General features: G+C 37.6%; 8 protein-coding genes, 1 long non-coding RNA gene and 1 pseudogene across 10 annotated transcripts; 7 read left to right on the top strand and 3 right to left on the bottom strand.

The window, feature by feature from the left end:
* The first annotated feature begins 7,046 nt into the window (after positions 1–7,046).
* On the top strand, positions 7,047–8,368 carry LOC104118799 (uncharacterized). Its single transcript, XM_009630158.4, has 2 exons — positions 7,047–7,385; positions 7,881–8,368. Exons 1-2 carry the CDS (start codon positions 7,130–7,132, stop codon positions 8,144–8,146), a joined length of 522 nt encoding a protein of 173 aa, XP_009628453.1. The 5' UTR covers positions 7,047–7,129; the 3' UTR covers positions 8,147–8,368.
* A 629-nt stretch (positions 8,369–8,997) lies between these two features.
* Positions 8,998–10,023, top strand: LOC138899704 (uncharacterized). The gene has a single exon (XM_070186388.1). It carries the CDS (start codon positions 8,998–9,000, stop codon positions 10,021–10,023), a length of 1,026 nt encoding a protein of 341 aa, XP_070042489.1.
* A 1,963-nt stretch (positions 10,024–11,986) lies between these two features.
* LOC108948972 (uncharacterized mitochondrial protein AtMg00810-like) lies at positions 11,987–12,770 on the top strand. Its single transcript, XM_018778475.2, has 3 exons — positions 11,987–12,029; positions 12,075–12,162; positions 12,272–12,770. Exons 1-3 carry the CDS (start codon positions 11,987–11,989, stop codon positions 12,768–12,770), a joined length of 630 nt encoding a protein of 209 aa, XP_018633991.2.
* Positions 12,771–18,942: 6,172 nt separating this feature from the next.
* On the top strand, positions 18,943–20,321 carry LOC117273088 (uncharacterized; annotated as a pseudogene).
* A 1,019-nt stretch (positions 20,322–21,340) lies between these two features.
* Positions 21,341–25,116, top strand: LOC104118800 (uncharacterized). 2 transcript variants are annotated; one of them, XM_009630160.4, is made up of 4 exons: positions 21,341–21,764; positions 23,491–23,931; positions 24,157–24,222; positions 24,323–25,116. In XM_009630160.4, exons 1-3 carry the CDS (start codon positions 21,588–21,590, stop codon positions 24,202–24,204), a joined length of 666 nt encoding a protein of 221 aa, XP_009628455.1. In that variant the 5' UTR covers positions 21,341–21,587; the 3' UTR covers positions 24,205–24,222; positions 24,323–25,116. The 2 variants fall into 2 exon arrangements, with proteins under 2 accessions (XP_009628455.1, XP_009628454.1); XM_009630159.4 differs by having other exon boundaries at positions 24,157–25,116.
* A 5,706-nt stretch (positions 25,117–30,822) lies between these two features.
* On the top strand, positions 30,823–42,062 carry LOC104118801 (uncharacterized). Its single transcript, XM_009630162.4, has 17 exons — positions 30,823–31,276; positions 32,041–32,145; positions 32,270–32,341; positions 32,447–32,594; positions 32,749–32,831; positions 32,940–32,995; positions 33,084–33,220; positions 33,335–33,425; positions 33,508–33,573; positions 33,662–33,884; positions 34,687–34,788; positions 39,915–40,000; positions 40,091–40,213; positions 40,666–40,735; positions 40,812–40,903; positions 41,166–41,270; positions 41,473–42,062. Exons 1-17 carry the CDS (start codon positions 30,970–30,972, stop codon positions 41,584–41,586), a joined length of 1,980 nt encoding a protein of 659 aa, XP_009628457.1. The 5' UTR covers positions 30,823–30,969; the 3' UTR covers positions 41,587–42,062.
* On the bottom strand, positions 33,178–33,469 carry LOC138899646 (uncharacterized). Its single transcript, XR_011411392.1, has 2 exons — positions 33,337–33,469; positions 33,178–33,222 (listed from the first exon to the last, which is right to left on the bottom strand). It is a non-coding gene; the product is annotated as an uncharacterized lncRNA (long non-coding RNA).
* Positions 42,063–43,338: 1,276 nt separating the features above from the next.
* LOC104118802 (polyadenylate-binding protein RBP47-like) lies at positions 43,339–49,180 on the bottom strand. Its single transcript, XM_009630163.4, has 6 exons — positions 48,774–49,180; positions 47,543–48,038; positions 47,064–47,146; positions 46,856–46,986; positions 45,965–46,061; positions 43,339–43,687 (listed from the first exon to the last, which is right to left on the bottom strand). Exons 1-6 carry the CDS (start codon positions 49,047–49,049, stop codon positions 43,514–43,516), a joined length of 1,257 nt encoding a protein of 418 aa, XP_009628458.1. The 5' UTR covers positions 49,050–49,180; the 3' UTR covers positions 43,339–43,513.
* Positions 49,181–52,054: 2,874 nt separating this feature from the next.
* LOC104118803 (uncharacterized) lies at positions 52,055–55,700 on the bottom strand. Its single transcript, XM_009630164.4, has 6 exons — positions 55,351–55,700; positions 54,229–54,464; positions 53,883–54,141; positions 52,928–53,107; positions 52,683–52,838; positions 52,055–52,576 (listed from the first exon to the last, which is right to left on the bottom strand). Exons 1-6 carry the CDS (start codon positions 55,378–55,380, stop codon positions 52,403–52,405), a joined length of 1,035 nt encoding a protein of 344 aa, XP_009628459.1. The 5' UTR covers positions 55,381–55,700; the 3' UTR covers positions 52,055–52,402.
* Positions 55,701–60,989: 5,289 nt separating this feature from the next.
* On the top strand, positions 60,990–61,979 carry LOC138899703 (uncharacterized). Its single transcript, XM_070186387.1, has one exon. It carries the CDS (start codon positions 60,990–60,992, stop codon positions 61,977–61,979), a length of 990 nt encoding a protein of 329 aa, XP_070042488.1.
* The last annotated feature ends 7,929 nt before the right edge of the window (positions 61,980–69,908 follow it).

The raw sequence follows: 69,908 nt of genomic DNA, 5'->3' as shown, positions 1-69,908 counted from the left end.
GTTTAGCATATCTTCCAGCAGTAGAGAGACCTTTGGCATTGGATGTTCAGGCCTTAGCTAGCCAGCTTGTCAGATTGGATATTTCGGAGCCGAGTCGGGTATTGGCTTGTGTGGTCTTTAGGTCTTCTCTTTATGACCGTATCAGGGAGCGTCAGTATGATGACCCCCACGTGCTCGTTCTTCAGGACAGGGTTCAGCGAGGTAATGCTAGAGATATGACTATTGGTGATGATGGCGTGTTGAGGATGTAGGGTCGGATATGTGTACCCAATGCGGATGGGCTTCGGGAGTTGATTCTTGAGGAGTCCCACAGCTCGCGGTATTCTATCCATCCGGGTTCCGCGAAGATGTACCAGGATTTGAGACAGCACTATTGGTGGAGGCGGATGAAGAAGGATATAGTTGGGTGTGTGTCTCGATGTCTCAACTGTCAGCAGGTTAAGTATGAACATCAGAGGGGGTGGTTTGCTTTATAGGTTAGAGATCCTAGAGTGGAAGTGGGAGCGGATCACCATGGACTTCGTAGCTGGGCTCCCAAGGACTTCGAGGAAGGTCGATGCTATTTGGGTTATTGTGGATTGGCTTACCAAGTCCGCGTACTTCATTCCAGTTGGTACTACTTACTCTTCAGAGCGGTTGGCAGAGATTTACATCCGAGAGATTGTTCGCCTGCATGGTGTCCCAGTTTTCATCTTTTCACATAGGGGCACTCAGTTTACATAGTAGTTTTGGAAGGCCGTGCAGCGAGAGTTAGGTACTTAGGTTGAGTGGAGCACAACCTTTCACCCTCAGACGGACGGACAGTCAGAGCGCACTATTCAGATATTGGAGGACATGCTACGCGCTTGTGTCATCGATTTTGGGGGGTCATGGGACCAGTTTCTGCCGCTCACGGAGTTTGCATATAACAACAGTTATCAGTTGAGCATTCAGATGGCTCTGTACGAGGATTTTTATGAAAGGAGGTATAGATCTCCAGTAGGATGGTTTGAGCCGGGTGAGGCTAGGCTCTTGGGTACAGACTTGGTCCAGGATGCATTAGACAAGGTAAAATTGATTCAGGAGCGGCGTCGCACGGCGCAATCTAGGCAGAAGAGCTATGCGGACAGGAAGATCCGTGATGTGTCTTTCATGGTCGGAGAGAAGGTTTTGCTGAAGGTATCACCCATGAAGGGTGTTATGAGGTTTGGGAAGAGGGGCAAGTTGAGCCCCCGGTTCATTGGGCCTTTTGAGGTGCTTCAGAGGATAGGGGAGGTGGCTTATAAGCTTGCATTGCCACCCACCTTGTCGAGTGTGCATCCAGCGTTTCACATTTCTGTGCTCTAGAAGTATATTGGCAATCCATCCCATGTTTTGGACTACAGTACAGTTCAGTTGGATAGTGATATAACTTATGATGTGGAGCCGGTGGCCATTTTGGAGCGGCAAGTTCGGAAGTTGAGGTCAAAGGATATAGCTTCAGTGAAGGTGCAATGGAGAGGTCAGCCTATGGAGGAGCCCACCTGGGAGACCAAGCGGGACATGTGGAGCAGATATCCACACCTATTTGAGGCTCCAAGTATGTTTCTAGACTCGTTCGAGGACGAATGTTTGTTTAAGAGGGAGAATGTAACGACCCCGCCGGTCGTTTCGAGAGTTATAACCCTGTTTCCCCCATTTCTGCTTCTTTTTGTGTTCTTCAATTGTATTGTGATATACCAGGTTAGTTGGTTCGGGTCCGGAGTGGTTTCGGAGTGAATTGAAACACTTAGTCTCTTTATTAGAAGCTTAAGTTGGAAAAAGTCAATCGGATGTTGACTTATGTGTAAACGATCTCGGATTTGAATTTTGATGGTTTTTTAGCTCCGTTAGGTGATTTTGGATTTAGGAGCGCATCCAAAATGTGATTTGGAGGTCCGTAGGAGAATTAGGCTTGAATTGGCGAAAGTTAGAAATTTGGCGATTTTGGTCGGCAGTGAAAATTTTGATATCAGGGTCGGAATGGATTTTCGGAAGTTGTAGTAGGTTCGTGGTGTCATTTTTCATATGTGTGTAAAATTTGAGGTCATTCGAACATGGTTTGATAGGTTTCAGCGTCGATTGCGAAATTTGAAAGTTTAGAAGTTCCTAGGCTTGAATCCGAGGGTAATTTGGTTTTTTGATGTTATTTTGAGTGATCTGAAGGTTCGACTAAATTTGTATGAGGTTATAGGATATGTTCGTATGTTTGGTTATGGTCTCGAGGGTCTCGGGGTGATTCCGGGTGGTTAACGAAAGGTTTGGAGTTGGAGACATGCAGCTAAAGCTGCTACTACTGGTGCTTTCTGCACCTGCGGAGTGGGAACCGCTGGTGAGAGGACGCAGGAGCGAAGGAAGAGTCGCATGTGCGGCTAAGGGAGACCTGGGCTTAGACCGCAGGAGCGATGGAAATCCCACATCTGCGGTGGTCGCGGAAGCAATTTGGGAGGTGCAGATGCGCAGATGGAACGCAGGTGAGGCTTGGGTCCCGCATCTCCGATGACCACAGATGCGGTCAGGTGATCGCAGGAGCGGAGTCAGTCTTTTAATGAATTTCCGCAGAAGCGGAGCCCTTTTAGCAGATGCGGTTCCGCATGTGCGAAACTAGGACTGCAGGTGCGGTTTTAGCTAGGCAGAAAACCCAGCTCGAGGTTTTGTCTTCCATTTTCAATTTTGAACTTGGGGAGCTCGGGAGAGAAGCGATTTTTTGAAGATTTTCAAGGAGGACGTTGGGGTAAGTGATTCTAACCCGTATTGGTCTAATTTCCATGAATCTATGGCTTTGTTCATTATTTAATTAGGGATTGAAATTGGAAATTTGGGGATTTAGGGCTTGGGAATTGGAGAGTGAACTTTGGGGTTTTGGAGGGACAATTGAGGTCGGATTTTGGTAAATTTGGTATGACTAGACTCGTGAGTGAATGGGCTTTCAGGTTTTATGATTTTGTTGGATTTCGAGACATAGGCAAGGGGGCCGGGTTTGAGCCGATTTCGGATTTTGGCTATAATTTGATATTTTTCTTGTGGAATTGGTTCCTTTAGCCTATATTGATCGTATTGTATTGCTTATGGCTAGATTCGGGACGTTTGGAGGCTGATTTGCGAGGCAAGGGTATCGCGGAGTAGGATTTTTCTTGGTTTGAGGTAAGTAATGCTTCCAAACTTGGTTTTGAGAGTTCGAAACCCCAAATTATGTGTTATGTGATTGGTATTGAGGTGACGCATATGCCAAGTGATAGGCGTGCGGGAGTGCACCATGAGAATTGTGACCTGGGTGATTCTATGGCACTGTTTAGTGACTCTATCCTATTGATATCCATATTTTCATCAGGTGATAAAGTAGTTGAGTTGTAGATCGTGCTAGATATCATGTTTAGGCTTTGTGCCGGTATTGGTTGGACCCTTAGCGGTCGTTTCTTGCTGTCATCTCACTAGTTTCATTTACTATTCCATACTCAGTCATGATCATGCATTTTTATATCATATCTCGGTCTCAGTTATTTTTTGATTCATCATATCATTGTTCCGGGTTGTTTTCATGAGATTGTGAGCCCGTGGTGAGACTAGAAAGGTTGATGACTGAGTGAGGCCGAGTTCCTGGTTATGAGTGATAGTTATGGGATCGGGCTGCACGCCGCAGTGGTTATATTGATGATTATGATAGCGTTTGGGCTGTAGGAGTCCCTCCGGAGTCTGTAACACACCCCCAGTGAGCGCGGATGATATTATTGAGAGATGGATTTTCCTAGACATGGATTTGTCCGAAGTACTTGATACCTGAAGATGGATTTCTCCACAGGGTTGGATTGCCCTTTTTCCTCGGTACTGGTGACTTATAGTTAGTGTTGTATATGTTCCGGGATAGATTTTCCTGGGCCGGATGGCCATATACAGTATCGAGTGGTTAAGTACTTGAGAGTGGAGCACATGGTATGTTTCATACAGTCTATGCATTGGTATGTAGAGATAGCTGAGTTGTATACCGTACACTATTCAGATATGTATTTTCTTTACTGTTTGAGCTGTATATTTGACTTGAACGCAGGCCTACGTTCCTGCACATTTATTTCTGTTATACATGTAGAGGTTGAGTTCATCACTACCTTTCAGTCCAAAGTTTGGACTTGTTACTTACTGAGTTGGTGTACTCACATTACTTCATGCACCTCGTGGGCAGATACAGGCGATACCGGTCGTAGCAGCGGTTGCTGATTGAGGATCCTAGATTTTTGGAGACTATCAAGGTAGTTGCACTACGTTTGTGGGCCTTGACTCTCCTTCTTTATCTTTGTCGTACTTTTAGTTTATATCTCTAGACACTGTAGTAGACTGTAATTTTGATCTAGACGTTCATGTACTCAGTGACACCCTGGTTTTGGGTTGGATTATATCACTTTGGGATTTTCATATGTTTTAAACAGTTTTTTTCTTAAATGTTAAATGCTTTCGTTAATGTTTTCAAACTTATTGTTGTTGGTGTTGGGTTGTTGAATTGAGGCTGGCCTAGTTCCACGATAGGCGCCATCACGACGGTTGATTTTAGGTCGTGACATGAAGCTGACACATAAGCTCCAATGGAGGTTCTCGAAAGTTCTGAGAGAAAAATATTTCAGAGTAGAGAGAGTATGAAATGAATTGTGAAATGAAAACTTTACCATTGTTCTCATTATTGCAATGTGTATATATGTACACTTGTGACAGTTATACAAATACAACTAATTGTATAACTACTACAACTAACAAAATATAGTTACATGCTGACTCAGCACATTACAAAATAGGAGCAATATAATAATTAAGTCTCTCAACAATAACAGTGGACCAATTTATACTTCCCATTTACTTTGACATCCCATTAGTCAAAGTAAATGGGCGAATTTATGTAAACCTTGATATAAACCAACGATGTAAGTTCCCCTTTAGAATTTTAAGAAGGTGAAAATCACTTTGTCAAAAGTCTAAACCACTGCTGAACCCGAATGGTGCAAACGTACATCTTTCCTCACAATCACTCCATAATTTTAGACCTCCGCAATAATCTCAAATTTTAGGAATTAAACAATTTTTGAATTCGCGTAAAATACTTTAGGCGTGTTTTAATCTATCATCGTGATTATATATATGTTCGCGTGATATAATTACGATTCTCAAAATAAATCAAGGTACGCGTTAGCACAACTTTGGCCGAACAACCTTAATAATAATAAAGTGTTATTAATTGTGTACACGTACGTGTGACATGATTTTTAGCACATTAAATAAAACGGATGAACATACATGTGATTCGTTTCAGGATAATTTCATAACGCCATAATCAAGTAATAAAAGCGGTAAAAAAGTAAAAACGGACATAGGGTCTAAAATACATAATTAACAAATAATTAAGCCAAGTTATGATTATAAAGTGACCGTGCTAAAACGGCGAAATCCGGGAATGCCTAACATCTTCTCTCGTATTAACAAAATTTTATACCCAGTTTTCTGTGTTGCGCAGACTTTAAACAGAGTTAATTTTCCTTGATTTACTCATAACACCGTAATAATTCCGAGTGGCGATTCTAAAATATAAAATAAAATAATCTCAATTCAATAATATCATTTAAATTGGAAAAACTTCTTATCTTCGAAAAAAGGAGGTGTGACAAAGCTAAATTATGATCAAGGAACGTATCAAAATCTTGAATTTAAGAGGTTGATTGTTAGTTCTATTTACTCTCATTTCTTTCACGTTCTTTGTAATTGGTGTCATTATTACATCAATCCACCGTTCTTGAAAATTAAATGGTACTCCTTATATCCACTTTCTCTGCTTGCTTCTGGTAATTTTGATCAGTTCCAACTTCAAAAGCAATTATTTCCGTTATTATCGCACCAAATGGTGGATTATAACCCTTTTTGACCAACTTCCCAATAACCAGAAGGAAAAACAAAACAGCTACAGTTAATCTGACTTTTTGAAAGTCTTGCAACTTTCAACTGTGTTTTAGTGGATTGCTAGCAGAAAGGGCGAAAGACTTCCAAGTCAGATTGAGAATATATAAAATACTGAATTTAACTTCTATGTCCTGACAATATTATTCATCACGCGCATGATATTGTACATGATAAAATAATTTGCTATAACTGATTAAATGATGTGTAAAATTTAGATAAAGAGGTTTTAGCCATTAGCTTCTCACGTGAACTGACTTATACGAACACAATTGAACATTTCGAATTTAGAAGTTGGACTCGAAATTTGGAACAGCCTAATTTCTTCATGCAGGTCTAAATTTCTCCTTTTCACTCTATAGAATTTCTGTAATAAAATTAGGTCAATTAAATTTGAGAGCAAAGCAAACGTACAAATCTCCAATATGTTTAAATTCCAATCAGAGAGTTGATTCTCAAAGAGCATAAAATTAGGCCTCTCAAAGAACCGACATAACATATGCAACTACCAAAAAAAAAAACTCTTGACTAAGGAAAAACCTTTTCAAGACTGGATTAAGTTAGTCGGTAAAAACTTACTTTACAATCAAACTATATTAATTTATCATACTTAAGTGATAAATTAAGGTGTACATTTGTATAATTCAGATATAGTATAGTGATAATATTATGAAGACACATTTAATTACTTAAATTTATTGGATTTGTGTAAATATCGAAGTAAGTAAACTTATTCGTTGTCAGTCAATTCGGCAAAAAACATGTTTGCTCACAATATTTATAGTTTAGAAGCAGCTGGGCAAGTTGTGAATAAACTTTAAATGATTCTAATGGGCGTTGAAACACGGCTAACTTAGGTAAGTAAGCATATTGAAACTCTTAAAGATTAGTATAAAATAATTGCAACCTAAAGTGGAAGAATATTTGTTTTTCAGTGGTGGACTTGGGAATAGTTAATTACCCAGGCTCTCTTAAAAGAAAGAAACATTGGAAAAACAACAAAGAGCTTTTTGCACTAATTTTCCTGTCTCACCAACCAACTTTCGTCTCTCATAATTTCCTAATTAGTCTTCATTTTGACTATACTTTTGCTATATATAGTCCATACCAATTGGCTCACTCATCATCCCCAACAATTGATCAACTTCTCTTCTTCATTAGCAAACTTGTGAGTTTTAGGAAATTGATCATTCTTGTAAAAATGGCACTTGTTAATGCCCAAACATTTCTCTTACTTGCAGTTTTCTCATGCATGTTTGCTATTGGTTTAGCCAACTATGACTTCAACTGGGGTCCTAGAACCTGGAATAAAACTAACTGCCCGTATACTCATCCACCAAATGCTACTCAAACTTCCAATAGATTCATTGTTGGAGGTTCAGAAAATTGGCATTATGGTTTCAACTACATGGATTGGGCTCGAAAGACTGCTCCTTTCTTTGTTAATGACACCTTAGGTATATATTTCTTTTAAGTTTCTTCTTTTTGTGCATGTGCTTATCATTTCTTAAAAATAAACTCAAGGTGAAGCACTCTGAATCGTCTTTGCCAAAATATTATACTGTATATATAGATTAGTTTTTTTGATGTATACCCATGCATTGTCGAAGGGACACTCCCTACTAGAGGCAAAAGATAATAAAAATGCTTTAAATCGCGAGTTTGACTACAAAATATAATGCTTGTATTTTTAAAATTTTTTGGTGAAAATTCTGCCTTTATCATTGCATAAACTTATCGGTTATATATATGCAATATGCTTGTAAAATAGATAGCTTCTATTACGTATGCACGGGCAGATGCATGCAGCATAAAAAAGTCTTACGTTCGAGTTCTATATGTATGTAGTCATACTAATATCTAAATCACTATCACAAAAGGAATAGTGGGTTCAATAGTATTCTATATTCACTAACTTAAAATTCTGAATCCGCTTATGTGGTATACGACAGTGTTCAAGTATGATCCACCAAATGCAAATGGTACCGGATTTCCACACAGTGTTTACTTATTACCAAACTATAGGAGCTTCAACAAGTGTGATTTCAGGAGGGCTAAAAGGATAGCAGATCCAACTCAAGGTGCAAAGGAAGGATTTGAGTTTGTGTTGAAGAAAATGCAGACTTACTATTTTGCTTGTGGAGAGCACCAAGGCATCCATTGCAAGACTGGGAATATGAAATTTGCTGTGATGCCACTCAAACATTGGCGTTTCTGAATTAAAAGAGAGAGTTGCAGATTGTGCTGTGGCTTGGAAATAGTTGGAATTTGGAAGATGCATACTGATTACACTTTTTAATGATTTTTTGTGTTTTGATTGAATAAAGATAAAGAACTTTGAGCTGACTTTAGTATATTTTTCATTTCGACTAAAATGTAATAGAAGTTTTGTAATAAGTGATATACTTTTTAATGCTTAAAATTATTTCACTTGGTGAAAGTTCAACCTCTTATGCGTACAATGTTAAGACTAAGGGGCAAGTTTCCCTGCGCTTTTCCTCCTGTATTATAAGTAGTATATTTTAATTTCCTGATTCCATTTCATACCTACACGCACATAATGAAAATTATACTTTTCTTGTGAGCTCAAGTTAGTTAGTGGTAGTTATGGTAGTTAGTGTGCCAGCTAGTCAGTTAGTCGGTTAATATATACACTTAATGTTAGCTCACGTCCAGCTCATAAGTTAATGTTACTTAGGCTCATTACTTGTATAAATACCATGTATCTTCAGAGAATGAATACGGAGAATCATTTTGCAATGCCTGCTTCTTCTTCATCTCTCTACTCTAGAAGCTTCTGCCATTAGAGCAGTACAGAGCTACTGCAAATCTGCTCAGTGTGAGAGCAGATTTTAGCATGGTATCAGAGCGGGTACAAATCAATTAGATTCTCAGTCATCGATCGATCCTTCGACATCAATTTCAAATTTCTCTGAGATTGTTAAAGTGTGAGAATCAGTTATGGCGGAATCAATAATTTCGTACATACATCCATTGTATCTAGGTCCAGCAGATACTCCATGTGTTGTTCTGATCCCTGTGAAGCTTACAGGGCTATAGAGTAGGACGATGAAGATCGCACTACTTGGGAAGAGAAAGCTAGGGTTTGTGAATGGAACTTGTATGAAGGAATCATGTACTGCTGAGCTACAAGAGCAATGGAAAACTTGTAATATTATTGTCCTTTCATGGCTCATGAACACAGTATCCAAGGAACTCTTGTGTGGAATTGCATATACTTCAAATGCTCACCTTGTGTGGGAAGACTTGAGGGAGAGATTCGATAAGGTGAATCGCATGAGAATTTTTCAGCTGCATCGAGCCATTGACACTCTCTCACAAGGTACAGATTCTGTTTCATGCTATTTCACAAAATTAAAGGATTTATGGATTGGGCATGATGCTATGGTACCTAAGGCCAATTCAAGGAATCATGTTGATCATTTAGAGCAGCAGAGATTGCTACAATTCCTCAGTGGATTTAACGACTCTTATGACCAAGCTAGAAGACAGAACCTCATAAAGTCGAATGTGCCCTCTATCAATCAAGCTTATGTAATGGTGATCGAAGATGAATCTAGACAGTGTCCTAGTATGGGTGTAGTAATTGATAAGAATGAACCAGTAGCTATGCATGTTAGTCGCAACCAAAGCTATAAGGGAAAGAAACCTTTTATGCAAATTGAACATTGTGGTTACAAAGGTCATAGCAAAGAAAATTGCTATAAGCTCATTGGATATCCTAAAGATTTTAAGGGAAAGAAAAGGTTCAATCATCCAAATACTGGACAGTTTGATTGTGGAAGTGGTGGTGCAAATGGACAATTTGGTCGAGGAACTCCACACTTTAATGATGTTAACAATGTTTCTAGCAATGCAGGTAGTGGAAGTAATGCAGGTGCTCAATGCTCTTCTAGATGTGATTTGCAGGATGCTTTTGCTGGAAATGGACCATTCTTCACAGAGGAACAGTACAAGCAAATTTTAGCATTGTTGAATAAGGAACCAGCTGACAATCAAAACAACATGAATAATCAAAGCAATATGGCAGGTATTACAGTTTGTTTCATGTCCAAAGATATTACTAGTGAGTGAATTGTAGACTCAGGTGCCACACATCACATAGCTGCATCTATGGATTTATTAACAAATGATAACACTAGGAAAGGATCTAAGGACATAGTACATTTGCCTACTGGAGATAAGATTCCTATTTCTCATACAGGTCATGCATCTTTATTTGGTATTGAGGTTATAAAAGGTGTCCTATATGTACCAGATTTCAAATTTAACCTCCTGTCAGTATCCAAACTCATAAGAGAACTGGAGTGTTCAATGAATTTTTTCCTTGACTTTGTCTTCTTCCAGGATCTTTACAGTGGCAGGGTAAAGGGTATTGGTAAGGAGACAGGTGGTTTGTACATTGTCAAAGATAGCAGTAATAATAGCAATAGAGATTGTAATGTAGCAGCAACAATCACAATGAATGAGGACTGCAGATTATGGCATCAAAGGTTTGGCCACCCTTCATATTCTGCTATGAAAAGTATGGATTGGTTAGGAAGCACTATAAATAATGATCTTCTGAATAAGTGTCATGTGTGTCCCTTAGCTAAACAAACTAGATTGTTGTTTCCTATTAGTGCTTCTAGGGCAGTATCTCTTTTTGATCTTGTTCACATGGATTTATGGGGGCCTTATAAAACACCTACCTATGACAAGAAGTATTATTTCCTTACTGTTGTGGATGACTTTAGTAGATTTACTTGGATTCATTTACTGCAACTCAAATCTGAAATAATTGTTTCAATTAAAAACTTCATGTTGATGGTAAGAAACCAGTTTGGAGTGATGGTAAAAGTGTTGAGATCAGACAATGGCACAGAGTTATTCAACTCACAGTGCAATGATCTGTTACAAGGTTTTGAAATATTGCACCAAAGCAGCTGTGTTCACACTCCACAAGAGAAAACACAGGCACATCTTAGATGTAGCAAGGGCACTGAGATTTCAATAAAAATACCAATTATATATTGGGGAATCTGAGTAACTACTGCAGTATACCTGATGAACAAGTTGCCCTCATCAGCTATTGAAGGAAAAAGTCCTTATGAGATGCTATATGCAAGGCCTCCATCCTTAACTCACCTGAGAGTGATAGGGTGCTTGTGTTTTGCTTCAGTTGTTCCCAAAGGAGATAAGTTTGATGCAAAAGCAAAGGCATCAGTCTTGATGGGGTATTCAAAGAGACAGAAGGATTACATCTTATTAGAACTTGCTACCAATCAAATATTTGTGAGTAGGAATATGGTATTCAAGGAGTCTGTGTTCCCTTTTGCAAAATAACAGGAGATTTCCATCAGCCACAACCCTCATGTTGACAACTTGGATTTTGGCATATTTGATGTTGGAGTGCCATCTACAGGAGTTATAGCCAACTCACAACACTTAGGTCAAGGTTCAGATATGGATCAAGGTTTAGTTGTACTTACAGCTGATAATACAGTTGAAGACAATATAGAGAGAGACAATGAGTTGCAAGAAAGCTCACCATCAGAAAGTATCACTCCAGTCATACAGGAAGATGAACCTCATGCTCCTAATCAAGACATGACCACTGATGCTGCACATATTCCACTGAGAAAATCCTACAGGACCTCCACACAACCTATTTGGCTAAGAGACTATGTCACAACACAGAAGTGAACCAGTAAGTATCCCATCACCAACTACATATCCTATAAAAAGTCACACCAAAGTATCAAAGCTACTTGGCCAAGTTTTCTACATTGGTTAAGCCCAGATCTTTCAAATAAGCGGCCAAAAATGCTAGATGGATTGAAGCAATGAGACAAGAAATCAAGGCTTTAGAAGATAATAAAACTTGGAAGTTGTAGACTTATCATCAGGGAAACACACTGTAGGATTCAAATGGGTCTACAAGATCAAGTACCAAGCAAATTGGGACATTGAAAGGTTCAAGGCTCGACTAGTTGCAAAAGATTATAGCTAAAAAGAGGGTCTAGATTATCACGATACTTTCTCTCATGTGGTGAAGATGGTAACAATAAGGTCAGTCATAGCCTTGGCTGTTTCTAGAGGTTCGAATTTATACCAGATGAATGTCTACAATGTCTTTTTGTAAGGTGATCTTTATGAAGAGGTTTACATGGATATGCCTGAAGGTTTTAGGAGGCAGAGGGAGTTGAAGGTCTGCAAATTGCTCAAGTCCTTGTATGAACTCAAGCAGACATCAAGACAATGGAACATTAAGTTGTCTGATGCACTAACAGCAGCAGGTTTCATACAAAGTAATCATGACTACTCCTTATTTACATTAAAGAAAGCCAGAAGGCATGGTGATCATCCTGGTGTATGTGGATGATTTTCTCATCACTGGCAGCAATGATCAGCTGATTACTGAGGCAAAGGAGATACTTCATCAGCAGTTCAAGCTAAAGGACTTAGATGAGCTCAAGTACTTCTTGGGCATTATCTTAAGGTCAGCAATTGGGGTAGTTTTGAATCAAAGGAAGTATATCCCAGAACTCATTTCTGAAATGGGACTCAGTGGTGCCAAGCCAGCAATCACCCCTTTGGAGACCAATATCAAGTTAACTTCCATTGTATATGATCAGGCAACAGGTTCTACATGTGACTCACCTTTAAAAGATGTTAGTGCATATCAGATATTGATTGGCCATTTGATGTATGTGACTACAACAAGACCTGATATTAGCTATGTTATTCACACCTTGATCCAGTTCATACAACACCCTAAGAAGTCCTACCGGGAGATTGATCTTAGGGTGGTCAGATATCTGAAAAATGCTCCAGGCTAAGGTATTTGGTTGAGGTCTGGTTCTGCATCAGAGTTACAATGTTGGTGTGATTCTGACTGGGCAGCTTACCCCAATACTAGGAGATTAGTAACATGCTATGTGGTAAACTTTGGTGAATCTCTCATTTCATGGAAGTCAAAGAAGCAACAAACAATGTCCAGAAGTTCAGCTGAAGCTGAATATTGCAGCATGGCTTCAGCTGTAGCCGAAGTCACATTGTTGCTTGGCCTATTTCAAGAGCTGGGAATTCCCATCAAGCTTCTTCTTCTAGTGCAATGTGACAGCAAATCTGTTATACAATTAGCTGCTAATCCTATTTTTCACAAACGAACAAAGCATATTGAGATCGATTATTATTTCATTCGTGATAAGATCAAGGCGGGGGTGGTCCAGACTATCTATGTCCATTCCAAGGACCAACAAGCTGATTTACTCACCAAGAGTCTCTCTCAAGCTTCGCATGTTCATCTTCTCAGCAAGCTTTGTGTGCTGAATATATTGCACCCTTCAGCTTGAGGGGGAGTCTTGTGAGCTCAAGTTAGTTAGTGGTAGTTATGGTAGTTAGTGTGCTAACTAGTCAGTTAGTCGGCCAGCTCACGTCCAGCTCATATGTTAATGTTAGTTAGGCTCATTACTTGTATAAATACCATGTATCTTCAGAGAATGAATACAGAGAATCATTTTGTAATGCCTGCTTCTTCTTCATCTCTGTACTCTAGAAACTTCTGCCATTAGAGCAGTACAGAGCTACTGCAAATCTGCTCAGTGTGAGAGCAAATTTTAGCAACTTTGCTCTAAACTTGCCTCGCCTACATGTTAGGAACTCAATGAATTTTTCTTATATTTAAATTGAGTTCAATTCTAAGTAAAACTGTGAAAGAGCAAGTAGAAAGAAAACTAAGAGGGTGTGTGAGTAAGTCTATAAGCTAGTCATCAGTTTAAAAACACATTTTTATTTATTTGTATATTTGATAAACATAAAAAATACTTATAAGTGTAAGTCAACTAAAAGTCGTCACCATACATACTTTTGGTTTAATCATAAATTTTACTATTTTATTCCTAATATTTGTTGTATTCTCCAAAATACTTTTCCCAAAACAAATCATTTCCTCCCCCGTTCCATTTTTGTCATTTATCCTTTTCCATTTAAAGATACTTTTAAATTTTATTTTTTGTGAATATATCTAAAGCATTTCAACAGTCATTTTAATCGGTACTTTTTTACCAGGCATATTAGATGTTTACTTTAACTATTTTTACCAAACACGTAATTGCTTAACTAAAAAATCACTTTCAGTACTTAATGCTATAGCTATCAAATAAACCGAAATCTACCACTAGAATATTCATCTAATTACATGAAGAATGACGCTTAATTTAGTCATCTTCACATTCCATGTAACTATGGCCAATATTTTGGCTAATGGAGTCCATCTCACATAAGCATAAGCATCTTTGCAAAGTGTAGACTTTGTTGGCAATATTCTTTGGGACCCAAAAATATTGCATTATGTGGTGGACATCATTTGCATAAGTTGTATCTCTTCTTTTACACCTAAGAGGCCAAGACTTTTTTGCCTATAAAAGGGAAGGCAATTAGTTCATTTTAGACACACCAATAAGACTTGAGTCTTCATTTCTTGTTTCTTCCTTTCCTCTTTTATTAAGAGTATTTTGTATGAGAGTTAGTGTTGGAAAGCACTTGTGTGAACCCTTTCTTTGGAGTGATCTTGTGAGGTTATTCTCTTAGGGTATTTGGGATTAATTAGAGTGTTTACTCTAATTTTATACTCTCTTTTGTACTCTTATTGTTATAGTGAAATTGCTCCTCTGTGGACGTAGGTCACACTGACTGAACCACGTTAAATTGGTGTCTTCTTTATCTGCTTTAATTGCCATTGTTATCAACATCCATTATCTTTATTATTGTCATTATACCGTTATTTGGCTAAATTCCGTACTATCTGAGTTCCCGATCCTAACAAATTGGTATCAGAGCTGGATCTAACCGGGTTAGTTTCAATAGCCAAAATGACTCTAACAAAGACCTATGTTGAGAAATTTGACCGAAGTGCAAATTTTAAAATGTGTCAATTAAATATGGAAACTATCCTAATTCAGGATGGTTTAGACTTGGCATTGCAAGGAAAGGAGAAGAAGTCGGATAAAATGACGGATGAGAAGTTTGCCGTCATAGACAAAAGGGCAAAAGCATGTATGATTTTAAATCTCTCAAATGAGGTTTTACGCGAAGTTTCTGTAGAAACCACAGCCAAAGGCATGTGGAAAAAATTAAAAACCTTATATTTGAAGAGGACGGTGGAAAATAAACTTTACCTAAAGTAGAAACTTTATACAATTCGTATGGGTGAAGGTACCTCTATTCTCTCTCATCTTGACATCTTTGATTCCATTCTTATGGATTTGAGTAATATAGATGCTGAAATTAAAGATGAGGATCAAGCCGTGTTACTGCTTTGTTCTTTACCCCCATCTTTTAAGCATATAAGAGATACTATGCTTTATGCAAAGGATAATATCTCTTATAAGGATATTAAATCTATCTTAAAATCAAAAGAACAAATAGATAGTGATATTACTGGGGAAGCTAGTGAAACTCAAGCGGGAGTTGGCTTGTTTGTTAGGGGCAAATCCGACTCCAATTCCAGATACAATAATTTAGAGTATCACTATTGTCATAAGAAGGGTCACAATATCTTTGAATGCTATAAACTGAAAAATAAAGAAAAGCATAAAGAAAGAAAAAATGAGCACAAAAATATTGATACCGCCGAAGCTAGTGTAGCAACTGATGAGATTGAGGGAACTATATTTTTAGCAACTAAAACTAGTTTCAGATTAGACAATGAGTGAATTTTAAATTCCGGTTGTTCATATCATATGTGTCCTAGTAGGGACTTGTTTTCTACATATGATTCAGTTGCAGGTGGAGTTGTCCAACTGGGTAACAATGTTACTTGTAACGTTATTGACAAAGGTACATTTCGGGTCAGAATGCACGATGATGTGGTGAGAACTCTCACTAATATTAGATATGTTCCTGAGTTGAAGAAAAATCTCATATCTTTGGGCACTTTAGAATCCCTTGGGTGCAAATTCACTAGTGAAGGTAGAGTTTTAAAAAAATTTCAAGACGCTCTTGTGATCATGAAAGCACACAAGTCTGGTTCGTTGTATACTTTATTGGACTCCACTGTTATAGGCCCTACTACAGTTTCGGTATCAGACAACTTGTCTGATTTTGATGGCATTAAATTTTGACATATGCCCATTGGGGCTTTTGCGGAGAAGGTGGAGCAAATTTACTATATCAGCCAAAATTAGGCCAATGTGAAGATTTGTAATTATGGCCAATATTTTGGCTAATGGAGTTCATCTCACATAAGTATAAGCATCTTTGCAAAGTGTAGACTTTGTTGGAAATATTCTTTTGAACTCAAAAATATTGCATTATGTGGTGGACATCATTTGCACAAGTTGTATCTCTTCTTTTATACCTAAGAAGCTAAGACTTTTTTGCCTATAAAAGGGAAGGCAATTAGTTCATTTTAGACACACCAATAAGTCTTCATTTCTTGTTTCTTCCTTTCCTCTTTTATTAAAAGTGTTTTGTATGAGAGTTAGTGTTGGGAAGCACTTGTGTGAACCCTTTCTTTGGAGTGATCTTGTGAGGTTATTCTCTTAGGGTATTTGGGATTAACTAGAGTGTTTACTCTAATTTTGTACTCTCTTTTGTACTCTTATTGTTATAGTGAAATTGCTCCTCTCCGCTTATGGACGTAGGTCACACTGACTGAACTACGTTAAATTGGTGCCTTCTTTATCTGCTTTAATTGCCGTTGTTATCAACTTTCATTGTCTTTGTTATTGTTATTATACCATTATTTGGTTAAATTTCGCACTACCCGAGTTCCCGATCATAACATTCCACCTCTAATATAAGAACCTAGAAAAGAATTTAGCCATTCTAGCCAATTATAGCACTGAATTATATTAAGGAACGGATTATAAATGTGAATTAAAGAAGTTGATTTTTAGTTCGATTAATTCTTTTTTTAAAATATTTTAACTAATGTCAATATTACATCAATCCACCATCCTTATTAAGATTAAGTGGTGCTAAGCACGGGTGGAGCCAGCCTTATAAATGTGGATTCGGTAGAATCTTATATTGATAAATTCATTAAATATATAGTATAAATAATTACTACCTGCGTTTAAAGAATTTTAGGTAGAATTTTTTCTGGATATATTCCAGCATAATATACTGGAGTTTCAGTATAGTATACCGGTCTAGCATAACATGCTGGAAGTTCATACACAGGTGCTCCAATCTCCAGTATATTATGCTGGATCGGTCCGTGTTGCAGCAAAATAGTGGCTATTTTTCAATGACTTTGCAAATGCTGGCTATTTTTGAATTACCAGTACGAAAACTGGCTAGTCCGTATTATTTTTACTATTTTAAGTGCTTTTAAGCCAAAATAGCTTTTAAGTCATTTTGTAATGTTTGGATAAAATAAAAAAGTACTTTTAAGAACTTATTTTAAGCTAAAATGATAAAAATAAGCCGAAAACCAAAAAATTGAATTCCTAACTTAGACTTTTGGCTTGCAAGAAGCCCATCCAAACGGGCTCTTTTTATGAAGCTTCTTTTATGTTGCTCAGTTCCAAAAGCAATATTTTGCCCGTTATTATCGCACCTAATGATGGATTATAACCTCTTTTTGACCAGCAACCCATTAATCGGGAAAGTAAAAATGAACAGTTAATCTGACTTTTGTAAGGTTTTCCAAGTTGCAGCTGCCTTTTAATGGGTTCCTAACTAAGGCAAAAAACTTCCAAGCCAGATTGATAATTAATAATAATATAAAAGATAATAAACTTCCATTCCTATTCCTACTTCAAAAAAGCTAAATGCTCAGTATATTACGGCATAGTTAAGTGTATTACCGTTAACATATAGAATAAGACTTGATTTATATAAATATGTTACTCCACATGGGAAACTAATAGTTGAAGAGTGAAACAGCCTAATAGATCACTTTTGTCCTATAAGAATTCGTATAGTACTATACTACTTTAGTCAGTGGTACGGACTGGTCGAGATGATAATGCTTCGATCAAAGGGTATCTATGTAATATCAGGTCGAGGTCTGAAGTAAGGACGCCATGCTTCGAGCTCTAAGACCGATCAATGATCAGCTCGATATCAATATCGAGACCATAACCAAATCGAACTACGAGGCGACGCGAAAGTTGTCAAAGATGCATAGACCGACCAACGTCCACCCCGAATATCAAGACTCCGAGTCAGGATCAAGCTCGAGTCAAGGCCGATGGCTCGATCCAATATCGAGTTCGAGTTAGTATCGAGCTCACAGACAAGGGTCGTTGCAACCGCACTAAGGGAGTGAATCCTGGCAGGAATTAGGGAAAAAATAATTCATCATGGGTTCTCCATAATATATTTTTTATTGTATATAAAGTAGGATCCCTCTACTATAGGGGGGTGGGGGAGGGAAGGGGATTATTGTACACATTAGGACATGATAACGAAAGTCTACTTCTCATATTGAAAGATCAACCTTTTGAGCATGTTTTACTTTATCTCATTCATTTCTTCTCGCTCATTATTTTATCTCTCATTCCCATAGTTTAGAATATACGCACTTCTGTTTTCTCCGTATGATTTGTGTCAAGTTATATCACACATCCTTAGAACTACTTATAAATTTAACTCTATCCGATTTTCCGGATAAACAACTATTGTAGTATTAAATTAGAGACCAAACACTATATGCAGATTATTTCCAATTTAATTTAATTTAATTTAAAGGCTTATAGTTTTGAGACAATAGGTGCACGGCTTAGTAAAAATATAGATTTCAAATATTTTATTACTTGGGTGAATGCGTTTTACTCAATCTCGCTTGAAAAGAAATAATCAGCGAAGAAACAAAGAATTAGCTATTTGCACTAATTTTCCTGTCTCACCATTCACCAACCAACTTCAGGAAAATGACCAACTGATTTCTCACTCGTTTCCTAGTTAGTCTTCATTTTGACCATATACTTTTGCTATAAATATACCATATCAGTTGGCTCACTCATCATCCCCAGCACTTCAACTTCTCTTCTTCCATTAGTAAATTTTTCAGTTTTAGGGAGCTGAAATGGCATTTGTTAAGGCACAAGCATTTCTCTTACTTGCAGTTTTCTCATCCATGTTATTTGCTGTTGGACTAGCCAACTATGACTTCAACTGGGGTCCTAGAACCTAGAACAAAACCGATTGCCCTTATACTCATCCACCAAATGCTACTCAAACTTCCAATAGATTCATTGTTGGAGGTTCAGAAAATTGGCATTATGGTTTCAACTACATGGATTGAGCTCGAAAGACTGCTCCTAATTTCTTTGTCAATGACACCTTAGGTATATATTTCTTTCTAGTTTGTGCTTTTAGTGCATGTGCATGTGCATGTCATTTCTTTTATGTATACTATATGCATGGATTAATTTTGAATCCCCACACAATATGGGAAACTTTCAGTTTAATGCCAAAGGATTTTCAAAAAATATTTTAGGTCGTGAGTTTGACTCCTAATGCATGACATTTTACTTCTTTTTAATTCCCTCTGCGGAAAATATTGCCTAAATTCATGAGTAATGCAACATGCATGCATCAACATATATCGTGGCGGAAGCTAGATTTTCACCAAGGGATTCAAAAGATAAAATAGTAAACACACGAAGAAACTAAGGGAGATTCAACATCTAATATACTACTATACATGGGAAAAAATGACATTATAAACACAGTGTAATTATATTTTCGGGCGAAGGAGGTTCGGCTGAATTCCCTTCCGCCCGCGCCCTAACTCCACCCTGAACATACATACTAGTAGTAAATTAGTTTCTATTATCTATGCATGGTCAGATGTAGCATATAGAGTCTCATGGTTCAAGTATATTTCTAACCAAGTAACAGCAAAGGAGTATATTAATAGTGGATATGCAGTACTATTACATATTTACTGACTTAAAATCTTGAATTGCTTCTGTATATGTATGACAGTGTTCAAGTATGATCCACCAAATACAAATGGTACCGGATTTCCACACAGTGTTTACTTATTACCAAACTACAGGAGCTTTATCAAGTGCGATTTCAGGAGGGCTAAAAGGATAGCAGATCCAACTCAGGGTGCAGGGGAAGGATTTGAGTTTGTGTTGAAGAAAATGCACACTTATTATTTTGCTTGTGGAGAGCATCAAGGCATCCATTGCAAGACTGGGAATATGAAGTTTGCTGTGATGCCTCTCAAACATTGGCGCTTCTGAAGTAAAATTGAAAGAGAATTGCAGGCTGTGCTATGGCTTGCAATTTGGAAGATGCATACTGATTACACTCTTTTTTTTGTTTCGTGTTTTGCTTGAATAAAGAGAGATAATTGTGAGTTCACTTTATTGTATTTTTCACTTCAATTAAAATGTAATACTGGCAGTTTTGGATTAATTACGTTGTGTTTTTTTAATACGTTGTGTTAATTTTCCATATATTTTCATGTTATGTACAATGTGTCCACACTACTTGCAACTGCTCTTTTTACTGTTTATTTCTGTGGCCATAGTCAGAGTGAATATCAATATCATATACTACTAGAAGTTGATTGTTTTAATTCCCAAGACACTCTGGGCTTGGTTCTTATTTGTTGGGCCTGGGAAGTGTAAAACTCAAAAGAAGGGGAGAATGGGCTGGATTTTTCTTCATTTTGATGTTATAACAATAAATTTACCATACGAAAATTATTGCAGAATTCACCTAGATAGACGTTCACTTAACCGCTTAAATAAAAAATAGCTGATAGATATATAAAATCCCATCAAAACGAAAAATTTTGGAAAATAGCCTCCGACCAGAATTTGAAGCACGGTGTTCAAAATTTTGGGAAATGGTCTAGGTAATTTTCATGTTTTTGAAGCACAAAAATTCAGCCACAATACTGAATATTTTCTAGTGATCCATCAGGTATTGTGATAAATCCTAATGATCACCAGATTTTTTCAACAATATGGTTGAAAGCTCCGGTGATTATCAAGATTTTGGTAAAAATTCTGATAATTATCATAACTTGCATAATTTCTTGGCGAACGTGCTTTAAAATTTAGCACGAGCTATTTTTGAAAACTTTAGTTATCAAGGTTAAAAAATCATTAAGTCGTACAAAATCATACAAATGACACCAGACATAGATTGATTGTGTCCGAAAGGTTATGAATCGATTTACAAGTCCAATACTAATGTCTTGATTTCTAGTAGCAATATATCGCGGACCCATATATATATCATCTGCTAATACACGATCAATTAATATTTGGATAAAAATCCTTTCTAGTATCATTCTATTAGTGCATCTTGAATTTTAATTTTTTTATTTTAAACTTTAAGAGAAAAATATCTTGAAATATCGTGAAATTAAAATTTTTAATATAAAATTTCAGAACAAAATAAATACTTGTTAATGTGTTGCACTCGGACAAAAGGTACTAGCACCTCATCGGGCCTTGCATTTACTGGTCAGGCCGTAGGCTAAGCTCGAGCTCTGTAGATCTCCAAATCTCTAGCCTGAGGTCTTTCGGGTCTGACATTTTCAATTCAAATTCGATCCCACCGCCGATTCGATTCCGGCGAATATTTTCCGTTCACATATTCCGGCTGAAAAAGCTGCTCCAAAGCAATTAGCTGATCCCAGCGAAGTAGAGAGGAGACGAAAGTATAAGGAAAGTATGAGTGTGTTCGGAGGAGATAGCTGGGCGAAGGAAGCGCAGTACAGGAAGAGAAGAATCGATGAGTTAATGGCGGACAACATCAATTCTTCAGCTTATAAGAAGCTGTATAGCGGCAAATTCGCCTGTCTCGTTTGCCCTCACAGTCCCGTCCTCGACACCCCTCTCATGCTCTCTGTACGTACATACTAAAAACAAAGCCCTAATTTTGCTCCTTTAGTCTCTTTTTATATATTTTTTTTTTGGTTATTTGAGTTTCATATCCTTTAAAACTAAAATTTGATCTTGAAAATGTTGCTTCATAATTCTTCTATCAATGAACAACATAATCTCAACATGTCATTCAGCTTGGCTACGAATTTAAGTAAAAGACTAAGCCCCTAAATAGTAAGGCAAGTTTTAAAGTCTATCATTGACCGAATAGCGAAGTTAGCTTCAAAAGTTTTGGAGTTGACTATTCCTGTATAGCATCTCTATAGGAAGAATAATTGGAGGTTTCAACATGATCCAGGTTCATGAGTAGATTGAAGTGGCTAACTGAGAATTGTGAATAGAAATCCTATCACTAACAATGTTGTATGAGAATGAATGTTTGGTCTAGAAGACCCAACATATTCACACTATGAATTTCACAAGAGTGGAGATATTAAAAATGGATGATTTAAGATTGGACAAGATTAGAAATGATCACTTATGAGTGCAAATAGCACACAAAAGCTAAATGAGAAAATGTTGCTTGAGATTGTTATGCGACGTCCTACGTAGACCTCAATACATACCAATTCATAGGTGCGACAAAGCAATGCTTGAATATAATATTACATGGAGAGGAGTTACTTCAAAGACAAATGTTTGCTTAGGTAAGAATATAACACAATGGAAGCAAATGATCCATTCAGGCGATACCGTCTAGTTGGAATCATTGCTTAGCTGGCATTATTACACTTACATAGTTACATTAGATCCTGTGAGGAGCCTTTTTATTCTGGTCAAAGACTTATATGTTAATCTTAGAGAAATCTTAAGTTTAAGACCAGTAATTGTCTTAGAAGATATATTATTTAGTACTGGAAGGAAATAGGTCAAAATAAAGTAGACTAGTTACAGAGGATTCACACAGCCGACTCCAAGTAATTCAGAATTTGATTGATTGATACATCCGGAAAACGCTTGATTGCTAGCATGTCAAAATCCTTTTCATATAATTGTCAATGGTAGAAGAGTATGTATGAGTGGATAACACCTCCACCCAAACCAAAAAAAATTAATTAAAGGAAAAGCATTTTGCACCAGCAAAACAATTATTGGACCAGCTATTTTTAAACCGTACCGACTTACTGTACATGCATATTACAACTTTTTAACGCGTGGATGCAGCATGTATTTTATCATGCATGCATTGGTAGAGGTATTAGGAAAATTCTCATGGGGGTTGCTAGTTCTCCTACCATCTTCTGTGATAATTCCTCATTATCAGAAGGAGCGTTACTTCTTTGGACAAAATAGTTTTAATTGGTCCAAGTGAGACATGGAAGAGAGGTAAAGTATGATTGTCTTAATCATGTGATGCACACTACTGAGGTGCTTCCTGCTCGCCAACAAAGAAGGAAGAGCGAAAGGTTCAGTTCAGATTGGACTGTTTGCAGTTGATGAAGGACCTCTACTTCCTTGGACCCAATATTGCCAATTGGTGAAGTTCTGTGATTAATTGAGCACAAATTCTACAGACATACTGGCATGCATATTTACAAATTTTAAGTACGTGGATGAATGTATGTATCTATGTTTGCATTGAAAGGTGTATTAGGACATTTCTCATGTTATAATACTCGACTTTTGTTATGCTAGTTCTTCTACCATCTTCTTATGTGATAATTTACATGATTATAGAGAACATTTGTAGGCACATATGAAAGGGTCTCGCCATCGAGCAGCAGAGTCAAGACTTAAGGAAATAGAATTAGGTAGGCAAGATGAGACAAGCAAGAGAATAGCCTTGTCAGAATACGGTACTGCCACCTCGAGCACCTTGACATCTAGCCAATTGCGTAGATCAGCAAGCAAACCATTAACTGACCGCACAAAGAAAGCTGCTTCTGACATATTTCATCAAAAGTTGGAGCAAAGTACTACTTCTCGAGTGGATGAGATCAAATGCAACAAGGGTGACAGTACAAGTTGCCTAACTAATGAAAGGAATAGTCAATCTGTTCAAATAGGAATCACAACAAATCAAATTATCATGCCTCATGCATACGACCGGGAACGACAAGAGAAGGAGCTTAAGTTCACATCTGCTGGCTGGAAGCGTGATGGCCATGGGAAGTGGTATAAGGATGAAAATGTGAGTTTTTCATTTGAAGCACGAAACTGTGATGAACTTTTTCTCTTGTGTTTCATAAAGCGAAGCAACATTGTTTCTCATACTGCTAAATTATAACTAGAAGTTTATCACTTTGATTGGTGTTTAATCAATTCTCTTTATTTAAGTATATGGCTTTAAGTTGAATGAAGGATTGATAAGGTCCATATAAAACTAATTTTGGTTGCACTGTTTACTTGTTTCCAGGTTGAGTTTGACTCAGATGAAGAAGATCCTAATCTCTCTCTTCCATGACTGTTGGTTGAAAAAAAAGTAAGATTTTAAACCTATTTAATCCTTTCCCTTTCAGCTGTGCTTTATATAGAATCATGATATTCTACTTGATTGGATGCCAAAACAAACTCTTTTACAGGCATCCATCGCTGCGCATCACTTTCCTCATAGGGAGTTGAATACTAGTCAGGTCAACTTCAAGGATAACCAGATACATATAATGTCTGAAAGTCCAAGCAATTCATAGTTATGATGCTTGCTCACGCTACAAGTTATCATTATCAATAAGCATGAGAAAGTGAAGTTTTTAAATTTAGCAGGAATGCGTCTCTGTATATGATGCTTTGGTTTCTGTTGGATATGAATGGTGAACATGATGCTTTGAATGAGCTGGAATGCAGTGCTCTGCTGGAACTGATTGAGCAGCTGAGGTGACGATAGTTAAGGGCCTCTATTTCTCTGCTACTTTCTCCCTTTGAATCCTCAATTTGTCTTTAGCCACAAAACCTGCACGGTGAAGCGATTGGGAAGTGAATTATTTGCCCTTCATTTTTGGCATCTACTCCGTCCTTCCTCAAAGTAGGTGTAAAATCACCGAGGCTTACAGTATAGTGGTATTTGTGAAAGTCTCCCACACAATAGGTGTGAGCAATTCTCATTTCCCTCCTTTCCATTTTCCGATCTCCCAATGTAAGAGAAAAAAACTAAAGAGAAAAAGTCTGAATTTCCTCATGTGTTGCACAAGTCTACAGAAAGTTTACTCTCTCCAGCTTCAATAGTTGATGATTATTGAGGCTTTCTTTGTCGATATTCTAGTTATGAAAAGCAGCAAGCAAGAACTCAAATTATGCATAGAAGTAGCAAAGAAATGTATGGAGTTTGTTTGAAAGTTTCAAAAACAAGTTTGCAATATTATCTTTTAGTTTTTGCTTACTGTGTAATAAATCGAGTTCTAATCTTTCAACAAATTAAGTCTGTTATTTAATCGAAAAAAGGTAAAAGCATAATCATTGTTCGAAGGTTGAAATTGACCACTACAAAACAAAAAACTGGCCAGTGAAAAAAGATTCTCGTTTGAAGGGTTATTATATGGAAATAGAACCAAGACCAATTGAAATTGACCACTACAAAAGTACAAAACAAAATACTGGCTAATGAAAAATAAGTTCTCTTTTCAAGGTTATTTAATGGAGCATAGAACCAAGACCTCTAAGAGAAAACGATATCTTACGATCATTTCATTTACAAGAATAGAATATGATCCTAGGAGGATTTTTTATATTTTATTTATAGATCTCTTCATCAGAATAACATTTGTAGCAGTATTTATAATTATTAGAAAACTGATTTCTGAAGCTAAGGGGTCTCAAAGGGTTACTCTGGTGGGCACAAGGGAGACTGGTGGTGGAATGGAGAGGTGCAAGGAAAAGTGTAAACCAAGAAAGCAGCGTATCTGAAGCTAGTGGAAAGTGTATACGAGGAGGAGAAGAGGGCGAATAGGGAGCATTATAAATTGGCTAAGAAAGAGGCAAAACTTGCAGTTACGGTGGCCAAGACTGCAGCTTTTAGTCGTTTGTATGAGGAACTCGAGGGCCGAGGTAGTGATAAGAGGTTGTTCAGGTTAGCCAAGGCACGAGAAAGGAAGGTGCGGGACTTGGACCAAGTGAAGTGGATCAAGGACGAAAAAGGTAGAGTTTTGTTGGATGAGGGGCTTATCCGTCGGAGATGACAGACCTACTTCCATAGTCTCTTGAACGAGGAGGGGGACAGGAGCATTGTACTGGGTGATTTGGAACTCTCCGGAAGTAGTTGTGACTTTGGGTATTGTAGGCGGATTAGAGTTGATGAAGTTGAGTGGAGGTGAAACACGATGGTTCCTGTATACAAGAAAAATGGTGATATCCAAAATTGCAACAATTATCGGGGTATCAAGCTGCTTAGCCATACTATGAAAGTCTAGGAGAGAGTGGTAGAGCTAAGGATGAGGATGAGTGTGTCTATTTTCGAGAACCAGTTTGGATTTATGCCGGGGCATTCGACTACAGAAGTCATCCACCTTGTTAGGAGATTGATGGAGCAGTATAGGAAGAGAAAGAAGGACTTGCATATGGTGTTCATCGACTTAGAAAAGGCGTACGATGAAGTTCTGGGGGAGGTTTTGTGGAGTTGTTTGGAGGTTAGAGGCGTATATGTTGCCTACATTATGTTGATTAAGGACATGTATGATGGAGTAAAGACCCGAGTGAGGACGGTGGGTGGGGACTCGGACCATTTTCTGGCTATGATGGGGTTGCATTAGGGGTCGGTACTCAACTCTTTTTTGTTTGCTCTGGTGATGGACGTACTAACACGCCACATCCAATGGGAGGTGCCATGGTGTCACGACCCAAAATCCTAACCTGTCGTGATGGCGCCTATCGTGGTACTAGGTAAGCCGATATTTTTAAAAATATTATTAATACTTTTAACAGAAAACGAATTAAAACAGTTTAAACAATAAAAGTTCTCATAAACGGGATAGAAACTCAAAACACAACGCGGAAATTCCTAACTATCGAGGTGCCACAGAGTACATGAGCATCTATACAGCACAAGTCTGGAAAATACTGTCTATGACAGTCTGAAACTAAATACAATAAGTGAAAAGATAGGGAAGGAGAGACAAGGTCTGCGAAATGCCAAGCAACTACCTCGATAGTCTCCGAGATTCCGAACTCCACAATTCAGCAACCGCCATGACCAGAAGCACCTGGATCTGTACACAAGGTGCACGGTGTAGCGTGAGTACAACCAACTCAATAAGTAACAAATCTAACATTTGGACTGAAAGGTAATGACGAACTCAGCAGGTACAGTTCAACGTAGAAATACAGTACAGGAATGTAGGCATGCTTCCAAGTTCAATAGTTAAACTCAATTCAAGTAAAATAGATCAAATTCTGAATGATATGAGGAGTATGGCCTCTCTACATCTACATGCCAATGCACGTGATGTATGCAATGCACCACACTGAAATTCTCGTGTACTCACACTCTCAGAATACTCAATCGCTCAGTATTGTATATGGCTAATCCAGCCTAGGGAAGATCCATCCATATATATATATATATATATATATATATATATATATATATATATATATATATATATATATATACCTCGACTGACAGTCAGTCACTCAGTACTGTATAAGACCAATCCAACCCAGGGGAAGATTCATCCCAGAATATAAATGATTCGAATAAGATCCATGTCCAGGGAAGATCCATCCCTCAAATAATCAACTGCGCTCATTGGGGGTGTGTACAGACTCCGGAGGGGCTCCTTCATCCCAAGCGCTATAATAAGCCAGATCCAGGCATAAATCAATAAACATGTTGCGGCGTGCAGTCCGATCCCATAATTGTCACTCTCAATCAGGACCTCGGCCTCACTCGGTCATCAATCTCTCCAGTCTCTCTCTCTCTTGAGCTCACAGTGTCGTGAAACTAGTCCAAAATGATAATATGACATAGCAACAAATAGCAACAGAGACTGAGAAATAATATGAAATGAATAAATATGACTGAGTATAAAATGTCAATGTAATCAATAAGTCAATAGCAAGGAAACGACCACTATGGGTCTCAATAGTACCAGCAATAGCCTAAACATGATTTCTAGCATGATTGACAACTCAATTACTTATCACGTGATGAAAACACGGAATATCAACAAGATAAATCCACTATACAATTCCATGGAATCGACTAGGTCACAGTTCTTGCGGTGCACGCCCACACACCCATCACTTGGGATGTGTGTGACCTCAACACCAATCATATAACACATAATTCGGGGTTTCGAACCCTCAGGGCCAAGTTTAGAAGTGTTACTTACTTCAATCCGAGCAAATCTCTACTCCAACACACCCTTGCCTCGCGAAACAACATCCGAATGCCTTGAATCTAGCCATAATCAATTCAATATAATCAGCACGGACTAAAGGAATCAATTCCAGAAGAAAAATACTAAGTTATTAATCAAAAGTCAAAAATCGACTCAAAAGCCGGCCCCCGAGCCCACGTCTCGAAATCCGTTAAAAGTCACAAAACCCAAAATCACATTCAACCAAGAGTTCAACCATACCAAGTTTACCAAAATCCGACACCAAATAGTCACTCAACTCCCCAAATCAAACTCTCCAAATCCCCAAATCAAACTCTCCAAATCCCTAGCCTCAAACTCCCAAATTTCACCTTAAATACACACAAACTAGGTGGAAAAATTAATGAGGAAATAAGATTATTGATCAAAAATGAGCACAAGGGACTTACCTCAAGAAACCCCTCAAAAACCCTCTCAAGAATCGCCCAAATCCATGCTTGAAATGTTTGAAATAAAGCCAAAATCGCAAACCCTTGTTTTAATAATCTACACAGGCTTTCTGCTTCTGCGTACACTTAACCGCATCTGCGGCGTCACAGAAGAAAAAATCCACCCGCTTCTGCGGTGAACCACTGGAGCTGGGCCTCCGCTTCTGCGGTCCTATCCCCCGCATCTGCACAATCGCAGGTGCGGAAATCCCCATCGCACACCATCCGCTTCTGCGCCCTTCACGCCGCATCTGCGGGCACGTAGGCGTGGAAAACTCCTCGCACCTGCGACCACAGTCCTCCCCAATATTGCCCGCATCAGCGCATCCTCAGCTCGCACCTGCCATCAAAGCTCCGCAGGTGCAGTTACACCAGCACAATCCCTGCTTCAACCATGCACCAAGATCCATTTTCGATCTGTTAACCATCCGAAATCAACCCGAGGCCCCAAAGACCTCAACCAAACATACCAACAAATCTTAAAACCTCATACGAACTTAGTCGAGCCCTCAAATCACCTCAAACAACATCAAAAATACGAATCGCGCCCCAATTCAAGCCTATTGAAGCTAAGGAATTCCAACTTCTACAAACGACGCCGAAACCTATCAAATCACGTCTGATTGACCCCAAATTTTGCACACAGGTCACAAATGACATTACGGACCTACTTCAACTTTCGGAATCCGAATCCGACCCCGATATCAAAAAGTCCACTCCTGGTCAAACTTTCCAAAAAATCCAACTTTCGCCAATTCAAGCCTAATTCCACTACGGACCTCCAAATCGCAATCCGGACATGCTCCTAAGTCCAAAATTGCCCAACTGAGCTAACGGAAATATCAAAACTCCATTTCGGAGTCGTTTACTCATAGGTCAACATCCAGTCAACCATTTCAACTTAAACTTTCAACCAGGAGACTAAGTGTCTTATTTCATTCTGAAATCCATCCGGACCTGAACTGACTACCCCGACAAGTCACATAACAGCTATAAAGTATAAAATGAGCAGTAAATAGGAGAACGAGGCTACAACTCTCAAAATAACCGTCCGGGTCATTACAGATGGTGCATGCTATTTGCAGATGATATTGTATTGATTGATGAGACGCGAGACGGTGTGAACGCGCAACTAGAGGTATGGAGGCAGACCCTGGAATCTAAAGGTTTCAAGTTGAGCAGGACCAAGACAGAATACTTGGAGTGTAAGTTGAATGGCGAGACTCAAGGAGAGGAAGGGGAGGTGATGCTGCACTCGCAGGTCATCCCTATGAGAGGGAGTTTTAAGTACCTTAGGTCTATTATTTAGGGGGATGGAAAAGATTGATGAAGATGCCACACATCGTATTGGGGCGGGATGGATGAAATGAAAACCCGCTTCCGGTATCTTGTGTGACAAGAAAGTGACACCGAAACTTTAGGGTAAGTTCTACAGAGTGGTGGTCAGACCAACGATGTTGTATGGGGCTGAGTGTTGGTCAGTCAAGATCGATTATGTCCAGAAGATGAAGGTAGCAGAGATGAGGATGTTGAGATGGATGTGCGGGCACACCAGGTTAGATAGGATCAGAAATGAGGTTATTCGCGACAAGGTGGGTGTGGCCCCTATTGAGGACAAGATTCGGGAAGTGCGACTTAGGTGGTTTGGACATGTGAGGACGAGGAGCACATACGCCCCAGTGAGGAGGTGTGAGAGGTTGACATTGGAGGGCCTACGGAGAGGTAGAGGTAGGCCAAAAAAGAGATGGGGAGAGGTGATTAGGCAAGACATGGCGCAACTTCAGCTGACCGAGGACATGACCCTTGATAGTAAGGTATGTAGGTCGAGGATTAGGGTAGTAGAGTAGGTAATCTAGAGTATTCATAACAGTACTATTGGCGCGCAGTCTTGTTTTTTTTGTTGGTAGTAGGTTTTTATGACTAACTGTTATTTGCTTTCATTGTTGATCACCTTACAATCTTGTTATTTTTATTCTGCTTTTATATGACTTTTTGGTACTGTCCCTTCTTGTTTATATTTTCATTAATGCGTTACTTATGCTTTCCTGAGCCGAGGGTCTATTGGAAACTGTCTCTCTATTCTCATAAGGTAGGGGTAAGGTCTGCGTACACACTAACCTTTCCAGACAGTACGGTGTGGGATAATAGTGGGTATGTTGGTATTGTTGATTTCTCAATTATTAAAAAGATATTTGAAAAGGTTGTGGGCCTAACTCTTGTATATCAAAGCCACGTTGACCTTGAGATTTGTTGTGCTCTAACTACTACAGTACTTGTGAGCTATTGGCCAGATTCTCAAACTCTTCTACTTGATCCCAAGCAACCTTAGATTGACCTACTTCACTATATCAACCTTAGATTTATTATTCACATTCAAGATTCTGAATACACAAGCAAAAATCAGATACAGTTAACTCAAGAGTACTGAAAATGAGTGCAGCGTATGGATCATGGAAGTCACCAATCACAGCAGATATAGTCTCGGGTTCAGAGAAGCGTCTAGAAGGTTTCTCTGTAGACACAAATGGCCACTTAATGTGGCTAGAAACTCGCCCAGCTGAGTCAGGACGAGCAGTGCTTGTTAAAGAAGAAGGTGAAGATATTACACCAAAAGACTTCAATGTTCGGACCACTGTTCAAGAATATGGTGGTGGCTCTTTTGGAGTTTCTGGAGATTTACTTGTTTTCTCCAATTTTGATGATCAGAGATTATACAAACAGCTCCTCTCTTCTCCAGGTCTGCAAAATAATCTTCTTGCTATTAATTGCTAATAGTATGAGAAACATCTAATTTTCGGAAATAAAGTTTGCAATCATTTGGAAATAAAGTTTATATATTAGTATAAGAAAATAAACCAACAACAACAACAGCCCAGTATAATCCCACTAGTGAGGTTTGGTAGGATAGTGTGTACGCAGAACTTACCCATGAGTTAGAGATGTTGTTTCCAATAGACCCTCGGCACCCTTCCCTCCGAGAACTCCCACCTTGCTCTTGGGTGACTCGAACTCAACCTCTTGGTTGGAAGTGGAGGTTGCTTACCATCAGACTAACCCCCTCTTGTCAGATTTCCTAATTTGTTTGAGATTTTTTCATTTTCCAAAAAAGATGTGTCAACTTGATATGTATTTGGAAACTAGTTATTTTTACATTTTCATTCATCAACACATCTTGTTGTAGAACAAAACAACATTTTTGGTGAAATGGTACTTTTTATGCATACTTAGCTGATGGTGTGAAAAATCTTTCTTTTTCTTAAACCTTGTGTTGAATCAAATAAGGCCAATGATTTGTGATGGCGAGTGCTATAAATCACTAATCTTTTATGATTAAATTACTTAGAAAATATTAAAAATTTGTATAATATAAAAAGAAACCAGTTTAATTCTCCATATAGTAATAGTGTCATACAGATAGGACATAAAAAGTAGCAAGTTTATTTATTTTTCACAAAAGTAGTAGCCATGAGACAGATTGAATTGATAATTTGTTAATCATAGATTCGAGTCCAGTGCCGATAACTCCAGATTATGGGGGACCTGTTGTGAGGTATGCTGATGGGGTCTTTGATGGACGTTTAAGTCGTTACATTGCTGTAAGAGAAGGTACATATATCTTTAATTTTAATCAGTATATGTTTTGTTGTTATAGTTTTTATATTAGGAATTTTTTCTCTATAGTCTTGTTTGTTGTAACTGTATATTCTTGTTCTTTCCTGTCTATGATTAGATCATCGTGGGGTTGATGCACAGCCAACTACAGAGATTGTGAGTGTTTCCCTTAGTGGTAACACCACCGAAGGTATGTAAATGGCAAAGGCTTAGAAGTATTTAGAATACATTGATATCTTATGTTGAAATGGAGAATACTTGATTTGCTGCGTCTGCTTTTATTCATGAATTTCAGAACCAAAAGTGTTGATTAGTGGGAATGACTTCTATGCATTCCCGCGGGTGGATCCAAAAGGGGAACGTTTGGCCTGGATCGAATGGAGCCACCCAAACATGCATTGGGATAAAGCAGAGCTTGGGGTCGGTTATATATCTGAGAATGGGTGAGCCTTCTTACATTCTCTCTTTATTAGATGTTGTCCACACTGCAAGACGCTTCAAATTACTGAAAAAGATGAAGGTTTCCCTTTTGTTTCATGCACATTGATCCAATTTTGCTGTAAATGTTTAACAATTGGTTGAATTAACCAAATACAGAGACATCGACAAGCGAGTAGTAGTTGCTGGTGCCTGTCCTTCTCTCGTGGAATCGCCAACTGAGCCTCTGTGGTCGTCCAAAGGCAGGATAAGTTTTAAGCAGTATTCTGCTTTTACTCCCATTCTAAAAGCAGAATAACTGCTAGTCTTATGATGTTGAATATTGAAGCAACCTCCTCGGATTATTGCAGGGGAATTGTTTTTCATAACAGATAGGAATACAGGGTTTTGGAACATATACAAATGGGTAAATACATTAAACCTTAAGAGTTTTGCAAAATCTGTACTTTGTAGTATTGGTGATAGTTCATCTTTGTTTATTGCTTCTACATCAGATTGAAGATAAAAATAAGGTCCTTGCGATTTATTCTTTGTATGCTGAGTTCGCAAGGCCTTTTTGGGTTTTTGGAAACCGATGTTATGACATCATTGAGGGAAAAGACGAATCAACCGTTATTGCCTGCAGCTACAGGTCTCTCTCTCTCCATTTCAATAGTATCCCAGTTTTTTCATTATTTTCCCAGCCTCTCTTGGAGTGTTCTGTTGACACTTCTAATAAAATTGGTTTATCCATTATGGCTTGCAGACAACATGGAAAGTCATATCTTGGTGTTATAAATCAAGCTAAGAACTCTTTCTGTTCAGTTGATATTCCATTCACTTACATTGCAAATATTGTAAGTTGCAGCTTATATCGTTGAAATTGTGTATTGGTGCAACATTCAGAAAGTGTAACAGTCTGCTTAAAATGTTGTTTAGCTTGCAAGTGGCCAGATCCTGTACATTGAGGGCGCATCTTCGGTTCTTCCTACTTCTTTAGCAAAGGTTATGTCTTGTTCTTTTCTGTAGTGGTGGCTTTTTCAAATAATTATTTTCCACAGTTTGACTTCATGAATTCCATGCTTTGCAACAGGTCATACTAGATGATCATATGTCGAAGGTTGTTGATTTCAGTATCATGTGGTCGTCTTCTTCAGACAGTGGCAAGTACATATCATATTTTAGCTTGCCCGAGCTTATTGAATTTCCAACAGTTGTGGCTGGTCAGAATGCCTATGCATATTTCTATCCTCCCTGTAATCCAGATTATAAGGGCGGTGAAGACGAAAAGCCTCCACTGTTGCTGGAAAGCCATGGTAAATAATTTGTATTTTCTTAAAGTTGTATTTTCATTATGCACTGAGTACTAATTTGGTTTTCTATGACATTGATTAAAGCATTGAAAAATTAAGAAACTAAGCATTGTATATTTTAACTATTAAGTTGCTGAAGAAAAAGCTTGTTACATGGCAGTGCTGTTGGCCAGTTTCACATCGTCAAAATATGAGAGTAGTGAATGGAGCTCTCAATAGTTATTGTATAGGCAAAGCATTTGTCGTCTTCTTATCTGCTTTCTGTCAGTAATGACAAGAACAAATTCCAATCACTGACCTTTCCACAAGTCTACCAAACATTGAGCACGAGCATGCACGTTTATGTTAAATACAGGGCTATCCAGATAACTGTGTGTGCATGTGTCTGTGTAAGTATACATATATATAGCTGCACAACTATCTGGAAGTAAAACAGGTAAAATATGGGGGTATCCAAGAGAGGAAATAATTAGAAAAACTCTATTCTCGTCAGTTAAGCCATGGTTTATTTTTAAATAAAGAAAAAAGAAAAAAGAAAAACAGCAACAGTAAAACTTAACCCTGTTTCAAGGTTCACTTTTGCTGCAACTTCTAACATAATAAAACAACCTGCAAAGGTTGAAATCCAATATTAGACTCTAAATTCTCATGGTATGACATTATCCTGTTAGACTTCTATTTTCCTGTTCTGACACTAAATATACTATTAATTGCTTTGTTCTCACCATGCTTCACTAATCTTCTTTTTCATTCTGAGTATGCGCAAACTTAACTGATTTTGAACTGTTGCTCATGTATGTTACAGGAGGGCCAACCGATGAGGCACATGGAACCTTAAATCTTAGCATCCAATATTGGACTAGTCGGGGATGGGCATTTGTGGATGTTAACTATGGAGGAAGTTCGGGTATGTTATCGAGTTTGAGCAATTTATTTTCCTTCTAACTTCCAGATTTCTTAGATTCAGATTTTTTTTTTCAATTATTGGTTTTCGAATTTGTTAATTAGTTGCTTTAGGACTGCAATTAATTTGTATTTTCAGTTTTATTAGGAGTTAGTTATCATGGTCAGTCCCATGACTTAAAAGTAGGGTCATGATCTATTTCAGTTTTCTTTTTAGGATATGTTTTAAGAACATGTCTTTCTACAGAATTAATTGAACTCTTTATATATTAGTTTCTCTAAGTCATCTTCTTAGTTTCAGTTCTTCATATTCTCCTTGCTTCTTGTTGTGTTTAAAAGTAGACATTGTATTTGTTGGATTTTTGCATTTGTTACTGCTGATATTTGAGTTACCAGAATAATAAGTAGTTTAGTCGAAGGAGGAGTCTTTGTTTAAATTTAAATTTAATAGGATAAGTTAGTTGAGAGAGTTTAGGTTTTTGAATTTGAATATTTATTCTATTTTCTGCAGATTCTGTTTTTAAATTGGCTATCTAAAGCCTCGTTATGCTTAATAAAATTATTGAGAGACTTTTTCAATCAATACTTTAAATCTTTTTGCTGCTCCATCTTTTAAAAAACCAACAGTCTTCATCGTGTTTTGCTGTCATTTGTGCTTTAAGTCTAACAATTGGTATCAGAGCTTTCATCTTAAGGGATCTGTGATCGAGTTGGAGAAGTTATGGATGCTAAAGCGAGTTTTTCACCAATCGCTCCGCCGGTCTTTGATAGAGATAACTATTAGATATGGGCAGTACGAATGGAGACATATTTGGATGCTTTGGATCTCTGGGTAGCTGTGGAAGAGGATTATGAAATTCCAGTCCTACCAAATAATCCCACCATGGCTCGGATCAAAGCACACAAGGAAAAGAAGACAAAGAAATCGAAGGCCAAAGCATGTTTATTTGCTGCTGTATCGCCAACAGTTTTTACGCGGATAATGTCTCTGAAAACTGCTAAAGAAGTATGGAATTATCTCAAGGAAAAGTATGCTGGAGATGAGAGAATAAAAGGTATGCAAATTTTAACTTAATTAGGGAGTTTGAATTGCAAAAGATGAAGGAATCTGAATCAGTTAAGGAGTACTCAGATAGACTTCTGAATATTGCAAATAAGGTGAGGCTACTAGGCTCTACACTCGCAGATTCAAGAATTGTTGAGAAGATTCTCGTAACAGTGCCTGAAAGGTATGAAGCAACAATTACGACCTTAGAAAATACTAAGGATTTGTCAAAAATTAGTTTGGCAGGGCTGCTAAATTCCTTGAAAGCTCAAGAGCAAAGAAGGCTCATGAGACAGGATGTTACAACAGAAGGGGCTCTTGCTGCTAAGCACCAGGTTGATTGTAAAAACAAAATAAAGAAGAAGAAGAAGAAGAAGAATCAAGCGTCGAATGAAGGAGAAACATCAACCAACAGTAAAAGTAAAGGGAGGAAGTATGAAGAAAAACTACCCCCCTTGCCACCAGTGTGAAAGAAAAGGTCATCCACCATTCAAATGCTGGAGGAGACCTGATGCTAAGTGCAAGAAATGCAATCAGCTCGGACATGAAGCCGTGATTTGCAAAAATAAGGCCCCGCAACAGGAAGCAGATGCTCAAGTTGTTGATCAAGAAGAAGAGGATCAACTTTTTGTTGCAACATGCTTCTCAAGTAAGAGCTCAACGGATTCTTGGTTAATTGATAGTGGTTGCACTAACCACATGACTCATGACAGGAGCATATTCAAGGAGTTGAAGCCCTCTGAAATTTCCAAAGTTAGGATAGGAAATGGTGACCATCTTCCTGCCAAAGGAAAAGGAACCATAGCTATCAAGACAAACACGGGCACAAAGAGCATTTCAGAAGTTCTTTATGTACCTGGCCTTGATCAAAACTTGCTAAGTGTAGGACAACTACTTGAAAAAGGATTCAGAATTTACTTCGAAGATCAGCACTGTCAAATCAGTGACGCGGCTGGACATGAAATTTTCAGGGTGAAGATGAGAGGAAGGAGTTTTCCTTTCAATCCAACTGAGAAGGATCAATTGGCTTATTCCACCGGAGCAAGTGTAACTGAAATTTGGATCAAAAGACTTGGCTATTGTCATCTACAAGCATCGTTGTTGTTGAAGATGGATGATATGACAAGAGGGCTACCAACTCTAGTTGATCATTTATCAAGTTGTCAAGCTTGTCAATTTGGTAAGCAAAACAGGAAGCAATTCCCTGAAGCATCATGGCGGGCTTCTCAAAGGCTGCAACTGATTCACACAGATGTTGCAGGACCTCAAAGAACACCCTCCTTAAAAGGTAGCCTCTACTATGTTATTTTCATTGACGATTATACAAGATTCTGCTGGATTCTCTTTATGAAATACAAATCAGAGGTGGATGGAATTTTCTGGAAGTTTAAGAAGATGGTAGAAAATCAAAGTGGTTGCAGAATCCAATCCCTACGGTCTGACAATGGAAAAAAGTATAATTCTGAAGAATTCAACAAATGTTGTGAGGAAGCTGGTATTGTTCATCAGCTCACTGCTCCATACTCTCCGCAGCAAAATGGAGGTAGTGAAAGGAGGAATAGGTATATAATGGAGATGACACGGTGCATGTTGCATGAAAAAGAGCTGCCGAAAAGCTTTTGGGCTGAGGCAGCTAATACGGCGGTATTTCTCTAAAACCGACTTCCCACTAAAGCATTGCAGAATAAAACTCCATTCGAGGCTTGGTATGGATTCAAACCTTCACTAAGCTTCATTAAAGTATTTGGTTGTGTTTGTTTCTTTCATGTGCCACAAGTTAAAAGAGACAAACTCGATAAAAAAGCAATTCCTGGAATCTTTGTGGGTTATAGCTCATTCTCCAAAGCCTACAAAGTTTATGATCCACAAACAGGAAAGATGATCGTCAGCAGAGATGTGCACTTTAATGAGGAAGAAACGTGGGATTGGGAGAATAATCAAATTCCAGTCAAAGCTTCAGAGAAGCAAGCATCTGATCAATGGGAAAATGAGTTAGTGGATCATCCTCCAATCAGAGGTACAAGATTACTTTCTGATATCTACCAACAAAGTAATGTGGCAATTTGTGAACCTGCTGGGCATGAGGAACCACTTCAAGATAAAAATTGGAGAAATGCTATGGAACAGGAGATGTTAATGATCAAGAAGAACAAAACCTGGGAGTTAGTTGACAGGCCAAAGGATAGGAAGGTCATTGGAGTAAAATGGGTGTTTAGAACCAAGCTTAATTCTGATGGTTCTATCAACAAATACAAGGCTAGGCTTGTTGTCAAGGGATATGCTCAGATTTTTGGTGTTGATTACTCAGACACTTTTGCTCCAGTAGCCAGGTTGGATACTATTAGACTGTTGCTAGCAATAGCAGCACAAAAAAGCTGGAAGGTGTTCCAACTAGATGTCAAATCCGCCTTTTTAAATGGTATGTTGCAGGAAGAAATCTATATAGAGCAGCCAGAGGGTTTCATTGAGCAAGGACAAGAAGAAAAAGTTTGTCTTCTTAAAAAGGCTCTTTATGGCTTAAAACAGGCTCCAAGGGCTTGGTATAGCAGGATAGATGAACACTTGTTGAGCTTGGGATTTGTAAGAAGTATGTCTGAAGTTACCCTTTATGTCAAACATAAGGGAACTGATCTTCTTATAGTTTCTCTTTATGTTGATGATCTCTTGGTGACAGGGAACAATGCGTGCCTGGTTGAAGAATTTAAGGAGGAAATGATGCAAGTTTTTGAAATGACAGACCTTGGGCTAATGACATACTTTCTGGGAATGGAAATCAAGCAAGGTTCTGATGAAATTTTTATTTGCCAGAAGAAGTATGCAAGGGAGATACTTTAAAAATCCGGCATGGAGAACTGCAAGGCAACAAGTACACCTATGAATCCAAAGGAAAAGTTAAGCAAAGAGGATGGAACTGATAAAGTTGATGAAGGAAATTTCAGAAGCTTGATTGGGTGCTTGATGTATCTCACTGCTACAAGGCCGGATATTCTATTTGCTATAAGTCTTTTGTCTAGATTTATGCATTGTGCTACTGAAATGCATTTGAGAGCAGCAAAAAGAATTAGAAGATACATTAAAGGTACTGTCGACTATGGTGTCAAATTCAAGAAGTGTCAGAATCTCAAGTTGTATGGATTCTCAGACAGTGATTGGGCTGGATCCTTTGACGATACGAAGAGTACATCTGGATATTGCTTCAGCCTAAGATCAGGGATTTTTTCTTGGTGTTCCAAGAAGCAAGAAACTGTGGCACAATCCACTGCGGAGGCTGAATTCGTTGTAGCAACAACGGCAGTAAATCAAGCCTTATGGCTGAGAAAAATACTGTGTGATTTGCATATGGATCAAAGAGATAATACAGAGATTCATGTTGATAATCAAGTTGCAATAGCTATTTCACATAATCCAGTGTTCCATGGGAAGACTAAACACTTCAACATTAAGCTTTTTTTTCTTGAGGGATGTGCAGAAAAATGGAGAAGTGATTCTTGTTTACTGCAAATCTGAAGATCAGCTAGCAGATGTGTTTTCGAAATCTCTTCCTGTCAGCAAGTTCGAGGTCCTGAGGCAACGACTTGGAATTTGCAGCTCCTAATGCAAGGAGGACTGGAGGAGTGTTAATTAGTTGCTTTAGGACTGCAATATTTATATTATTTTCCTGCAGTTTGTATTTTCAGTTTTATTAGGAGTTAGTTATCATGGTCAGTTTCCATGACTTAAAAGTAGGGTCATGATCTATTTCAGTTTTCTTTTTAGGATATGTTTTAAGAACCTGTCTTTCTACAGAATTAACTGAACTCTTTATATATTAGTTTCTCTAAGTCATTTTCTTAGTTCAGTTCTTCATATTCTCCCTGCTTCTTGTTGTGTTTAAAAGGTAGACATTGTCTTCATCGTGTTTTGCTGTCATCTGTGCTTTAAATCTAACAGAATTCAACTGTATCTGATTTACTATAAACTTTTTGTAATTTATCCTATACTTCAGTCTGTTCAGTTCTGATACATTTCACTCCATTAAGTTTTTAGAGTTTTCCTGTCCCTCTCTATACATCACATAATTAAGTCTTCACAAATTCCAATTCAAGGTTATGGCAGGGCGTACCGAGAACGCCTTCTGGGGGAGTGGGGAATTGTTGACGTCAATGATTGTTGTTCTTGTGCTAAATATTTGGTAAGTTGAATTAACTGTGTCCCGTACCTTATTTGTTATTTTCTCTTTTCTTTACGCTAGAGGTTTAACAAGGATACTTTGTGTATTAAGGTGGATGAGGGGAAGGTTGATGGAAAGCGCCTTTGCATAACTGGTTGTTCTGCTGGTGGTTACACAACATTAGCTTCTCTTGCTTTCAGAGATACATTTAGAGCTGGAGCTTCGTTATTTGGAGTAAGTCAATATGTAACATCAATTTGATATCAAGGAGAGCATGGTTTTTATTATGGTATATTCAGTGGTAGGCTCAGCCGAAGTAAAATGCTTGTTGCTGCAAATATGTACCTTGTTCTCACCCTGAGCCATCACGTGACCATAATGCGGAGGGTACAACCGGGAAAAAGGATAATGAGATGGCATAATAAGACGTTTAAGTGATGGTTAATCATATGCTCAATTTAATTGCTTTTATTTTATTTTTTATGTCTGCATCTCGTTTTGAATATAAGGAAAAGAATATATGGAATGCACCGCTTACATTATGGTCCACGTATCAGCTCTCTATGTCACAAACTTGTACCTCCTATCTACGTCTCTATTGGACTGGGGGAAGGGTAAGTGGTTTGGGAAAACAAGTTTTGATGGAATCAAGTCATGAGGTAACACGTTTTCTGCTGTTTTAACAGATTGCTGATTTGAAGTCATTGAGTGATAAGATGCATAAATTTGAATCCCGCTATATCCTTAATCTTGCTGGTAACACTGATTCACAACTTACTGAATAGTTACATCTTTTTTTAAGCAAAATTTAATATTCTTTTTCCTGACACAGGTAACGAAACTGCTTTATATGAGCGGTCCCCTATCAACTTTGTTGATCATTTCTCTTGCCCCATAATATTGTTCCAAGGATTAGAAGACACGGTATGCTACTGCTACTTGTGCTTTTCTTTCCATTTTGCTCTGCATTATTAACAGTAGGAAACTGCCGTTGTTGGGTAAGTCAAGGCTTGGTGGGAAACTGACTCCTTTCAAGAAAGAAAATTGAACCCCATTTATAATTTTCGATCTCAACAGAGCCCCAAACTTCACTTTTCGTTTTGCAACGAAAAGCTAGTATCTTGAATCAAGCAACTACACAATCATTTAAGTTCCTTGTAAGGAAAACAGAAATATTTGCTTACAGGTTGTCCAGCCAGAGCAGGCTCGAAAAATCTACCAGGCCTTGAAGAAAAAGGGGTTACCTGTAGCTCACGTGGAATATGAAGGAGAATCTCATGGATTTCGGAAGGTGAGAACTAAGTATCACGTGTATACAGATTACGTCTAGGGTGTATATTGACTGTTTACTTCTACCATTTCTTCATACTGATAAAGCATGCTTTTTAATGTGGCTTGTCCGTGCCTAAAGCAATCAAATAAGTGTCTGAGTTTTCATGCTCAAATTGAAGCATGGAATTCTGAGAGTTCCTAACTGACAAGATTTTTCACAGGCGGAGAGCATAAAATTCACTCTTGAGCAACAAATGGTGTTCTTTGCTCGAACAGTTGGACATTTTGCAGTGGCTGATGACATAACTCCCGTACACATCGACAACTTTGATTAAGTACAACTAGTTGCCTGCAGTTTTCTAACTGAAAGCTGCATGCTAATCAATCATTTAAAGGACTTAGAAATAATAGAAATTAGAATTGCAACTGAAAAGAGAGCATTGGCTGTTCTGTGACGCTGGGTTTGGACTTTGGAGAAAAGCTCACTTTTACGTGGAAGATCTTGTTTGGCAAGGTTGGTTACATGGTAGGGATATCTTAGCCTCATTTATAGATAGTAACTTTTAAGTCTTTGTAGTCAGCAATTACCATTTCCATCAAATCTTGGGTTATGCAACTCAAATAAAGGACTTATAGTACGCCCTCCTCCCCCCCTCACAATCTCCATATAGATAGATGGTGGTAGAGAATAAAGACTATCAACTGTGCTGTGTTGTAATATGAATTCTGTTTAAACTCTAGCCTTTTCTTACTAACCAGGATGTAACGTACTTAAATATGAAATTGTCGAGCGAAAGGTTGAGATCTCAAAGCTCTTTGACCAAACACTATTTGGATAGTACTCTAAGGGCTCATTTGGTACGAGGGATAAGGGATTATTAGTTCCGGAATTAAATTTGAGATGAGTTTATCCCACGTTTGGTTGGGATAAAATCGTGGTATAACTAATCCGGAGATTAGTTATCCCGGAATTGTAGTGTTATTTATCCCTATGGGAGGATGGAATAACTAATCCCGGATAATTAATCAAGTTTCTCAACCAAACGATCCCTAACAATTTCATTATCCTGTTATGATTAGCAACCAGTTATAATCAGGGGCGGAGGCACAAGCCGGCCTACGGGTTTGACTGAACCCAGTAGCTTTTGCTCAAACAATGTATTTGATGATTTAAATTTATGAAATGTGTATAAATATTAAATCTACAACCCAGTCATTAATACTTGAAGTCGTGGTCCCAAAATCCAGAACTCATAAGATTGAAATTCAGGTTCCGCCTCCGGTTATAATTTACAAAAGAGATACTCAGACTAGTCATACAAAAGTAACTACTTACTATTTTGGTTAGTATTTTCTTATTCTCCTCGATTTGCTTGTTTTTGTCAAATACAACTAAATCTACGTAGATTCTGAAAATACGTACACTGAAAATCTCATAAAAATATTTATAGTCGAAGAAACCAAGTATAAAATATAAGAATTAACAAATTCATAAGAACAATACTTTAGATAAATGTCTAGAATTATATAAGTTTGGCAAATGGAATCAACCGTCTGGATAGTTTGGTAATACTGTTTGCTTAATTTTCCTTTTGGGTATAACAGAAATATTCTAGTTTTAGTTGGACCTCTATTTACTCTCTTAACTTTTACTTCCTAATTAGTGTATTGCCGCTAAAGTTTGTTCTCTCCAAGACTCCAACTACAGACAACTATAACCAACCAAAGTCCATATGAAAAAGATTTTATCTTACCATTTACCATGTACGGAATGATAAATATCATTATACTAAGCTCAAACTACCGTCAGGACTATCGAATATGTATTCATATATTGGCCTTAATCCCTCTTCCAAAAAAGAGAAGGAAAAAAGGGAATTGCAGCTTCAGTTCCTCGATTATCTATGGCTAAGACATTAATAACAAAGCTTAACACTTGAAAACGAATTTGGCCACTTGTTTCGAAACAAAAGCCACCTGTGTGTAAAAAGTTGTTTTTGCCATTACTCATAGCTTGATCCTACCCTGTTAATTGTATGAAGTTAATCAAAGATAAAATGCTGAACAGAGACAAATAAGAGAGAAGGTAAGAGAAACATGAGACGAATAAGTTCGCTACTCATCAAACATAAAGGCAATACAGCTACAAATCCTCATCAAACACTATAACCTGTAAACCAATTTAAATAACACACCAAAAAATTAAAAATATAAAAAGTTGGCCAAACTCTAACTAAATAGCACACTCAGACTATAGTTCAGCTAGCTAACTGGCTGCTGCTGGTGATTGCCATAGCCATTAGAAGATGCCCCATAAACTGCTCCAGCAGCATACATGCTAGAATCTTGACTTTGCGATGCACCATATCCGTACCCCCCATAATTTTGCCTTCCATAATAACCCCCATTCCACTGACTACCAGAATCGGTCCTCAACTGAACAAAACAGAGTAAATATAAGTTGAATATACAGATGTTGTATGGAGAACCTTCATGTAATCTAAAATCCAAAAATACAGGCCAACTATTAATAAAGAGCTAAGATGCATAAATTGTCACTTTTAAGCTCTAAAAATTCCAATTACATAATAGTTGGAAAAACCAAGAAATAGTAAGGGGCCAACTTGGTTTTGAGACAAGTTATGCAGAGATTAATAGTGCATGAATTAAAATATTGGGATTAGTAATGTAGGGATTTGTATGCTGAGATAATAATGCAGAAATTAGTAACGCATGAGTTGTATTGGAGAGATTACAAATGTGTTTTGTTTTATTTTGGAAAAACAATTAATACATTAGGGTTATTTTGGTCACTTCCATGTATTACTAATTCCTGTATTCTTATGTGGGGAGTTCCTGGAGGGAAGGATGCCGAGGGTCTATCGGAAACAGTCTCTCTACCCCAGGGTAGGGGTAAGGTCTGCGTACACACTACCCTCCACAGACCCCACTAGTGGGATTATACTGGGTTGTTGTTGTTGTTGTTGTTCTTATTCCCCCTTCCATCCCGCCAAAAATAATACATAGATTTCTGCATAACTTATGTAGGTGTTAGTTGAGCCGACAACAAAAAAGCCAACCAAACAATATATAGTATTATATAATGAATCTTATGCAAGTGTCAAAAGGTAACTTGACATCGTATTACTAATGTGGAGTTTTATACAGGTTTTATCAGTGTTGTTAAAAGCGACCGCTTCCTCGCTTAAAGCGAGAAGCGATGCGAAGCGAGGCATCCGGCGCTTCTCTGATCTGAAGCGTATCGTATCAGGTACACAAAAGCGATCGCTTCCCCTGAACAAAGCGACAAAAGAGAGGAAGCGAACAAAGCGACAAAAGCGAGCGCTTCTCTTTATAACTGGGATGTCAACGTTAATTAATTAAAAAGGCTCTCTTTTTTTAACTTCAAGATCATCAAGTTTGGTCCCAGGTATATGATTTCTTCCTCCTCCTCCTCCTCCTCCTCTTTTTCTTTTCTTTCAATGTCCAAATAGCAGCGAAATGCTGGCGAATTTTTTTTTCCTCTTCAGTTCTTTTTCTCATTCTCCACTTCTTCATTTTCTTTCACTGTTTCAGTGATAAATTGCAGCGTAATGCTGCCCATTTTTCGTTTCAGTTATACTGCCATTTTTTGGCATACTTACTGCCAAATTTTTCATATCATTTATTCTTAGTTGTCTATGCAGTATTTGTTTTATTGTCATTCTCCTCTTCCTCTTCTTCTTCTTCTTCATTGTCTATGCAGTATTTATTTTAAATTTTATTTTTTTAAAATTCCGCTTCACTTCAAAAAAGCGAGCGCTTCGCTTCTCACTTCTCGCTTTAAGCGAAAAGGGGCTTGTCGCTTTTCCTCGCTTCACGCTCTTCACAATACTGGGTTTTATCACATCTTGATAATGCAACCACACGACCCCTTATAGTAATATAAATAAGTACTCCCTCCGTTTCAATTTATGTGAACCCATTTGACTGGGCATGGAGTTTAAGAAAAGAGAGAAGACTTTTAAACTTGTGGTGTAAAATGAGGCACATATATTTTGTGTGGCTATAAATCATTTGCATAAAGGTAAATAGTTTCCAAATAGGGAAAAGGGTCATTCTTTTTGGCACGGACTAAAAAGAAAATAGGTTCACATAAATTGAAACGGAGGGAGTATGTTATTTTACAGAACATCCTCCAGAACCAGTGAGAAAGATTGTAGAAGAAAGCATCTAATGTAATCAATAATGAAAGGTATCACAGAAAATAAATTTTTAATTCGTTTAGGTACACTATTAAGAATATAATATATAATGTGAATTGCTTAATGTTCCAAGGCTATTGAAACATCAGCCTAATAATATTTGTAGTTGCTGCAACAGTTATCAATTGGATTACATATTTCTGCGAACTGAGTATGTAAATAAATATTATGGGAAACACACATTAACAAAAAGCATAGATATGTCAACTTTTCAGCATTTTGCTTTCTTGGCAAGTGGCTTATTAGAGATGCACGATGCAAGGGGGCTTTCATCAACATACAAAAGCAGAACACTAGTAGGATTTTCTGGGAAGCAATGTTGCCCTTCTTCTCATTTTGCTCAAAATACAGAACTTATGAAAACTTTACAGCAATTATGGAGACTCCACGAAGCAGATGTTGGCACAAGATTACTTAATATCTGAAGTAAAAGCTTTTCAGAAATCACATTTACCATTTTGGTAAATACCTGCTTGTTTGCTGGATTTCGACCCCAGGAAAGACGAACCGTCTGCTTCCCGATAACTGCTCCATTTAATTTTTGTATTGCATCCTCTGCTGCGCTCCTAAGGAACATAAGAGGCAAGTAAGTTACGCAACGTTTAGCATTTGAAAGCTTCAAGTAAACATCCATTGAAACAATAGTAATAACCAAAAATGCACTATATATACATGTGTAACCGCTTCAGTTTATCAGTGAATTCAAGCAGCAAGTTCATTTTAGTTTTACTACTGTTGGTTAGGTTTGATAATATGATTACCTATTCTAGTGATTTCAAGTAGGTTATGAATGATATATTCTACTATAGTGATATATTCTACTATAGGACCATTTCATAACCAAAAAAGAAATCTTTTTAATAACCGAGAAATCCCCAAAAGAGTTCTATATATTCTACTATGGTGCAAGGTTTTAAACTCTGCCCTAAGAAAGAGTTCTTATGGATCCAAAAACTATGTTTTCCTTTTCATTCAACCAAAGAAGATCTTCATCAAACTGTGAACCTATAACCTGGCAGATGAGTGAGTCCATGGACCTTTTCTTCTTTCTCAGGTATTCAATTGCTAGTTAACAGGAAAAGCATTTTCTTCCAAATCAGTTGTTATGATCAGTACATTCCTCCTGGTAATTCTGGTTGCAGATTCTCTAGTATCACAAACAAAACAAAACCAAACCAAATAACAAATATGCTAAACTAATAACTGACCTAAAAGCTCCAACCATTTTAACTCATTGATAATTTAGTAGGTACCAAAAAACAAAAAAACTCTTAAACTTCACCAATCTATCCCCATTATACTAATTTCCTCAGTTAAACATGAACTATCTAACATCATGTTTAGCAATATCGCTCATTACCTGTCCGAAAACTGTACAAAGCCACATCCTTTTCCGGCTGGTATTTTCACAGAGACCACATTGCCAAACTGGTTAAATGACTGCCTGAGTTCATCGTCGGTAACATCAGAGTCAAGTCCTCCAACAAAAACCTACAGTAGATCAAAAGTTAGAGAGCTAATTGAGTAACTAGCTAGGACCAATCTTGACAAAAGGGAGAAGCACCCACTGTTGTATTTGACAAATCACTATCAGAGTGGGAAGTTTGGGTTGCAGCACCATTTGATGCATGTCCACCCGCTAATATCACAGCTGGAAAAAGAGCTTCACTAGTTCAACACCTCGGGAAGAAAATACAAGAATAACATCCAAATATTTGACAGCAAACATAAATTGCAGGCACATTTGTATGAAATATCTGGCCTAGTTATTTCCTGCTACGTTGATCAATACTCAAGTTGAAAATTTTCAGAGTGAATGGAAAAAATTAAACAAGTAAAACTGAGCTATATGAACTATAACTGAAGAACACTAGGACATGGAAATGTCGAAATAGTAAAAAACATAATTAAGAATGACCCTGTTGAAAGCAGCTCAATGAGGGACTATAAAGTATAAACTACAGAAAGATATGGTAATCAGATTCAGTATACACTATACTCGGTGTAGTAAATGACTTGCAGCAAAACAGGATACAATATCTCATACCTTGTGATGAATATTGTTGCAGTGCTGATGGTTTCTTCGGAGTAGCAACACCAATACGCATAGGCCTGCTAGAGCAATATATACCATTCATTTCAGTCATGGCCTGAGACCTCTCATTTTCATCACCAAACCTAACAAAGCCATAGCCTTTTGAACGACCTGTGTTTGAATCTATTACTACTTTTGCACCTTTAACAGATGTATATCTACTGGCGAATGTGTCACGCAACATTGCGTCAGTAACATCAGGAGCCAAATCTCCTACAAAAATCGATAAATCAGAACCAGAACCAGCACCAGCACCAGCATCTGCACACTTTTCACCAGCGTTAAAGGCTGACCAGTTTAGGCGGAAGGGCTGCTCTGCATTTGGCATCATAGTGCCATTGTAGCTCTGTAGGACTTTTTCTGCTGCTTCATGGGTATTGAACTCAACAAATCCATAACGCTCAGACTGACCAGTCTGCTTATTTCGAATGACCTTCACAGAAATAACCTGCATGTTTTATGATATGTGGTCAACCAAGAGCATATTGGAAATTCACTAGGTAGGGTAAGGTCTGCATACACACTACCCTCCCCATACCCTACTTGTGGGATCACACTGATAGGTTGTTGTTGTTGTTGTTGGTCAACCAAGAACATGACGCAGATGCATGCTTATTAACACCATAATCCATGCTTGTATTGTCATGATAACTCGTTAAAAAGTTTTATTTAAGGGGGTAATTTCTACTGAATTTTTTTTTTTTCTTCTTTGCTTTTATGTATCTTACGAAAGAGAGGATTCACTATTTTACTTAAAGAGGAAGGGGAAATCCAGAGCTAGTCAGTAATGACTTATGAATCCTTATTCATTCTACTTTATGCAAGTCCACTTCATACGTAAGATACTACATCTCAATTCTCAATCTAGTAAGGATCAACTTTATGAATCCTTTGTTCATTCCATCCTATTCCAGTCCACCTGAAATATGAAAGTAACTACACCTCAATCTCAAACTAACGGCATAGACTTTATGAATCCTCAATTCATTATGCTCTATTCGGGTCCATTACATTCCTGAGAACTATGTTAGAAACTACGTCTCAATCTCAAACTAATCGGGATCCACTTTATGAATCCAATATCCACGCTCTACTCAGATTAATTTCATTCCACAAAAAGGATACTATTAGTCTTAAGAAAATCTAAATAAGAAAATGTGTGTGAGAGAGAGATAAGGCAAACCTCGCCAGATTGAGAGAAGCAAGAATGAAGATAAGTTTCATCCATCCAGTGCTGGAGATCACCAATCCAGATCGTCTTATTATCTTCGCTTGAGCCGTTCTGCTGAATCTGAATCTGCTGCTGCTGCTTCTGATGGTAGTACGGCATGTATTGTTGACCGTACATCATCTGTTGCTGCTGCTGCTGCATCGCCATCCATTGCTGCTGATACTGCTGCATCGCCAGCCATTGTTGCTGCAACTGTTGTTGTTGTTGTTGGTTCATATCTCCATTCATATTTCAAAATTTACCCCTTCCTCTAGTATGGCTATGGTTTTTTAGAGAGAGCAAATGAGGAAGGGGAAGAGAGAGAAAATGGAGAGAGTCGGCTTACGAGCTAAATGGAGAAAGATTCTACAGGGAATCTAGGGTCAGTTTTCGTACGTAACGATGTGCAAATTTAGACCGTCGATTGATTTTCAAAAGGTTTTACGGTAGCCGTTGATTTGGAGTTTGATGACGATATCGTAGTTGGACCTGCTGATAGGTGGGTGGTGGATATATGGGTCCCTTCTTTGTCTCTAAAACTTACCTTTGAATTCAAACGTGGGATTCGAGGGTCGGTTCAAGTTATCAAAGTAGTAATAGCTCACATAAATTACGATCTCTTGAATCTTACTCTAATAATTTACTTCAGAAAAATTGAATTAATCGTGTTAGTTGCTTTTGGAATCTCACCCGAACATGTATATTTGGTCACTAATTCGGCTTCGCATCTATCAAAAATGAAGCTCAAACCTGAAATTTCTTATTAAAGATCGAGGAACACTTATATATTTCACTGTCACTTTTAATGGTTTAACTGTGCTAGTGAATACTTTGATTGTCAATCTATCTTAATTTTTTTTTTTATTTGTAAAGTTAATTATTTGAGTTGACACTCTATCGAAAACAGTTTTACTACCTTCATAAGGTAGGAATAAGGTTTGCGTACACTCTACCCCAAACTTCATTATGTGAAATTATATTGAATTAGTTGTTGTTGTTATTGTTGTGGAGATCGCGGGTCAAGTCGGCTGGTCAAAGGAGAGTTCCTGCACAATTTCTTCAATCTTTCTTGGTAACATGGCCAGCATGACTAGTGCCTAGCACAGGCTGCTCATCAGTCCATTTTGACGTATGAAAAAGTCGCCTGCTTTTTGTTTTCAACTTGTTGCCTAATCTTTATGGCCGTAGATTGAGGTAAAAAGGAGCTAATACTTGTCATTAGTTGAAACTAATATTTCTTAGGTTTACATGGGTAATAACTCAGTATTTAACCAACTAGACTATTCAACCTTATTGCAGAATAGGAGTCCGCTAATAATATCAGATCAATTTAAAAAAAAATATACATAAATAAATTAATTTGATAAAAAGATTATGGATTTACTTGCAACATAATCAGTGCTATAAATAGCCCCTATATGTAGTAGTTAAATCGTTGCTCTACGACAGTTTTCCTTTGAATCCTACGGATCAGTGTTAACTTTTAGTCGACAACTTGTGCTTTTAATTTTGGGATGACTTTTATTTTAATAGCTGAAAGGTCCTTTCTAGGTGGTCAAAGGGATAAAGTGCTTAACTAGCATTATAAACTATACTAATAAATATTATGCCAACGAAATATGATTAGTTCTTATAATTCTGTAGGGTAAGGACCCGAAAGTATTAGGAATTGGTTCTAATATGATTTAATGTTTGGGTACCTATTTGACCCGTCAAACCCGTCTAAGGTTGGGTTGGTCGTTGACCCGCATATTTATTGAACTCAACCCATCTTTATCTCGCCCATTTCAACTCATATAAAGTTGGGCTAATTTTTAGCCCAAATTGAATCATGATCATGATTAACTTTGCTAAAATATCTTTAAAATAATTCTTTTTTGATACGTTGTACCTAACAAAAGAAAAAAAATTGTATTTGATAATTAAATAATTCATAAGAAAATAATTCACATTAATTAAAGCTTGGTAAGAGATGGGCGTGTTGGGCTATGAACCAAATTTTAGGTAAAAATAGCACGGGCTAGTCAGTTTTCGAATTGGTAATTCAAAAATATCTAGCGTTTGCAAAGTCATTGAAAAATAATCAATATTTGATGCAACACGGACCGGTCCAGCATAATATACTGGAGATTGGTGCACATGTGTATGAATTTCCAGCATATTATGCTGGAACTCCAACACGCGAAAAGTTCCAGCATAATATACTGTAGGTTGGAGCATTTGTGTATGAACTTCCAGCATATTATGCTGGATCGGTATATTATACTAGAACTCCAGTATATTATGCTGGAATATTTTCCGGATTTTGAACAGTGTTTTCGTTCAGATTTATCTTTACATGAAAAGTGGCTAAATTTCGATAACTTTTGAAACTGTGGCTATTTTTCAATTACCACTTGTAAATCTGACTATTTTTGAATTTCTCCCAAATTTTAGCCCAACTTGACACAAGCCCAGTTATTTTTGGGCGGGTCAATTTATTGAATCAGCCCATTTTGATCACCCAAAATCAGTCCAACCCGCCCGTTTGACGCTCCTAATTTAATGGAATGAATTATCAACATTCCTTGAAGAAGATTTGAAAAATTAAAACCTTTCCCACTCTTTTTATTTATCTTCTCCATCCCTTTTATGTCACAAACAAGAGTTTGGTAGATGCACAGGCGATAAGGTTGGTGGAATCCTAACGCTTAGATACTAGCATCATATTAATGCATTGAATGTTCAATATGAATCATATGAATGAAATGAATGGAATCCAACGCTTAGATTCTTTTATTCACCAACTCCCTTAGAAGCTTTACCCTAATCTAATATTAGCATCAAACCAATGAATGGCGCGTTCACCATGATCATTTCTTTTCCGAGTCAATTATTACAACCCCTTTTTAAAAGACACTCGCATTTCCAGTGTTTGCACCAAATTATTTTTCACTTAACATTGATGTTATAGTCTCACTTTGAATTTGTAACTCTTTAGGTTAAATTACTTATTAGGCGAACGCCAAGTGCACAAGTACTTCCCCTTTGGTAGTAACTAGTAAAAGCGGCAACCCGGTGCACAAAACATCCCGCATTCACATTGGGTCAAGAGAAGGGCCACACCTCTAGGGATGTGATGTAGACAGCAGCCACGGCTTGAAAAATCCGTATAACCTATAGGTCACGGGGTCAAACTGTGATAGCAGCCACTAATGCTTGCATGCGGGATGCTTTGTGCAATATATCTACACAGGAAAATTGCAAGGCAACACTTCATTACTCCTGCCTTTCTGGAAGGAGAAAGCAAATAAAAGATTGATAACAAAAATTACAAAATTCTTTAATCGCATCGCTTACAAGTTCTTAACTAGTAAATAAATTAAAAAAACAAAGAAATTTCTACTTAACAAAGACAACACCCATTACCTGGTACGGCAGAACTAGAAGACAATCTGCTGCTACCAAAATCTAACAAGAAGCTCCCCTGTTAGCTTCTGCTAACAAGTATACCTTTCTCGGCCTTTTGGCTAAGATCACGTGTAGTAGAGCTTCTGCTAACAGTAAATAATGAAAGAATTGAGTTTAAACAACACAAGCTACATCTGTACACGACTGCAATTCTATATTTTGTAATCTGCATGTAGGAAGCTTTCGTAAGGCGTTCCCCTGAGTGTCTTTTCAACGTCAACCCAGTTTTCAACTTGTGAAGACAAGGGACCCTTGTGTATCTTCACCTGACGACTGTGAAGGTCCCTTCTAGGAACTTTCAGGAAATCTTGAACATCGTTCAGTATCTGTAAGGAAAACGGTAAACTAGAAAAGTAAGCATCGCGAACAAGATGAACTTTCTTCCTATGGGACTGCAATTTCGGGGTTATGGTAGAATATGTGAGCTCTTACTGTTTGATTTTTTATTATGTCTTCGTAGTACAAGATAATATGTCGAGTGCTATTGAAGTATTCCACGGCTTTTGTAGCCATGTCGTCTACTTGCTTCAGGTTGGGGATCAGCAAAGTTGTGTTTATCGTGGGTTTGTAACTTGCAAGTATCTCAGCCTGAATAATAAAATTGTATTTCTTAAGACACCATACTGACATAAAAGTATTGGTGTAGACAAGAGAGAAATAGAGTTGCGAAGACTGACCTCCTTGGGAGAATGCACATGAGACTTGTGGGTTCCATTTAACAGCTTAGCGTTTTGATCGTAAGAATTTGCCAGCATTGAAACCATTCTGCGCAAAAGATTTCTTCTGAAGAGAAAAATGGCAGAAACTCCTCGAGTTTCAAAATATTCAACAATTTGCTCATGATGCTGCATCAGACCCTGTAATGACATTCAAATGGAAATGCAATCAATTGTGTTCTCCATAAACATGAAGACAGAAAGCAGTTGACAAGAGACGGGCAAAATAGAGAAAAAAATGAAAAAGAACGCAAATTCCCCACCCCCCCCCCCACCCCCCCCAAAAAAAACATAAGGCATTTCCAATCTAATTTCGAATTTTCTGCAATTGTAAAGGACTGGTGAATCCACACCCTGTAACAAAATATTAATAGTTTTAAAGACCATTACCTTTCACACAAAAAGGTCGAGGGGCAGGGTGCGGGTGGAGAAACTAAGCAGCCAAGCATTAATATCTGGTACTTGTAACTATTTCATAGTAACCATATGTCATAAAAAAAAAATCGAGATAACACAATGCTAATGATTCTTTTTAGAGCCATCTTACTCATTGTTCAAGCATTAGCTTCCCATACACGCTATACAATATCTTTTCTGATCAGTAATCAAAACTTTCATTAATCTCCCAATATCCATGCACTAAGTATGTATGATAGTGCTGGCCGCTGGGCGTTATTCATCAACTTTATACCATATCAAGCTCAGCAGTCAAGAGATAAGCAACTTCCAATAACTAAATACTTCTACTAATCCTAAGATTATGTCAAGATGTCAAATATACACAAGAACAGCTATGCCTCAATCCCGAATTAGTTGGGCTCTATACACATCCAAAAAGCATAGGAAAGAATGAAAAGAAAAAGGAATACAAAGTAATCAGCATATATCATAGAATTTACATCACGAAAGAGCTTACCTGATTAAGCATCCACTTGAGTCCAACTGCAGCTGTACATTCATTCTTGGAAGCACTCGTCAAAATGTCTAGGTTATAAAGTTTGTCCAGCGTATCCAAAATAGTTGACACGTTACTTTTCCGGACTTTAACAGAAAAAATCTCCCCATTAGAGCTTATATTCATATGACTGTTTAACAATGTCTCAAACCATCCACTACCAGATCTCTGAGTCGATAAAATTGCAAAATACCTTACAGGTTTGCAAGCACATTCGGCCCTGAATATATAGCAGACAATAACTCAGTAATTTTATCCACAAAGAGAAACCCAAAACATTAGAGAAAAGGAATATTAAATGTCTCACCGGCTAAAAGTCTTTGGCTTGGGGAAGTGCACATAAGGTTTTTCTGTAGGTTCAATGTCAGTTGCCTCACATGGCTTTTCAACCACATGAACACTTAATAACCGTCCGCTGGAACGCACACCAATTTGTTTCAAGCCGATTGAACATATATAAACTCCACATACCATTGCGAAGATTAGGACCACCAGTCTCAACATCAGTGGAGATTTCTTTGGTGGCTTTATGATGAAGGAGTCCTGAATGGAATCAGAAGATAAACTGCTAAGGATTTAACTCTTTTTATCATCAGTCTAAATATAAAATAAGTTGCTCAAACAAGCTATCAATCAAGTATTCTTCAATACCAAACTACAGTCAAACTTCTTTATAACAGTCATACTTTATAACATCACTTCACTATATCGACCAAGTTTTCCTTGGAAACGATTTTCAAGTTATGTTACTTCGCTACAACAACCACAAAATTTCGGAACAATCGAGGTTGTTATAAAGAGTTTTGACTGTAGTTGCACTAAGCTACGTCAACCCTTGGTATATATCCCACTTAGACCCATCTCATTCCAAGTTTTTTGTTCTTGAAAATCTAGATCAAAGGGCATTTTAAAAGGGGTCATTCAATCAAAGTAAACACTACAATCTAAAGTATATCAAGGCATTTCATAACCTAGATAATCCATATCTATTCTACATTCTTTTAATAACAAAGGTAGATGATAATCCAATTTAACATTACTATTCTACATATTTTACAATTTACAATGATAACTAAAGAAAGGAATAAAAAGAGAAGCTTGAGCTAACTCCCACTAAATGCTAACAATAACTAAAAGGCCTAAACTTTAAGCAACTAGAAAACAAATTAGTGTGATGCAGAAGAATCTCAGATTCTCATTGTACAAAGCTGAGGTAAAAACAAATTTTAAGCCAAAAGATATAAAAAACAATAAAGAGAAAAGCTAAGTTTCCTCCTCTTAAATATTAAAAACAACAAAAAGACCAAAACTTTAAGTAAACAATCAACAAATCTCTAAGATAAAGAAGAAACCCAAATCAAAATCCAAAAAGGCCAAAAGATGAAACTTTACAACCAAAATCGAATAATCAAGAAAATAAAAAACAAACCTTGGTGAAAATACAGAAATCGTCGGCCATATTTGTGCTCAAAAAGGAAAGAGCATTTGGGGTTAGCTCAGTTTCAAATATTCTTTCCCATATTCCTTTCAGCTTTATTCATCTCTATAGTTTCCAAACACATGCATTACATATGTTAATATGTATGTATAAAATAATAGAAATATATATATGTAGAACCAGAAAATTAGCCAAAGCTATGAGCTTTTTTGTTTCTCGTGAAGAACAATGTAATGTTTTTGGTTTTTATTGCTTAGATTTTAATTCAGATTTGCAGCTTCTTTTGTTTTCCTTTTTTCCTGCGTGCAAATTTGCCATTGGAAAAAGAGGAGGAATGGAAAGGGGCTGTTAAAACGGTGTCGTTTTAGTTCTGCGTTGATTTTGTCAAGGGAATCAAATCATTCTTTTTTACACTTTTTAATCTTTTTAAAATATTGCTTGTACTAATAAATTGCCGTTTGCTTTAACGGCAGTGAACGCGACTTACGAGGAATACTCACGCCTTTCATTTTCTGACATTAGTTTTTCAATTTCCAAATCATTATTCTTTTGAATTGGATGTGATATCTACTTATTTAAATTCAAAAAAAGCCTCATTTGTTAAGAACTAATTATGGTATTTTAGTAGGAGATTGGGCATACTTAACATCGAAGTAAAACCGTCAAAATCGGCTTGGCCCGTGAGGCCAGCCCAACCCAGCTCGCTATTTGGGTAGGGTTGAGTTAGGAGTTTTTGAACCTATTTAAAATTGAGGCTTATAAGCCCGGCCCAAGTCAGCTTGTTGGCCCTTGAGGTTTGACCGAGGCAGGGCCTGAACCGGCTCGTGGGCCAAAAATTAATTAACTTCAAATTAATTAATTATTAAATATTTTAAAAAGTAAAAACTTAAAAAAATATTAACTATAATCCTCATTCACCACCCCTAGATTGCTCATTTACCCTTCCATATCAACTAGAATTTAGATTTTTGACATGCATGTAATATGACAAAATTAGTTTTTCTTTTCCTATGGCCAATGATTAGTTTGGATTACTTTAATATATTGTTAATATTTAAACTGCTCTTCAATATAGAAAAGGATCAATTTTAAATACAAAAAAAAATGACCACTAGCAAATTTCAGAAATTTTAAAAAATTTATGGAGTGTAATGATGAAATCAGCAAATGATGTTAATCCTAAATTAAAAAATCTTAGCATATAAACTTATTGAAGCAATCCGTGAATCTGAGGAAAATGAAAGAAAAGTACAAAGAAAATATTCTTAAAAAAAGAAGAGCTAGAGATATAGAGAATTTGCATTTCAATTACGAGATTCCTCGTCAAATATCAAGTTTTTTGTACGCGCTAAGCAAATAGAAGTTGTTTACATAATTAATCGACTATGTCACGAAAAAATATTTAAGGATTTAAAGAAATTCTTTTTTCTAAAAAAAGAATTAAAGAGTCGGCCCGCCCTAACCCGCAACCCTCTTAAGACTGGGTTGGGCTGGCCATTTTAAGGCACATTCATTTGGCAGGTCGGCTCGTCCTAGACCATCAAATTTAAAAGTCCATGAGGCTTGGAGTGGGCTGGGCTAGGCTGGACCGTTTTGACAGCTTTACATGAAAGATACTTGTCTCAAAAGCCTATGCATTGAAACTAATACAAATTTAGATAAGAATATAAATAATAGAAGCACTTAATCCATATAAGCTATAATGGTCGTTTGGTACATGGGATAAGAATAATAATCCCGGAATAAAGTTTGAGATTAACTTTATCCCATGTTTGGTTTGGGGTATTAACTAGTTCCAAAATAACTCTTACACTAAAATAGTGAAATTAGTTATTCCATATAGAAGGTGGGATAACTAATGCCATGGTATATCCTAGGGGTGTTCAAAACCGAACCAAAACCGAAAACCGAACCACAAAAGTGGCTTAATGGCATATTGATATCGGGTTAACAGTTTAACTAGGGAACAAATTGAATTTTTTTTATTAACGGCTTATCGGTTTGGGGGCGGATTATTCAATTTTCTTAACGGATAATCTGTTAATCTGTTAAGAATATATATAAAAAAAAAAATTACCCATATGTATATTAAATAATAAAAAGCCCTTCTACACTTCCATTTCTAGTACTGGACCAGTAATCAATAATTCAGTATTACTCTATTAGATATTTAGACTTTAGAAACCCTAAGTCCTAACATCTAAAATTCTTAGCAGCAATAATTCACAACACAGCGGCCAGTCTCTCGCCTCTCCCTCTCGACCCTCGAGTCTCGCCGACTGCCCGACTCGTCGTCTCGGCTTTCCCTCTCGTCGTCTCGCCTCTCCCTCTCGCCATAGCAAGAACCCAGAGCAACAGATGGTAAGTTTCTTTTCTTGTTGATGTCTTTAGAATATTCGGGCCTCAATATTGTTTATACCTTTAAAATCAGAGAGCATCTCAAAGTATTCAGCCATTTCATGGATCTCCAATCACTAAGATTTATTCTGAAATTGACATTCCAAGTTGCCTTCTCTGCCTTGTGCTGTTTTGAGATCGATGTTTAATAGTTTCTGTTTAAATATCCGCTAAGGAACTTGTGATTTTCATTCCTTTTCTTTTCTTGTTGTAGTGGCTCATAACATGGCTTAAAATATACAAAGTGATAGGTGATGGGTGAAAGTGAGGCTTCTAAGTCAAGCTGAAACAATATACTACTAGTATTTAGGTAGAATAGTATCTGATTCCTTTTCTTTTTACTTTGTTTGACATGATATTTGAAGGCCATTACTTATAAGTATCTTCATATCCGCTAATGGAGTATCTAGCTGCTGCTTTATTTATTATTGGATGTTGTTTCTTGTAAGTTTACCCCCTTTGTTTTTATTTTTATTTGGTTATTCTTCTCTTGTGTATTTCAATAGAGAAATTTGTATAGATTATTGATGAGGAGTATTGAGCTTGTTTCAATAGTATCAAGCTTGTTCACTGGAACGAGTTTTATATTGAAGAAAGGTCTCAAACGTGTTGCTGCCGCTGGAACTCGTGCAGATCTGAAATGTTATCTCTCTGTGTGTCTTAGATTTTTACTTCGGTTTATTACACGATTTACTAATTAAAAAGGCACAATCTAAACCGATAACCGCCCGATAATAGTTAAACTGATATCAATCCGCCCGATATATAATCGGGTGACTAGCGGATTAATACATTTAAAAGTCGATAACCGATAAGTCGAACCGTTAAGAGTAAATAACCGTCCGATCCGCCCGATAAACAGCCCTAGTATATCATATCATTGTACCAAATGACCCGAAAGAGTTAAGCTTTATAACAATTTGTCCTTATACTTACATTAAATTTATTTTTTACTGATATTATTTTATTCTGATCAATGATTTATTAGATTGTAAATATAAGAGTTACTTATTCACTATTGAATAATTTTAGTAAAGTGCTTAGCTATATGCAATTTTATCCTGTCGATGAGTGTTTATTCTCAACTTTAATTTTCTCCTTTTTTCTTAGCATATCATAAAAATAATTCTAAAAAACAAGTACTCTCTCAATTCACTTTTATTTGTTCAGTATTCTAAAAACAGATTTTTACTTTTTGTCACTTTTAATATATCAATAGAAGACAATATTTTTTTTTTTTTGTTATGCACATAGTATTAATTACTCATTTCAAATCATTTTCTCAAATCCATTAAATTATACATCAATTAATATGGCTATCATAGTAAATTATGCATTTCATTTATTATTTCTTAAGTGATGTGCAAAATTTATAGTAGATAAGTAAAAATGTACGGAGAGAATACTAAATATTATTGGGGCGCACGTTGCGCTGAAGCCTTCATCTACGGTCCACGGTTTGACCCTTGCTTCTTCTACTGCAACTTCACTGACGCTTATTAATTTTCTTATTTGTTCTTCCAAAAAGAAAATTAGTTTAATTCAAATGATATTGAATTTTATTTTTAATTAATAACTAGTTCCATTCTGGCGAGGAAAAATAGTACAATCCATTTCGACTTCTGAACTATCTAAAAGATAACGTCCCTTCTTCCTTTTCTATTTTCTTTTTGAAAAAAAGAAGAAGGAAGGGTTGCTAAAAGCCTTAAAGAAAGCATGAAATACCGAAACAAGAACATGAAACTTCTTACTATCAGACTGGATATGCAGGACTCACAACAAAGAAAATTGAAATATAAGAATTAACTTATAAAGGATCTAATATATAAATATTGATAAAATCGTCAATACATAAAACTTAAATCCAAATGAAATATATACCTTACAAGACAACAGAGAAGAAGCAATCGAAGGTCCCAAACTCTAAAGATTTTTTAAATCAAACCATTCTCTAAAGTTTACTTCAAAATAATTTCTTTTTTTCTGTTTGTGGACAATTATATTGAAAATCAACTCTCTCATTTTTTTTTTGGGTTCTAAATTAAGAGACTTCTATTTTTGAGAAATTTCTAATCCTTTTATTCAGCAATTGTGATAAATTATGTGTCCTGTTATGTTTTGATGATCTAACAAATTTAATGTTAAGAACCAGATGGAAAACCTGCTACACATCCTCAAAGTGCTCAAGATCAACAAGTCTCAAGTTTGGGATATGTTCCAACATTCATAGTCCAAGAAACAACAAAGGGAACAGATCGATATCAGTTCCCTTGCTGACAGTACCAGTCAACTCCCTACAACTGTAAATTGGCTGCAATTGTTCCTCTTCACATACGCAACAGTGCAAACAGTGGAGCAATCACTTTATGGGGAATGCCCTTGTACTAAACATGCTTACATCATTCAAGTGATGTCACCTATGTAATATTAACATGAAGCAAAGGCAAAATATCACATTTGCACATTCCAGAATTCACCAAGCTTCCTCTCAAGTGTATTGCCAACTTGTAAGTGACATTCAAGGCGTCAGAACAAAGAACAACATAACGAAAGACCTGTTTCCTGCATTGAGTCATTATATGTCCTTAGTTGTATTGTACATTTGTTAAAGTGATTTACTTGTAATTCCTACTTAGCTTAGTTAAAAGCATTGTGTAGGAAACCTTTTGTAAAACCATAAATCTTGTGTTTGTGTCTTGGCTAGAGTTAGTCGAGTTGTAAGCTTTGTAATAGAGTTATTGCAAAAGGGCTTGTAATAGAGTTGTTACAAGTTAGTGAGGGATTAAGAGGTTAATTCCTAGGTTATAATAGTTTGTAATCTGAAATTTTCTCAGTAGTGAAGTTAAAATCCTACGAGTGTAGGTCGTAGTTTTTAATCCCGTGAGCTGGAAGTTTTCCACGTAAAACTCTATTGTGTTATTTACTAATTGTTGTGTGCGTGTGTGTGTGTATGTGTGTTTTGTGGGAACTAATAGAGAACCTGGTTCTCTATATAGTTTGGTGGACCCTTAGTTTCTATCAATTGGTATCAGAACGAGTTCTTTCTATCAGGCCAACACTTAGAAAGGATCCTCATGACTGCTCCACCAAACTTCGAAGAAGGTCAATCCAGCTACAGACCACCAAGATTCAATGGCCAATACTACGGATGGTGGAAGACAAGGATGCATGATTTTATCATGGATGAAGATTAAGAGCTCTGGGATGTTATCTGTGATGGTCCCTTCGTTCCTATGAAAACCATTGGGGAACCAACAGTGACAGTTCCCAAGACTTGGAAGGAATACAGCTATGTTGACCGCAAGGCTATAGAGAAAAGCTTTCGAGCAAAGAAAATCCTCGTCTGTGGCATTGGGCCAGATGAATACAATAGGATTTCTGCTTGTCAATCTGCCAAGGAGATTTGGGAAGCTCTCCAAACAGCACACGAAGGGACAACTCAAGTCAAGCAGTCAAAGATTGATATGCTAACCACTGAGTATGAACTCTTCAGGATGAAGGACAATGAGTCCATTCAGGACGTGCACACTCGTTTCACCTCTATCATCAATGAGCTCCATTCTCTAGGAGAAATCATTCCAAAGAATAAACTTGTCAGGAAAATACTCAGCGTATTACCTAGTTCCTGGGAGAGCAAAGTAAGTGCTATCACAGAGGCAAAGGATCTACAAAAGTTGACCATTGATGAACTCATTGGTAATTTGAAAACTTATCAAATGAAGAAGAAAAAGGATCATGAGAGAAGAGAATCCAAAAGGGAGAAGAACATGTTCCTCAATACAGACAACAATGAATCAAGTGGTAAGGATGCTGATATGGCTTACTTGACAAAAAGATTTCAGAAGATGGTCCGCAGAAATAGAGGTATTCCAAAGAAGGGCAGCTCCAGCAAGCCAACAGGATATGACTTATGTCATAAATGGGGGAAGCCAGGATATTTCATCAAGGATTGTCCCCTCCTCAAGCAAGACCAGTACAAGCACAAGATAGATAAAACAGCCAAGAGGAACCCGGTTCCTGACAAAAGGTTTAAAAGAAAAGAAGCTGCTGACAATGTTATGAAACAAGCTCTTGCTGCATGGGGAGATTCTTCCAGCAAATCCGGAGAAGATAATGCACAAGGTGACACCATGATGGCAGTCGAAAGTGAAACATCTGATTATGATTCTATCTTTGCCCTGATGGCAAAATCTGACGATGATAAAGATAATGATGATGATTAGGTAAACTTTCTAGACATTCAAAGAAATCTAAAGTCTTCCTCTCAGAAAAAGCTTATTTCTTTGGGAAATATTTTAATTGATGCTTATCACAATTTTATAAACGATAAAAATGCTTTAACTATAGAGCTAGGAGAGGTAGAAAATGAGACAAATGATTTGGTAGTTATAGTGGCCGACCTAAAAGAAACCATCGAGGATCTAATGAAAGAAAAGAGTGTTCTGATTAAAAAGGTTGAAAACATAGAAAATGAGAGAGATGACTTGTTAGTAGTCGTCATGGACCTAAAAGAAACAATAGAGAAATTAAAAAGGGAAAACAGTTCTGGGACTATCTAAAAGGGAAAGGAAGTTGTAAGTGAGGCATACAATAAGCTCGAAAATGAACTCCAATATGTGAAATCTAGTTTGTGTACTGAACTTGAAAGAAACATACAACTTCAAGAAGATCTAGGCAACGTTAAAAATGACCTCGAAAAATCTCTAAAGTGGACCTGGTCCTCTGATACAATTATTGCCATGTATACAAGCAATGGTGGGAACATGCAGGGAGTCGGGTTCCAAAGGGAAAAGACTCCTTAGAATCCACATAACAAGTATGTTACTATCCATGATAACTGATTTTGAACTCATTGTGGCAACACTGGTCACTTTAAAGAAAACTGTAAGGCTAGAATTCAGTCCTAACAAAAAAAAAAGGTGTTTGTTGAAAAGGTAACTACTGCTAAGGAACATGGTCCCTCCGTTAAAAAATGTGTACTTCCTGCCTGGACAAAAAGAAGTGTAATTCGCCCCTTTCCTCACTACAAGGGACCCAAACTTGTTTGGGTTCCTAAATCTAAGCCTTGATTCTCTTGTACAGAGAGCAGTGAAAGGAAGCAGTCAAAAATAGTACATGGATAGTAGTTGTTCTAAGTACATGACTGGAACATCGATGATTTCCTTTCACTCAAATCCCTATAATGAGGGAGTGTGTCCTTTGGCAATGGCGAAAGGGATATATTCTGGGAGTAAGAAAAATTGGGAAGTCACTCACTCACTCAATTGAAAATGTGTACTATGTGAATAACTTGAAATATAGCCTACTGAGTGTTTTTCAAATATGCGACAAAGGAAACAAAGTGAAATTTGTGTCAAAAGTCTGCACAGTCACAAATCTTGTGACTGGTGAAGTGGTCGTGATGGCAAAAAGATACAAGAATATTTATGTTGCTGATTTTGAGTCCCTATAAAATAGGGGTCTTACTTGTCTGAATGCCGTTGATGATGATATGGAACTATAGCACAAAAGACTGGGTCATGCAAGCTTTATGTTGCTGAACAAATTGGTTAGGAAGGACTTGGTTCGTGGCCTGCCGATGTCAAGTTTCAAAGATCACAAGGTGTGTGATTTATGTGTAAAAGGAAAGCAAGTTAGGTCTTCTTTCAAGCCCAAAAAAGAAGTTAGCACCTCAAGGCCACTTGATCTCCTCCATGTGGATCTATGTGGACCTATGAGGGTGATGAGTAAAGGAGGAAAGAAGTATATTTTTGTTATAGTGGATCACTATTCGAGATTCACTTGGACCTTGTTCCTCAGAACCAAGGATGAATCTTTTCCAGTGTTTGTTGCCTTCGTGAAGAAGATCCAAGTGAAGCTAAGCCACAATGTTGTGTGTATAATATATGATCATGGCACAAAGTTCGATAATGCAATATTCGACGAATTCTGTGCTGAAAATGGTATAAGTCATAATTTCTCAGCTCCAAGAACACCTCAACAAAATGGTGTTGTGGAGAGAAAAAATAGGAATCTTGAAGACATGGCGAGGACAATGCTGATTGATAGTGGCATTGCTAAAAACTTCTTGGCAGAAGCTGTTAACACTGCATGCTATTTGGTGAACATGTACATGATCAAGTCCCTCTTAAAGTAATTTTTTTTTTTGAAAAAAGATTATTATTGGCCACCTAAAACTTTTCGAGTTCGTTATTATTGGCTGCAAATGTTTTGTCCTCAACAATAGTAAGGAAGCACTTGGAAAATTTGATTCCAAAAGTGATGAAGGAATCTTTCTGGGCTATTCATCACAAAGCAAAGCATACAAAGTCTATAACAAAAGAACTCAATGTGTTGAGGAAAGCATACATGCGATCTTTAATGAATCACACCACCTACGTGGGAAAGATTCACATGATAAGATTGATCAAGATGGAGAGTAGTCAACAGTTTCTGGTGAAGTCATTGATATGGCAAGTGGAAAGGCTAACATGATGAGCTACGTCAAGGAATCAAATGATGATGATGTAGTTGTATCTCCAGCTGATGTAGAGGAACCTGGTTCCTCGATCACAACAACTAAGCCTGAGAATAGAGTTATTGATGTTGTGCAAGGAACCCCAGATGTTGAGCTGAGAAGCGGGACTCACATCAATCATGGGTCACGTTCAGAAGTACCTGGACCCTCTCACAGTGAGATTCAGGTGTCTAACTGGAAGCACAAAAGTTCACACCCTCTTCAAAATGTGATTACTCCTCTCGACTCAGGGATTCAAACTAGATCAAAGTCAAGAAATTCACTTACCTTCTCAGCTTTTATATCTCAAGTTGAGCCCAAAAATATCAAGAAAACATTGAAAGATGCTGATTGGATTACTGCTATACAAGATGAATTCCATCAATTTGAGAGGAACAACGTATGGCACCTGGTTCCTCAATCTGCTAACAGAACTATTATAGGAACTAGGTGGGTATTTAGAAACAAACTTAATGAGTTTGGGAACATAACAAGGAACAAGGCAAGGCTGGTAGTTTAAGGCTACAATCAAGAAGAAGGGATTGACTATGATGAAACTTTTGCTCCAGTTGCTCGAATAGAGGCCATCAGAATCCTCATTGCCTTTACATCTCATATGGAATTCAAATTGTTCCAAATAGATGTCAAAAGTGTATTTCTGAATGGCTTTCTAAAAGAAGAAGTCTTCGTCAAGCAACCACCTAGCTTTGAATGTCATGAGCATCCTAAGCATGTTTTTAACCTCGACAAGGCCTTATATGGGCTGAAGCAGGCTCCTCGTGCATGGTATGAAAGGTTGTCCAAATTTCTCCTAGAAAATGGCTTTACAAGAGGAAAAATTGACAACACCTTATTTCTAAAGAAACGGGGGAGGAACCTGCTCATTGTGCAAGTTTATGTTGACGACATAATCTTTGGTGCAACAAATAATTCTCTATGTGAGGAGTTTGTAAATCTCATGGGAAGTGAGTTTGAAATGAGCATGATGGGGGAATTGAATTTCTTCTTGGGTCTGCAAGTCAAGCAACCTCCTAAGGGCACAATGATAAGTCAGCAGATATACATCAAAGAGCTTCTGAAGAGATTTGAAATGGAAAGCTCAAAAATCATTGATACTCCTATTGTCACTATCACTCGTCTGGACATGGATGAACCTGGTTCCCCTGTGAACGAGACCATGTACAGAGGTATCATTGGGTCACTCTTGTATCTCACAGCAAGCATACCAGATATTGGTTTTAGTGTGGGACTATGTGCTAGGTTTCAATCAAATCCAAAGGAATCTCATCTAAAGGCTGCCAAGAGAATCCAAAGATATCTAAAGGGAACGTATGACCTTTTTCTCTACTACCCCTCAGGAGACAATTTCGACTTGATTGGGTATGATGACGCTGATTATGCTGGTTATCTGGTGGATAGAAAAAGCACTTCTGGCATGGCACACTTTTTGGGTTCGTGTCTGATTTCATGGGGTACAAGAAAATAAAACTCAGTAGCTCTTTCAACTGCTGAAGCTGAGTATGTGGCAGCTGCCTCTTGTTGTGCTCAATTGTTGTGGATCAAGCAGCAGTTAGAGGATTTTTGAGTATTTTCTGTTTGTGTGTCACTATTGTGTGATAATACTAGTGATCTCAACATGGAAAAGAACCCAGTTCAGCATAAGAGAACAAAGAACATTGATATGCGACATTATTTTCTCAGAGATAATATTAAAAAAAGGCTTATCTGCATGAAGTTTTGCAACACAGAAGATCAAATTGCAGACATCTTCACCAAAGCACTGAGCAGAGAGCACTTTAAAAAAGAATCGTTTGGCACTTCGGTTGATAAAATCAAGCTGAGAACCTGATCCCTCGATGATTGGCTATGAAAGAAATAAAAAGGTAAAACAACTAAAAAGTGTTTTTGGCAAGGTCCAACTCATTTCTATACTGTTATAAGTAGACACGCATGACGATTACAGAGCAAACAATGAGCTAATGGTATTGCACTTTGGTAAAATGATGAGGCTCACATTTACAAAATCTGTTAGGGGACCTGGTTCCTTTGATACAGGTTAGTAGTTCCTTTGTACTCCCATGCACAACTTTTTAAATGTCTAAAAAAGGTGCCACATCATTAAAATGTCAGTTTCTATTTTTTCCCTTTTTAGAATCCAAGCGTCCTACCCGTTACAAAACGACCCGTCTATCCAGAAAATCAATACTTGTTCCTAACCGGTCCCTCACCCCCTTTAAATAAACCTAAACTCTGTCACTGTCACAACTGTTCACATCAAAAGCCAAAATTTCCCTTTTCTCTCAACAACCAAAAAATACTCCCTTCTTTCATAAACTCTCACTACACTCCATAATGTCTAAGAATCTCGAAGCCTCAAATGTCCCCAGTAAAGTCCCCATTGTGTCTTCATCTCTTGAAGCACCAGTGATAGAGTCTAAGTACCCTACGCCACTGAGTCCAAACCCTAAGCAAGATTCCCAACCACCCACTGCCTCTTCTCTAACCCAATCAAGTTCTGGTTCTCATCGGAGTTGCAAAACTTCGAATCCCAAGAGGGTTGTGGCTACGACCTCTCCCTTTGCCTCGGCGGAAAAAATAATTGAGGGAGAAACAATGGAGGGAGAAGAAAATCAGGAAGTTTCCAGTCTGCGTTTGGAAGAAAGTTCTGAGGCACAACAAGGTGTGGTTCGTACTGGTGATGAATTAGCAATGACTATCCCATGTCTCGATTTGAATGTTGCATATCCTACAGGTAATATTCCTCTTATGCCTTCTAAGTTTACTTTGGGGTTAAAAGAACAAGAGGCCATAGAGAATATGTTGTCAATATCTGCTTAGGGATGTTTGGTTGGTGGTTATGAAGGTGTGTCTGAAACTAATGGGTCTCAAAGGAAAGGTGATAGTCTACAGGAAGAGGGTAGGGAACTGGTTCCTGTCAAAAATCTGGCACCTGAAAGTACTACCGGGAAACCACATGAGGGACCTGATTCCTCCGCTCAAGATGAGCCCTCTTCTCCTACTTGGGATGAAACTCATGTTCTTCAAAAGAAACCCAGGTCAGTACTGATCGTGTTCCCTCTCCTTATTTCTATGCTGAGCCATTGACCATTGTCGCTCATGAGATGAGATCTCTGTCTGAGGAAGAGAATGAGGGTAGTGAATAAGACTATGACAATGTGGCTCTTTCAAGCTTTATTAATGCTAGGAGTAGAAGGGAAACTCCATAAAAGACCTACTACTAGGCTGCAAAAGAAGGAAGCTCTTGAGTCAGCTCTGAAGAAAAGTGAGAAAGAAAAGAAGAGGAGAAGGTTGGTGAAGGGTGAAAAGTTAGTACATGAAGAGGTAGTGCCTACATCACTTATTGTTGACATTGATGACGAGGTGGAGGAGGAACCCATTCCCTTAATTTGTAAGTCCTCTAAGAAACCTATTATTCCAAAGTCTGTGAAAAAGTCATATGTGAGAGTGATGGAGGTTAGCAATGTTGAAGTTGGAGAGTCTGGAGAGAAAGTGGCTGAGTAGTCCGGTCAAAAAGTGTCTGAGAAATTTGTGTCTGAGAAATCTGCAGAGAAAGAGAAAAGTGTGAGAAAATTAGTGAAACGGAAGTCTGGTGCCAATAAGGAATCTGGTTCCTCCAAGAAGGCCAAGGTGGGTGTAGCCAAGAATGAAGTAAGGGAAAATCTGAGAAACCAGAAGGTGTTGTGGGGCAGAATATTTGCCCCTGATATTCTTGACATGCTAGGAATGCGCCACCTGGTTGATATATATGACTTTCAACAGTAGACACATTTGTTCATAAATAAGAGTCCTAAGGTGTTTGAGGCAGAGATGCGCATTTTCTATGCCGACTTTTTCACAGTTGAGGATGACAATATCTGCATGAAGGTGAATGGTGTTGACTTTATGATGAATGAGGCTATGTTGGGAACCATCTTGGGAGTGCCTACTGACGGAATATCCTCAATTGAGGGGACTTATTCTTCAAACTTCAGAAATGCGATTTTGAAGGATGATGCAGTACAACAGGGGAGACGGGTACAAAAGAAGGCCCTCCTTCAAGTGTACCAGCTGTTATTCGAGATGGTGAACAAGGTTTTGCTCACTCGTGCAGAAAGGCATTCCATTACGTCACAAGCAGACATGTTCCTCATGGAAGCATTGGATGCATACTCCACTATCAATCTGTCGGGTATCATGATTGAGCACATAAAGGGAGTGGCAGATTTCAAGGATGGTAATCATGGGCTGAGTATTTGAGTTCTTCAAAGTCCCTTTAGGAAAGGCTACAGTGGGTACTCGCAAGCAGATCTTCTCCAAGACCACCTTAGAAGAGTGTGAGTGCATCGATAAGAAAGGAGGGGTTGACAGCAATTCTACTATCTCTCAACTGATTGAAGCTCAGAATTTTGCCAATGAAGAGATAAGGAAGTTGAAGGCACGAAATGTTATTCTTGAAGGACAGCTTAGTCAGGCCCAGGAGGTACCTAGTTCCAGCAGCACACAAGGCGCAGAGGTTGTCCGTCTGACCAAGGAGAATGTTGATCTCAGGAAACATGTTGAGGACCTGAAGGAGAGGTTACTCACTGAGCAAGGGTCCGCAAATGCTCGAATGAATATCCTCCTTATAACTCTTGCCTTTTCATATCTACCCCCCTTCCAGTGCTCCTTAAAATTGTTCCCTTCCTAGTGTCAAATTCAAGTTGCATGTCCTCTGTTTTGGTCTCCTTTGTGTGGATATATTTAGTGGCTAGTATTTTTGTTGTTGTTTTATTTTGTGGATGATTGTGTGACAAATGGCACTGCTCCCTATTTATTTCCAAAGTTAATGAATATTCCATCCTTTTGCTATGCATCCTTTGCTCTTCTGCTCTGTCTTTAGTCATATTTGTTTGCACACATGTGGCATGAGTTAAAGCTTGCTATACTTATTTTTGCTTGTTATTTGTTACTAATATTTTTATGATGCCAAAAGGGGGGAAAGTAATTGAGGGGAAACAGAGGGAGAAACATGTTCATGGGGAATACGAAATTTTTTTGGTTGTTATTTATGGTACTCTGGTTCTCAAGGGGGATTTCAATTACAAGTTTATCATCATCAAAAAGGGAAAAATTCAAAAGTTATGTGTCCTGTTATATTTTAATAATCTAACAAACTTAATGTTAAGAACGAGATGGGGAACCTGCTCCATATCCTCATAGTGCTCAAGATCAACAAGTCTCAAGTCTGGGACATGTTCCAACATTCAAAGTCCAAGAAACAACAGAGGGAACAGATCGACATCAGTTCCCTTGCTGATAGTATCAGTCAACTCTCCACAGCTGTAAAGTGGTTGTAACTGTTCCCCTGCACACACGCAACAATGCAAATAGTGGAGCAGTCACTTTATGGGGAATGCCCTTGTACCAAACATGTCTACATCGTTCAAGTGATGTCACTTATGTAATATTAACATGAAGCAAAGGCAAAACATCACATTTTCCCATTCTAGAATTCACCAAGCTTCCTCTCAAGTGTGTTGCCAACTTGTAAGTAACATTCAAGGCGTCAAGAACAAAGAACAACATAACGAAGGACCTGTTTCTTGCATTGAGTCACTATATGTCCTTAGTTGTGTTGTACCTTTGTTAAAGTGATTTACTTGTAATTCCTACTTAG

The sequence above is a fragment of the Nicotiana tomentosiformis genome, chromosome 10 (genome assembly GCF_000390325.3).
Source record: "Nicotiana tomentosiformis chromosome 10, ASM39032v3, whole genome shotgun sequence".
Classification (NCBI taxonomy): Eukaryota; Viridiplantae; Streptophyta; class Magnoliopsida; order Solanales; family Solanaceae; genus Nicotiana; species Nicotiana tomentosiformis.
This window is presented reverse-complemented; position numbering and strand designations above follow the sequence as displayed.

What these genes read in the sequence shown, in the direction of transcription:
- LOC104118803 (XM_009630164.4), bottom strand. Translation starts at nt 55,380, where the DNA reads ATGGCCGACGATTTCTGTATTTTCACCAAG. An exon ending in AAGCCAAAGACTTTTAGCCG is followed by an intron (nt 54,142 to 54,228) that starts GTGAGACATTTA and finishes CTATATATTCAG; the next exon opens with GGCCGAATGTGCTTGCAAAC. An exon ending in ATGTGCATTCTCCCAAGGAG is followed by an intron (nt 52,839 to 52,927) that starts GTCAGTCTTCGC and finishes TTTATTATTCAG; the next exon opens with GCTGAGATACTTGCAAGTTA.
- LOC104118801 (XM_009630162.4), top strand. Translation starts at nt 30,970, where the DNA reads ATGAGTGCAGCGTATGGATCATGGAAGTCACCAATCACAGCAGATATA. An exon ending in TAGTGGTAACACCACCGAAG is followed by an intron (nt 32,342 to 32,446) that starts GTATGTAAATGG and finishes CATGAATTTCAG; the next exon opens with AACCAAAAGTGTTGATTAGT. An exon ending in AATCTCATGGATTTCGGAAG is followed by an intron (nt 41,271 to 41,472) that starts GTGAGAACTAAG and finishes GATTTTTCACAG; the next exon opens with GCGGAGAGCATAAAATTCAC.
- LOC104118800 (XM_009630160.4), top strand. Translation starts at nt 21,588, where the DNA reads ATGAGTGTGTTCGGAGGAGATAGCTGGGCGAAGGAAGCGCAGTACAGG. An exon ending in ACACCCCTCTCATGCTCTCT is followed by an intron (nt 21,765 to 23,490) that starts GTACGTACATAC and finishes GAACATTTGTAG; the next exon opens with GCACATATGAAAGGGTCTCG. An exon ending in AGTGGTATAAGGATGAAAAT is followed by an intron (nt 23,932 to 24,156) that starts GTGAGTTTTTCA and finishes ACTTGTTTCCAG; the next exon opens with GTTGAGTTTGACTCAGATGA.
- LOC108948972 (XM_018778475.2), top strand. Translation starts at nt 11,987, where the DNA reads ATGGTAACAATAAGGTCAGTCATAGCCTTGGCTGTTTCTAGAG. An exon ending in AGCCTTGGCTGTTTCTAGAG is followed by an intron (nt 12,030 to 12,074) that starts GTTCGAATTTAT and finishes TCTTTTTGTAAG; the next exon opens with GTGATCTTTATGAAGAGGTT. An exon ending in TGCAAATTGCTCAAGTCCTT is followed by an intron (nt 12,163 to 12,271) that starts GTATGAACTCAA and finishes TTTACATTAAAG; the next exon opens with AAAGCCAGAAGGCATGGTGA.
- LOC138899704 (XM_070186388.1), top strand. Translation starts at nt 8,998, where the DNA reads ATGAAGATCGCACTACTTGGGAAGAGAAAGCTAGGGTTTGTGAATGGA.
- LOC104118799 (XM_009630158.4), top strand. Translation starts at nt 7,130, where the DNA reads ATGGCACTTGTTAATGCCCAAACATTTCTCTTACTTGCAGTTTTCTCA. An exon ending in CTTTGTTAATGACACCTTAG is followed by an intron (nt 7,386 to 7,880) that starts GTATATATTTCT and finishes GGTATACGACAG; the next exon opens with TGTTCAAGTATGATCCACCA.
- LOC138899703 (XM_070186387.1), top strand. Translation starts at nt 60,990, where the DNA reads ATGAAAACCATTGGGGAACCAACAGTGACAGTTCCCAAGACTTGGAAG.
- LOC104118802 (XM_009630163.4), bottom strand. Translation starts at nt 49,049, where the DNA reads ATGAATGGAGATATGAACCAACAACAACAACAACAGTTGCAGCAACAA. An exon ending in GCAACAATATTCATCACAAG is followed by an intron (nt 47,147 to 47,542) that starts GTATGAGATATT and finishes CTCTTTTTCCAG; the next exon opens with CTGTGATATTAGCGGGTGGA. An exon ending in GAAATCCAGCAAACAAGCAG is followed by an intron (nt 43,688 to 45,964) that starts GTATTTACCAAA and finishes TGTTTTGTTCAG; the next exon opens with TTGAGGACCGATTCTGGTAG.